Raw genomic sequence first — 72,089 nt, 5'->3', positions numbered from 1 at the left:
ATTTGTTTGGACAGTGTCCCTTTAAGAGATTTAAAGAGTGTATTTACTTCTCTTCCTATCTTGACATACTTTGCTTGAAAAGCATATCGAGATAGGCTCAGTAGATGAAGATTGGTGGATGCACAGAGATGCCTTATGTGATTGTCTCAACCATGTGCATTTAAATTTCTTCTGTTGAGGATATCTAAATACTAAGATACATTGATTTACATTTTAAAGTCTAAACAATTTTCTATCTCTACAGATCATTTGATACAATTGTTTGTTTGTAATGTCTATTTAAAAATAAAGACGCCATTGCACCATAACATATATGAGCACTTCAGACAAATACAAGCTCGAGGTTTATTTACTAATAACAAACAAACCTGTAGTTTAACATTTATAAACAGATTATCCAAGTGAATGACCTTATAACCTGAATTTGAACATTCAGAAATATTGCGTGTGAAACGCATCTTGAAACACCAGATTAGCATCTTTAAACATTAGAGTCTAATGTCACGCAATAGCACACAATCAATGTGCATTATGAAATACATTTAATAGAGCAATATCAATACTTCACAATAAGTCAATAAATGGATTTTATGAACAATAAAGACATACAATATTAAATGTGTATTTGTATTAAAGAAACAGACCGTTATTAAACCGAGAAATGTCTACAACATTAATAATGTGACAGTATTAGATGTTAAATAAAATGTAATCATTAATATTTAACGGATCACGGATATTAAATCTGCGTCACACATATCCGCATGACAGGCCCATGAGTTACAAATAAGTCTACATGAAAAATGAAGTTACAGCACCACCATGAGGTATGTGTAAGGAAGTTACTAAGATATGAAACATTAAGGAACGGCCAATCAGAGTTCATCACACAAACACAACTTGAGTCAGGATGGTCTCACAGACATTCTAACAATATTTCAAACTTTTATCCAATCAGATGTACAGATAACTTGTCCCATGGTGCATCTCATGTTTACTTCACCATATAAAAGTCCATTACACGTTGCCATCTTTGTCAGTTCTCTAATGCCTGCAGGCAGTATATATCATAATATACCGGGATTTCTTAGACAACCCAGCAGGCATGTCAGCTCCCAGGTTCACCAAGGAGGAGAGCGCTGCACTGGTCCACGCCATCAAGGAATTTTATCCCCAGCTGTTTGGGAACAAGAGGAGGTTGACAGATGCGCCTGTTAAGAAGGCCCTCTGGGAGTCTATCACCAATGCGGTTAGATTGGTGTGTGACGTCCAGAGGACCCAGGATCAGATCATGAGGAGATTCGGAGATATGAGGTTGCGGTTAACCAAAAAAGTCAACCTCATAAGGGACTGGGTACAAGCCCGTAAAAGAGGTGGCAAAAGAGAGGCCCCGCGGAAACTGTACCTACTCCCTTATGAGGTGACTTTATGCGAGCTCCTCAATCACCGGGTCCCCAAAAGATTCAGATCCTCGCCATCCTCGGCCTCCTCTTCTTCCCTCCCAGCTGCGGGATCTGAAAGTCCTGACGCGGGGGCCAGGGCAGCTGCTTCTCCGTCCGGTGGCCTGGGAGGAGATGGAGAATCTGAACCAGGTAATTATCCAACTTCATATAATATCTTATTTTTTTTTTTTTAAGCAATAAATGTGTATATAGTCAGATACTAAACCTATACAGATCTCACAACATACACTACATATGATGTTTAGATATCTGATTTTATATTAGTGACACATGAAATAGGAATGATGTGTCTTGCGCTCTACAGAATATGCGTCACAGAGCGAAAATGGAATTGCGCATACACGTTAACATGGCTTTGCTGTAAGTGGCATTGCTTTATACATGTTGGTCAAATGACGGATGCGTAATTCCGCTTTGAATAATTGTGCAATGATCGCGAAAATGGAATTGCGCATACACGTTAACATGGCTTTGCTGTAAGTGGCATTGCTTTATACATGTTGGTCAAATGACGGATGCGTAATTCCGATTTGAATAATTGTGCAATGATCGCGAAAATGGAATTGCGCATACACGTTAACATGGCTTTGCTGTAAGTGGCATTGCTTTATACATGTTGGTCAAATGACGGATGCGTAATTCCGATTTGAATCATTGCGCAATGATCGCGAAAATGGAATTGCGCATACACGTTAACATGGCTTTTCTGAAAGTGGCATTGCTTTATACATGTTGGTCAAATGACGGATGCGTAATTCCGATTTGAATCATTGCGCAATGATCGCGAAAATGGAATTGCGCATACACGTTAACATGGCTTTGCTGAAAGTGGCATTGCTTTATACATGTTGGTCAAATGACGGATGCGTAATTCCGCTTTGAATCATTGCGCAATGGTCGCGAAAATGGAATTGCGCATACACGTTAACATGGCTTTGCTGTAAGTGGCATTGCTTTATACATGTTGGTCAAATGACGGATGCGTAATTCCTATTTGAATCATTGCGCAATGATCGCGAAAATGGAATTGCGCATACACGTTAACATGGCTTTGCTGAAAGTGGCATTGCTTTATACATGTTGGTCAAAATGAAATGTGAATTATTATATATGTGAAGAATACAGTATTCTTATTTTCAATATTATACATAATAAAAAAAGAAGAATCAAAATAAATTATAACATATGCACATCAATTGATGAGAATGAAATAACACCAAAAAATAATTAAAGCTACAGTAAACAACACAACTGATTGAAAATAAGAGTACAGGATATATTTATCATGAATTGAATTGAGGAAACAATTAACTCATGGGACTACCAAAGGATTAATAGTTTAAAATTGATTTGCTAATAATGTAAAGATTTTAAACATGGCATGATTTGTATTAATGATATGCAATCCTCATTTAATATATTACAGATATGGATGTTGCTGCTGGATCCTTAAGGCAGGGCTTGTCACAGTATGGTATGTCTCATTTTAATTGACATTTGTCTTAGAAACATGGACAGAACATTACATACTAAATCCACATTGTTCAATATTTATATGTAATGTCCCTTTAATAGATGAAAATTAAATAATTCTTCGGATATCCTTAAATAACATATTAGATTTGAATTGCATGCTCAATCCCATTCATTACATCAACATATGGAGTAGAGATTTCATTAACACCAACATTGTCAAATCAATATAATTTTATATTAAAGGGATACTGATCTACAATTATTAATGTTGTCATTCAGATAGAGTATGCAATATTAATAAACATTTAAATATAATACTATCATCATATGTGAAATATTCTATTGCTAAATGTATTTTAAAATCAAGAATGTACGTTTATCTGCATCTCAATTTTGGTTGAACAACCTGGGTTTTTATTGATGATTGGTGGATACCTTCAACAAACAATATTTATTGAATACAATATTGCTTATCTGCCTTTAAGATTAAAATGTAGCAACATTCAAATTATAATAGGAGTCAATGTTAAATCATTTGAACAGTTTGAACAGAGAAATCAATGATTTAAATTAATCATGTCAGTGTCCCTTTAATAAACAATAGATTCATTCATCTTTACATTCTTTGGATTAAACAATATTGATATATAATTCACATATTCACTGTTGGAGTTACTTTATAGATATCAGCATACTCTAACAGCACCATGATTACATATTTGTACTAATCAATTTGGTTTTGTATTGTGATAAATATGTGTTGTGTCCTAAACAAGATTACTGTACATTGCACAAATGGCTCGGTGTGCCACATGTGTTTGTTTAGATTTGTCAACAGCTGCTCTTCAAAATGTGGTTTGTGTGTATTCTTTTAAGAACATTGATCAATGGGTATATTTAGATATGCAATAGCATCATATGAGATGAGTTTGATGTCTAATATAGTCTGAAATTAAACATATGTTCAATACATCATTTTTAACAGAATCCCCTTGATTCAATCAAGCATTTTCTGGTTTAATGACTGCTCTATTCTTCACATTTTCAAGTTGATTAATCTTAAAATTCGATACAGATGTGATTTAGTGATATCCCAAATGTGTTTCCTAATATATATCTATATCATTCATAGAGAGAGTTGGTGTGGTGAGCCCACAGGAATCCAGCAGTGACATAGAGCCGCCTTTGCGGTCTCCTGGTAAGTCCATTGACTCATTTATATGTCATTGAAGGTGTATTGGTAATCAATATTATGAGCATGTTTCTGATGAAGCATAACATTTGAAACAAACATATCATTTTCTCTTCTGATAATATATTAATTTTCTTTTAATATTGAAAGATTAATAATTAAAACTTTATTAGTCTACACATTTGTTATCCAGAAGATGTATAGCATATGTTTGTTTCCATGTTCTTTTTTGACAACAGTCATCAAGTGATACACACATGAGAATTCTTAAATGTTCTATGTACTATGCTTTTATGATTTTTAAATTAATACAAACAATACATCGAAAATATGAATCATTGAGAATAACAAATCTAATGTAATTTGTATGCTCCATCAAAATGATGTAAATCATAACTTTGGGTGTGTATATCTTTAATGCAACATTGATGTGTGTCTTTGAACAACAGTAACATATGTTATAATATCTGTTCTTAACGTGTACACAACATGTTATGTTTTACAGAGATTGATTTAACATATGTGACGGAGGAGGAAGAGGCTGCCTTGGAGTCTAATGGTATGTGAAATATATCTATCATGTTTCCAACATGTTGCTTTATTTGAAATCATTTCATTGAAGACATTCAAAGTCTACAGCTTTTGCACTTTAAAAATGAATATTATTTGTCTGTTCAAATACACTACTGCCCCCTTTCTATATCAGGCAGCATGAAATTTTTTTTTTTTTTAAAAATGTATAATTCATGCCATCATTATGTCACATGCATATTCCAGGCCAAAACACAATAATAATGTTATAATTGTACAGACAGTAATTGATATTCATCTGAGTGCCTATATGCATACCATATCCTCATTTCATAATTGTTTACAAATTCAAACACACTTCTAAGTATATTGAAAACATAATCAATTTGAAATGCGTTGATTTGATTTCATGATGTATGAGCTGTTAATATATATTTATTAAATTTTCAGATGGATCCACCACTTCTGGTCATCTGGTTTCCGCCCCTGCCCAGTCCCCTGACCAGTCACAGACTCCTCCCCATGCCCAGACCCCTGCCCAGACCCCTGCCCATGCCCAGACCCCTGCCCAGACCCAGACCCCTGCCCATGCCCAGACCCCTGCCGGCCCTTCCCATTTATCATTTCCTGCCCCTCCCAAAAAACGCCCATACAACCCCCTTCGCCGCTCTCCCCGTATTATGGCCCGTACAGCTGCCCAGACCCCAACTCCCCACTCCCCAGCTGTACGGCCTACCCCGGAGCATCAGCTCATCCCTCCCCAAGCCAATCCCATCCCTCCCCAAGCCAATCCCATCCCTCCCCCCTGTCTCAACCTTCATTGTCCTGAGTGTCGGATTGTCCTTCCCAGGCACAGCTGTAAGTATCATTCAAAATCAACATTATAAGATACTTAAAGGTACACTGAAGGAAAATATTTTCTATTGTGATTCAAATAGAGCATGCAATGTTAATCAAATTTATAATTTACTACTCTTATGAATTATTCTTCATTCTCTTGATATCTTTATTGAAACAAAGAAATGCCTATAATTATTTTAAAAAATAAAATAATTGTGGACATCATTTCTTTATTGTTGGATGAATGTATCCATCAACCAGCAGGGACAAACAAAGTTGATAAACAAATATGGCCTGCCCTAAAAACCGACATTCTTGCATCCAAAATCTAGCTATAGAATTCAAACATTTAAAGAATATGTGTAATTTTTAAATATTTGTAATGTCATGCTCTATCTGAATCAGTCAATTAAATATTTAGGTTCAGTGTCCCTTTAATTGGATATCACTACATATACCAATCACCACTACTTGGATCCAACAATTAATGTACAAATGTTTATACATTATCTCTTGTCTAACCCAGTGGGAATGTAATTTCTTCAGGTTGCTATGTTTACACAGCTTGTCCTCAATGCCAAAATGTTTAAGGATAGGTGTGCCTACCACAGTATAATTAAAATATTTAAATTGCTAATGTAAGTACAATGTAAATCCTTTAACAAGATTTTATACACTCAAGCTGTATAAGTGGATCATCTAAAACCAATTAAAGGGGACAATATGTTTGAGTAAACTGTCCCTTTAATGATTTCGGTCTGTCTGAATAACATAATTCATGTGTAAAGAATAAATTTAAACTAATTGATGTAAAGAATGATTTGTCTTTATGATGACAATGTATCTTTTCTATTTTTTTCGTCTGTTGTGTAATTATCATTAATATTTAATTTATTCTTTATTTCAGGCTGTGACTCAGCATGGCTCATGCTAGAAGGTATAGCAAGAGTAGAGCAGGCCGTGTTGAGGAACGCAGCTGCCCTGAGAGGGATGAACGACACCATGCAGGCCCAGCTCCGGGTTCAGGACTTGACTCTGCGTGAAATTATGCGATTAAGTTCAAGGCCTGAATCTGGAGCTGGACATGCACAGGACGATGAAGAGGATGACCAGTAAGTGGAGGATCTGGAGATGCTCCAAGGTGGCAGATAAGAATCCTCCGTCCACATGTTGATGTTTTTTTTTATTGTTGCCATTTGGCCTTTTTAAAAGTTTATTGTTGTGCCTGTTGCACTCTTTTACCTTGTCATATGTCTCCAATGGGGCTATGGTGGCCCTTGGCAACTCTCTTCATGGACTGTGATGCACTCTTTTACCTTGTCATATGTCTCCAATGGGGCTATGGTGGCCCTTGGCAACTCTCTTCATGGACTGTGATGCACTGTGTTACCTTGTCATATGTCTCCAATGGGGCTATGGTGGCCCTTGGCAACTCTCTTCATGGACTGTGATGCACTGTGTTACCTTGTCATATGTCTCCAATGGGGCTATGGTGGCCCTTGGCAACTCTCTTCATGGACTGTGATGCACTGTGTTACCTTGTCATATGTCTCCAATGGGGCTATGGTGGCCCTTGGCAACTCTCTTCATGGACTGTGATGCACTGTGTTACCTTGTCATATGTCTCCAATGGGGCTATGGTGGCCCTTGGCAACTCTCTTCATGGACTGTGATGCACTGTGTTACCTTGTCATATGTCTCCAATGGGGCTATGGTGGCCCTTGGCAACTCTCTTCATGGACTGTGATGCACTGTGTTACCTTGTCATATGTCTCCAATGGGGCTATGGTGGCCCTTGGCAACTCTCTTCATGGACTGTGATGCACTCTGTTACCTTGTCATATGTCTCCAATGGGGCTATGGTGGCCCTTGGTAACTCTCTTCATGGACTGTGATGCACTCTGTTACCTTGTCATATGGCTCAAATATTCCTTATTTTTACAAGATTATTTCTAAACGTTGTTGATGTTTTCTTACATACTAATAAAAGACATGTAATTGCACGATTCTTTGTCCTCATTCTTCATGTTATTTTTTTAAAGCTCTAGTTTATCTTGTTGATCCTTAAAGGGACCTACCAAAAATATTTTTATATTAAAAATCATATATGTAAGACAATTGTAAATGACTTTAAGATTAACATCTCCAATGTAATCTTATTATTTGTCTTTATATATTTTTCTCTTAGCTTTATCATTGCATGATTATGATTAGCATAGTATTTTTTTTATATATGTATATATAGATTGTTATTTGTGTATATATGTATATTTCAATTTTCACATCCATGTGACCTCATGCGCACCGTACCCTCAAAGCAGATTACATTGGCAACAGATTGTAGCTGACATGAGACCCACTTAGCCTATCACACACTTGCACACTTGCAGAATGCGCACGCACCCTCGCACCCACTTAGCCTATCACACACTTACAGAATGCGCACGCGAACCCACGCGCACGCAAACATAGCCTCAGCGTGACTAGCCGTTGAAAGCGTCGCGAGGCATATTACATTGCGCATTTGTATTGCACTGAGAAAGGTCATTCTTTGAAAGCTCCGGAATTATCGATGTCATAAAAAACAAAACATATTTACATTTAACAAAAAAAACATTTGCTCTTTACTTTAAACATTTGCTCTTTACTTTAAAAGAATTGGGTCTGGAAATTTTAGTTTAAAAAAAAAATTGTTAAAAAAAAAATGCCCTCAGGACTTATGTATGTGCTACATAGCACATATTAAAAAAAATTACCTCAGGACTTATGCTCAGGACTTATGTATGTGCTACATAGCACATAGTAAAAAAAATTACCTCAGGACTTATGTATGTGCTACATAGCACATAGTAAAAAAATTACCTCAGGACTTATGTATGTGCTACATAGCACATAGTAAAAAAAATTACCTCAGGACTTATGTATGTGCTACATAGCACATAGTAAAAAAAATTACCTCAGGACTTATGTATGTGCTACATAGCACATAGTAAAAAAAATTACCTCAGGACTTATGTATGTGCTACATAGCACATAGTAAAAAAAATTACCTCAGGACTTATGTATGTGCTACATAGCACATAGTAAAATAAATTTGCTCATTTAAAAAACAAAAACGTCTGGATTATTAGGCTCATAAAAGAGCCCAACACTGTGCTAACAGCACATACAAAATATATATTTTAGTTTAAAAAAAAAAAAAAATTAATAGGGTCAAAAGATATATTAAAGAGCCCAACACTGTGCTAACAGCACATAGTAGTTTAAAAAAAAAAAAAAAAAAAAAAGCCTTAATAGGGTCAAAAAATATATTTTAGGTTTAAAAAATAAAAAAGGATTAATAGGCTCATAAAAGAGCCCAACACTGTGCTAACAGCACATAGAAAAGATATATTTTAGTAATAAGCTCATAAAAGAGCTCAATACTGTGCTGCACAGCACATATAACATAACTATGGTTTAATAGGGTCAAAAAATAGTTCAACACACATACAAAAAATAGGCACATAAAAGAGCCCAACACTGTGCTGCACTGCACGTATAAAAAGTCTCTATACAACTAAAAAAAACCATGCCTTAATATAGGGTCATAAAAGAGCAAAAAGTTTAAAAAAGGCAATAAAGAGCGCCTAATACTACATAAGCAGCATTATAATAAACCCTTTGAAAAAAACACATATATACTGCATAAAAAAGGCAATAAAGAGTGCCTAATACTACATAAGCAGCATTATAATAAACCCTTTGAAAAAAAAACACATATATACTGCATAAAAAAGGCAATAAAGAGTGCCTAATACTACATAAGCAGCATTATAAGAAACCTTTTTTAAAAAACATATATACAGCATAAAAAAGGCAAAAAAAAGAGCCTAATACTACATAAGCAGCATTATAAGAAACCTTTTTTTTAAAACATATATACAGCATAAAAAAGGCAAAAAAAGAGCCTAATACTACATAAGCAGCATTATAAGAAACCTTTTTAAGAAAACATATATACTGCATAAAAAAGGCAATAAAGAGTGCCTAATAATAATAAAACTTAAAAAACATATATACACCATAAAAAAGGCAATAAAGAGTGCCTAATACTAATAAACCTTAAAAAACATATATATACTGCATAAAAAGGCAATAAAGAGTGCCTAATACTAATAAACCTTAAAAAACATATATATACTGCATAAAAAGGCAATAAAGAGTGCCTAATACTAATAAAACTTAAAAAACATATATACTGCTTAAAAAAGGCAATAAAGAGTGCCTAATACTAATAAACCTTAAAAAACATATATATACTGCATAAAAAGGCAATAAAGAGTGCCTAATACTACATAAGCAGCATTATAACAAACCTTTTTAAGAAAACATATATACTGCATAAAAAAGGCAATAAAGAGTGCCTAATACTAATAAACCTTAAAAAACATATATACTGCATAAAAAAAGTGTCTTAAAAAAAGTGCATAAAACAAAATAAAGAGTGTTTAAAACAAAGTAAAGAGTGACAAACACGCCTAATGTCTACAACAAAATAAAGAGTGCCTAAGACTGCATGAACAAAAATTAAGGCCTAGATTTAGAGTTCGGCGGTAGCCGTCAAAACCAGCGTTAGAGGCTCCTAACGCTGGTTTTGGCCGCCCGCTGGTATTTGGAGTCAGTGATTAAAGGGTCTAACGCTCACTTTACAGCCGCGACTTTTCCATACCGCAGATCCCCCTACGCCATTTGCGTAGCCTATCTTTTCAATGGGATCTTTCTAACGCTGGTATTTAGAGTCGTTTCTGCAGTGAGCGTTAGAGCTCTAACGACAAGATTCCAGCCGCCTGAAAAAAGCAGGAGTTAAGAGCTTTCTGGCTAACGCCGGTTCATAAAGCTCTTAACTACTGTACCCTAAACTACACTAACACCCATAAACTACCTATGTACCCCTAAACCGAGGTCCCCCCACATCGCCGCCACTCGATTAAAAATTTTAACCCCTAATCTGCCGACCGCCACCTACGTTATACTTATGTACCCCTAATCTGCTGCCCCTAACACCGCCGACCCCTATATTATATTTATTAACCCCTAACTTGCCCCCCACAACGTCGCCGCAAGCTACTTAAAATAATTAACCCCTAATCTTCCGACCGCAAATCGCCGCCACCTACGTTATCCCTATGTACCCCTAATCTTCTGCCCCTAACATCGCCGACCCCTATGTTATATTTATTAACCCCTAATCTGCCCCCCACAACGTCGCCGACACCTACCTACACTTATTAACCCCTAATCTGCCGAGCGGACCTGAGCGCTACTATAATAAAGTTATTAACCCCTAATCCGCCTCACTAACCCTATCATAAATAGTATTAACCCCTAATCTGCCCTCCCTAACATCGCCGACACCTACCTTCAATTATTAACCCCTAATCTGCCGACCGGAGCTCACCGCTATTCTAATAAATGTATTAACCCCTAAAGCTAAGTCTAACCCTAACACTAACACCCCCCTAAGTTAAATATAATTTTTATCTAACGAAATAAATTAACTCTTATTAAATAAATGATTCCTATTTAAAGCTAAATACTTACCTGTAAAATAAATCCTAATATAGCTACAATATAAATTACATTTATATTATAGCTATTTTAGGATTAATATTTATTTTACAGGTAACTTTGTATTTATTTTAACCAGGTACAATAGCTATTAAATAGTTAAGAACTATTTAATAGTTACCTAGTTAAAATAATTACAAATTTACCTGTAAAATAAATCCTAACCTAAGATATAATTAAACCTAACACTACCCTATCAATAAAATAATTAAATAAACTACCTACAATTACCTACAATTAACCTAACACTACACTATCAATAAATTAATTAAACACAATTGCTACAAATAAATACAATTAAATAAACTATCTAAAGTACAAAAAATAAAAAAGAACTAAGTTACAGAAAATAAAAAATATTTACAAACATAAGAAAAATATTACAACAATTTTAAACTAATTACACCTACTCTAAGCCCCCTAATAAAATAACAAAGACCCCCAAAATAAAAAATTCCCTACCCTATTCTAAAATACAAAAATTACAAGCTCTTTTACCTTACCAGCCCTGAACAGGGCCCTTTGCGGGGCATGCCCCAAGAATTTCAGCTCTTTTGCCTGTAAAAAAAAACATACAATACCCCCCCCCCAACATTACAACCCACCACCCACATACCCCTAATCTAACCCAAACCCCCTTAAATAAACCTAACACTAATCCCCTGAAGATCTTCCTACCTTGTCTTCACCATCCTGGTATCACCGATCCGTCCTGGCTCCAAGATCTTCATCCAACCCAAGCGGGGGTTGGCGATCCATAATCCGGTGCTCCAAAGTCTTCCTCCTATCCGGCAAGAAGAGGACATCCGGACCGGCAAACATCTTCTCCAAGCGGCATCTTCTATGTTCTTCCATCCGATGACGACCGGCTCCATCTTGAAGACCTCCAGCGCGGATCCATCCTCTTCTTCCGACGACTAGACGACGAATGACGGTTCCTTTAAGGGACGTCATCCAAGATGGCGTCCCTCGAATTCCGATTGGCTGATAGGATTCTATCAGCCAATCGGAATTAAGGTAGGAATTTTCTGATTGACTGATGGAATCAGCCAATCAGAATCAAGTTCAATCCGATTGGCTGATCCAATCAGCCAATCAGATTGAGCTCGCATTCTATTGGCTGTTCCGATCAGCCAATAGAATGCGAGCTCAATCTGATTGGCTGATTGGATCAGCCAATCGGATTGAACTTGATTCTGATTGGCTGATTCCATCAGCCAATCAGAAAATTCCTACCTTAATTCCGATTGGCTGATAGAATCCTATCAGCCAATCGGAATTCGAGGGACGCCATCTTGGATGACGTCCCTTAAAGGAACCGTCATTCGTCGTCTAGTCGTCGGAAGAAGAGGATGGATCCGCGCTGGAGGTCTTCAAGATGGAGCCGGTCGTCATCGGATGGAAGAACATAGAAGATGCCGCTTGGAGAAGATGTTTGCCGGTCCGGATGTCCTCTTCTTGCCGGATAGGAGGAAGACTTTGGAGCACCGGATTATGGATCGCCAACCCCCGCTTGGGTTGGATGAAGATCTTGGAGCCAGGACGGATCGGTGATACCTGGATGGTGAAGACAAGGTAGGAAGATCTTCAGGGGATTAGTGTTAGGTTTATTTAAGGGGGTTTGGGTTAGATTAGGGGTATGTGGGTGGTGGGTTGTAATGTTGGGGGGGGGTATTGTATGTTTTTTTTTACAGGCAAAAGAGCTGAAATTCTTGGGGCATGCCCCGCAAAGGGCCCTGTTCAGGGCTGGTAAGGTAAAAGAGCTTGTAATTTTTGTATTTTAGAATAGGGTAGGGAATTTTTTATTTTGGGGGTCTTTGTTATTTTATTAGGGGGCTTAGAGTAGGTGTAATTAGTTTAAAATTGTTGTAATATTTTTCTTATGTTTGTAAATATTTTTTTATTTTCTGTAACTTAGTTCTTTTTTATTTTTTGTACTTTAGATAGTTTATTTAATTGTATTTATTTGTAGCAATTGTGTTTAATTAATTTATTGATAGTGTAGTGTTAGGTTAATTGTAGGTAATTGTAGGTAGTTTATTTAATTATTTTATTGATAGGGTAGTGTTAGGTTTAATTATATCTTAGGTTAGGATTTATTTTACAGGTAAATTTGTAATTATTTTAACTAGGTAACTATTAAATAGTTCTTAACTATTTAATAGCTATTGTACCTGGTTAAAATAAATACAAAGTTACCTGTAAAATAAATATTAATCCTAAAATAGCTATAATATAAATGTAATTTATATTGTAGCTATATTAGGATTTATTTTACAGGTAAGTATTTAGCTTTAAATAGGAATCATTTATTTAATAAGAGTTAATTTATTTCGTTAGATAAAAATTATATTTAACTTAGGGGGGTGTTAGTGTTAGGGTTAGACTTAGCTTTAGGGGTTAATACATTTATTAGAATAGCGGTGAGCTCCGGTCGGCAGATTAGGGGTTAATAATTGAAGGTAGGTGTCGGCGATGTTAGGGAGGGCAGATTAGGGGTTAATACTATTTATGATAGGGTTAGTGAGGCGGATTAGGGGTTAATAACTTTATTATAGTAGCGCTCAGGTCCGCTCGGCAGATTAGGGGTTAATAAGTGTAGGTAGGTGTCGGCGACGTTGTGGGGGGCAGATTAGGGGTTAATAAATATAACATAGGGGTCGGCGATGTTAGGGCAGCAGATTAGGGGTACATAGGGATAACGTAGGTGGCGGCGGTTTACGGAGCGGCAGATTAGGGGTTAAAAGTGTAATGCAGGGGTCAGCGATAGCGGGGGCGGCAGATTAGGGGTTAATAAGTGTAAGGGTAGGGGTGTTTAGACTCTGGGTACATGTTAGGGTGTTAGGTGCAGACGTAGGAAGTGTTTCCCCATAGGAAACAATGGGGCTGCGTTAGGAGCTGAACGCTGCTTTTTTGCAGGTGTTAGGTTTTTTTTCAGCTCAAACAGCCCCATTGTTTCCTATGGGAGAATCGTGCACGAGCACGTTTTTGAGGCCGGCCGCGTCCGTAAGCAACTCTGGTATCGAGAGTTGTATTTGCGGTAAAAATGCTCTACGCTCCTTTTTTGGAGCCTAACGCAGCATTTGTTTGAACTCTCGATACCAGAGTTAAATTTATGGTGCGGCCAGAAAAAAACCCGCGGAGCGTTAACAGCCCTTTTACCGCCAAACTCCAAATCTAGCCGCCTGACTGCCAAAAACAAAGTAAAAAGTGTCTAAAACAAAGTAAAGAGTGCCTAAGACTTTGTTAAACAAAATAAAGATTGTCTAAAAAAAAAAAAGTGTGCCTAACACTGCCTAATACAAAATAAAGACTATCTAAAAAAATAAAGACTGCCGATATAACAAAAAAATAACAAATAAAGAGAGTGCCTAAAAAAAAAAGGGAAATAAAGAGACTGCCTAAAACAAATAAAGAGACTGCATAAACAGCATAAAAAAGGCAATAAAGAGTGCCTAATACTACATAAGCAGCATTATAATTTTTTTTAAAAAAAAAACACATATATACTGCATAAAAAAGGCAATAAAGAGTGCCTAATACTACATAAGCAGCATTATAACAAACCTTTTTTAAAAAACATATATACAGCATAAAAAAGGCAATAAAGAGTGCCTAATAATAATAAACCTTAAAAAACATATATACTGCATAAAAAAAAGTGACTAAAAAAAAGTGCATAAAACAAAATAAAGAGTGTTTAAAACAAAGTAAAGAGTGACAAACACGCCTAATGTCTACAACAAAATAAAGATTGCCTAAGACTGCATGAACAAAAATTAAGACTGCCAAAAACAAAGTAAAAAGTGTCTAAAACAAAGTAAAGAGTGCCTAAGACTTTGCTAAACAAAATAAAGATTGTCTAAAAAAAAAAAAAGTGTGCCTAACACTGCCTAATACAAAATAAAGACTATCTAAAAAAATAAAGACTGCCGATATAACAAAAAAATAACAAATAAAGAGAGTGCCTAAAAAAAAAAAAGGGAAATAAAGAGACTGCCTAAAACAAATAAAGAGACTGCATAAACATATAAATAGATTGCCTAAAAAAAAAACAAGTACAAATAGAAAGACTGCCTATGGAAAATAAAGAAATTGCATACATAAACAAATAAATACACCGTGATACATACAAAAATAAGGTAGAGACAAAAAAAAAAATATAAATAAAAAAAATAATAAATTATAAAGACACTACGAGTGAGAAAAAAAAAGTGTGAGACAAACAGGCTGCAAAACATTAAGAACATAAAAATTTAAAAATAGAAGAATGCCTCCTAAGAGAATTTTAACACAGGAAGATGCAGAAAACGTTAAACGCAGAAGAAAAGAAACTCAACGTATACGACGGACACATATGACTGAACAACAAAGGGTAACTCTACGTAACAAGGATTCTGCAAACAAACGGATTTGTAGGGCCAATATGACTGCTCAGGAAAAAGGTCTCCAACTGGACATGCAAAGATCACGTTCTGCTGCCCGTAGAAAAAAAAAATACAGGTAGTACTAACATCACTATCACTAATCAATATAACACAAGTTATAACCATTCACTATTTAATGAAGACAATGTCCAGATGCACACATGTGGTCAACTTAATGTTTTTGCAAATTTTGCATGGCGAAGCATTTTCCAGAGGAACAACCAAGCGATAAGCTTTTTAATAAATGCTGCAATAAAGGAAAAATAACATTACCTCATATACAAATTTCACCACTGATCCAACAACTAATGACTGGACATCACACACATTCAAAGAATTTTATGCAAAATATCCGTTCTATAAATAGTGCATTGGCGTTTGCATCAATGGGAGCAAACATTGCACCACCTCCAGGATATGGCCCATACTGTTTTAGAATAAATGGCCAAATTTATCACCGATCTGGTGCTTTGCATCCAGAAAATGATGATCAACGCAAATTTGCACAACTCTACATTTTGAGTCCTGAGGAAGCTGTGGACCAACGAGCAGCACTAAAAGAAAATTCAGGATGTCACATTGAACTTTTGAGGGAGTTAAGTTCATATATGTCTCAGTATAACCCTTTTGCAAAAGCATGTAAAATGCTCTATGAGGTAGAGCAAGAATGCATCCATGAAGCATCTTTAAATGGAGTTCAAAATTCTAAAGTTTCAATGGTAATTCTGCAAGACAGAACATCAGATTACCAAAGATATAACGTACAAAGAGTTAATGAGGTTGCTGTTATTTTCCAAAATTCTGATGGTGAACCTCCTCTTGAACGTGACCTTCTTATTCATTGCCGATCTACAGATCAAATAAAAAAAACTGAAAGAATAAGTGTTTTAGATCCTAATCTTGAACCATTGCTGTATCCTTTGTTGTTTCCATATGGGGACCAAAGTTGGGGTTCCAACATTGCTCTTAACTACAGGCCAACATCAATTAGTGATGTACAAAGAAGAGTAACCACCAATCCAAGGATAAGAGTTAGCCAAATGAAATACTACTCTTACAGAATTTCAATTAGGGATCAATTCAATCCTTTCCTTAGTGCTGGCAAGTTGATGCAGCAGTACTTTGTTGATGCTTATGTCAAGACTGAGGCCAACAGACTCAACTATATCCGTCAAAATCAATCTAACCTTCGCATTGAAAAATATACAGGATTAATGGATTACATTCAAAGTGAGGCTGCTGCACAGGGCCTGATGCCTGGAAAAGCAGTTATTTTGCCATCATCTTTTCAGGGAAGTCCACGAAATATGGCCCAAAACTACCATGATGCTATGGCCATTGTTAGAAAATATGGAAAACCGGATTACTTCATCACCATGACCTGCAACCCTAAATGGCCTGAGATACTTGATAACCTATTAGAAGGTCAAGCAGTGGAGTTCAGACCAGATTTGGTAGCAAGAGTTTTCAATCTCAAATTAAATTCTCTTTTGAATGATATCTTGAACAAACATGTTCTTGGAAGTCCTTGCGCAAAAGTGCATGTAATAGAGTTTCAAAAAAGAGGATTACCACATGCTCATATCCTTTTAATATTGAAAGCCGAAGACAAGCCAAATGATGCTGAAACCATTGACACTTTTATATCAGCTGAAATTCCTGATGAACATATTTATCCAAGACTACATGCTATTGTAATAAAGCATATGATACACGGTCCATGTGGAGAACATAATTTAAATTCTCCATGCATGGTTGATGGTAATTGCAGCAAGAATTTTCCTAAAAATTTTCAAGAAGAAACTTTAATTAATGTTGATGGATATCCGCGATATCGGAGACGAAAAAATGAGACCACTGTAATTGTCAAAGGGAAAAAAATTGACAACTCATGGGTAGTTCCATATAGCCCATACTTCTGCTTGAAATACAACTGCCATATAAATGTAGAGAGTTGTGTTTCTGTTAAAAGTGTTAAATATCTCTTCAAATATGTATATAAAGGTTACGATTGTGCAAATATTTCCATTAAGGAACATAATACACTACAGCATGATGAAATTCAAAAATTTTTGGACACAAGATATGTCAGTGCTCCTGAAGCTGTTTGGAGGTTGTATGGTTTTTTGATGCACCATCAAACACATACAATAATAAGACTTCAAGTTCATCTTCCAGGCGAACAAGATGTATATTTCCATAATGAAAACGTACAATTAGCTGCAGAAAAGGCACAAGACAGGGATACCACTTTGACAGCATACTTTAAGTTGAATGTTGATAATCATGCGGCACGTGAAATATTTTACTCTGACATTCCTCAACATTTTGTATTTGATGTTAAAACCCGTAAGTGGAATCCAAGACAAAGAGGAGCAGATACAACAATTGGCAGATTGTATAATGTAAATATTTCATCAGATTTGGAGAGATTTTGTTTGAGGTTACTGCTCTTGCACTTAAAAGGAGCAATATCCTTTAAGGACTTACGAACTGTTAATGGACAAGTTTGTCACACATTCAAAGAAGCTGCCCAAAAGCTTTCACTTTTAGATGATGACGCTACATGGGATCTTACACTTAACGAATCAGCATCTCAACAAATGCCTAAACAAATGAGGGAACTGTTTGCTTATTTGTGTATCTTTGTTGTCCCACCTAATGTCCCACAACTCTTTGAAAAATACAAACATGATCTTTATGAAGATTATTCACGTCATGAAGACCACATCGATGATTGCAAAAGTTGCAAAAATTTTGCATTAACAGATATTCAAAATGTTCTCATATTGCATGGTAAACGTTGTGAAGATTTTGGACTACCCAATCCATCAAACTTCATTCCAGAAATGCAATTCAACTATGTTACACAGTTGGAAGCCCAAGTTGGAGCACAACTTCAAGAAGCATTAAACATCGAGCAAAAAGCTGCATTTGACAATGTAATGTCTGCAATTGATAATGAAAATTTACCACACAGATGTTTTTTTATTGATGGACCTGGTGGAAGTGGCAAGACTTATTTATATAAAACATTATTGAGTACTTTACGTGGACGCACAGATGGAGTTCTTCCTGTTGCCTCTACAGGAATAGCAGCTAATCTCCTTGATGGTGGCAGAACTTACCATTCACAGTTTAAGCTTCCAATTCCATTACTGGAAACATCAACATCAAATATGAGAATGACTTCAAAAGATGCTGAGTTCATACGTAATGCTCAATTGCTTATTTGGGATGAGGCCTCAATGACACCCGGTATAGCTCTAAAATGTGTAAATAAGCTCCTTCAGGAAATTATGCAGAACAAGAAGCCCTTTGGTGGAAAAGTTATACTCCTTGGTGGGGACTTCAGACAAACACTCCCAGTTCTTCCTCATTGCAATAGAACTGCTATTGTGGAAGCTACTATAAAGTTCTATGATAACTGGGATAAATTCAAAATTTTAAAATTGAAGAATAATGTGCGTTCAGTGGATCCAGAATTTAGCAATTGGCTACTAAAATTAGGACAGGGTTCATTAAATAATTCAGAGGGCCTTCCTGAGGATTTAGTTGAGATCCCTTCCAAATTAATATGCCATGATTGTATCATATCTGAAATTTTTGGAAAAAGACTTCTTCCATCTGATCTTCACAGTTTTTCAAAAAAGGCCATTTTGTGTACAAAAAATTGTCATGTTGATCAAATCAATGAGCATGTATTAAATATACTCGATGGTGATGAAAAAATATATCTAAGTTCAGATTCAATTGACGATCAGACAGATGAAGATGCACAAAACTATCCCATAGAGTTTCTAAACGAATTAGCTCCATCAGGAATGCCTCTTCATAAGTTAAAAATAAAATTGGGAAGTATTATTATGTTGCTCAGAAATCTGAACACAAAAAGAGGTCTGTGCAATGGAACAAGATTGATAGTTAAAGATCTTAAGCCAAATCTATTAATTGCAGAAGTACTCACAGGAACAGCTCAAAAACAAATGGTGTTTATTCCAAGAATAGATTTAGCCCCTGCCAACACTGAACTACCATTCATTTTACGAAGGAGACAGTTTCCAAACAAACTTGCATTTGCAATGACCATCAACAAATCACAAGGTCAAACATTAGACAAAGTAGGAATATTCCTTCCAGAACCAGTATTCAGTCATGGACAACTTTATGTTGCAATGTCTCGAGTTCGTACATCATCTGATGTCAAAATTAAGATACTTCAAAGTTCAAAGCAAGGAAAGATATTACCAAACAGTGATAAAATTTTTACAAAAAACATTGTTTTTAAAGAAATATACTTTAAATAAATAAATAAGTTGTGTATTTTTATTTAGTTACAAGTAATTTTGTATTATTTAGAGCAACAATATTCTTCATGTACATTTTAAACTTTATTTTTTTTTTTTTTTTTTTTTAATTTTTTTTTTTTTGAGAATAATTTTTATTGTTTTTGAAAAAATGTATGAACATAAGAGCATCAAAAGCATGTACATACATATCAATAATACATATTACAATATTAACAGAAAATTACAATATGTAAAGCAATCACAGATAATAAAAGAGAGTATAGATGTTTTATCATAGTTGTGCATACTAATATCATAACTTAACCATAAAACATTACAGATCAGGTATATTAGTCAAAACAAATGCAGGCTGTGCCGAGCTATTTAATAGGCGGGGGAGGGGAAAAAGGGAGAAGAAAAAAAAAACAAAAAAAAAAAACACACACACAGACCAGAAAAAGGTATAGGGATGGAATTTTAGGGAGGGTTCAGTAAGGGGGGGGGATGAGGAGGGGTAGAAGTGTTCATATAGCGCTAAGTCGGTCCAACACCAAAGAACCACAATCACCCCGTATTATTTGCAGAGAGAATTACTTTGGGCAATATGCCCAAGTTTTGATCTGAAGGTCCACTGATCCATGGATGTGAGAGACGTAGGACTCCATTTTCTTAACAAAGTCCAAAATGTCGGTCACTTGCTCCCAAGAGGGTGCAACACGTTTTAGCCACATACGGGCCACAGCCAGTTTAACGGCCAGGAACAGGTAGATACAGAACAGTTTTTGAGGTAAGGTCAGCTTACCGGGCAAGATGTGAAACAAACATGAACTTGAGGACAGAGGTACTGAAATACCCCCCGAAGAGCAATACCGGATTGCTTTATTTTATTTTAATTTACTATAAATAAAAATATGACTTTATGTCTACATTAATGTTTATATCTTATGTTATTTTTTGGAATAAAAACATAAAAAATTAAAACCACATTTTGGCCCGTGTACACGGGCTTTAACACTAGTTGTACATAATGCAGAACCTCACTCTCTTTATTTTAAATAAACAGTTTAATAGGGACTGCACTAAGTTTATTTGGAAAGGAAAAAGACATGGATTATCCCTTAAAAAACAATCACCTAGATTACGAGTTTTGCATTAGGGTTAAAAAGCAGCGTTGAGAGGTCCTAACGCTGCTTTTTAACGCCCGCTGGTATTACGAGTCTTGCAGGTACAGGTGTACCGCTCACTTTTTTGGCTAGACTCGGAAATATCGCAAATACACTTACGTCAATTGTGTATCCTCTTTTTTCAATGGGACTTGCATATCGCCGGTATTACGAGTCTAACCAAAAGTGAGTGGTAGACCCTCTCCTGTCAAGACTGGTACCGCATTTTAAAGTCAGTAATTAAGAGTTTTACACTACAATGCCGTAGCATAAAACTCTTAACTAATGTGCTAAAAAGTACACTAACACCCATAAACTAGCTATTAACCCCTAAACCGAGGCCCCTCCCACATTGCAAACACTAAAATAAAATTTCTAACCCCTAATCTGCCGAACCGGACATCGCCACCACTATAATAAACATATTAACCACTAAACTGCCGCACTCCCGCCTCGCAAACACTATTTAAATATTATTAACCCCTAATCTACCGGCCCTAACATCGCCGACACCTACTTACATTTATTATCCCCTAATCTGCCGCCCCCAACGTCGTCGCCACTATATTAAATGTATTAACCCCTAAATCTAAGTCTATCCCTAACCCCCCTAAATTAAATATAATTACAATAAATCTAAATAAAATTACTACAATTTACTAAATAATTCCTATTTAAAAATAAATACTTACCTATAAAATAAACCCTAAGATAGCTACAATATAACTAATAGTTACATTGTAGCTAGCTTAGGGTTTATTTTTATTTTACAGGCAACTTTGTATTTATTTTAACTAGGTACTATAGTTTTTAAATAGTTATTAACTATTTAATAACTACCTAGTTAAAATAAAGACAAATTTACCTGTAAAATAAAACCTAACTTAAGTTACAATTACACCTAACACTAAACTATAATTAAATTAATTACCTAAACTAAATAAAATTAATTACAATTTTAAAAAATTATCTAAAGTACAAAAAACCAAAACACTAAATTACAGAAAATATTAAAATAATTACAACATTTTTAAACTAATTACACCTACTCTAATCCCCCTAACAAAATAAAAAAGCCCCCCAAAATAAAAAAAGTCCTACCCTACACTAAATTACAAATAGCCCTTAAAAGGGCCTTTTGCGGGGCATTGCCCCAAAGTAATCAGCTCTTTTACCTGTAAAAAAAAGTACAAATACCCCCCCAACATTAAAACCCACCACCCACACAACCAACCCTACTCTAAAACCCACCCAATCCCCCCTTAAAAAACCTAACACTAACCCCCTGAAGATCACCCTACCGTGAGACGTCTTAACCAAACTGGGCAGAAATGGTCCTCCAGACGGGCAGAAGTCTTCATCCAAGCCGGGCAGAAGAGGTCCTCCAGATGGTTGAAGTCTTCATCCAGACGGCATCTTCTATCTTCATCCATCTGGCGCGGAGCGGGTCCATCTTCAAGACATCCGACGCGGAGCATCCTCTTCATCTGACGGCTGATGACTTAATGAAGGTTCCTTTAAGTGACGTCATCCAAGATGGCATCCCTTCAATTCTGATTGGCTGATAGAATCAGCCAATCGGAATTAAGGTAGAAAAAATCCTATCTCACGGTAGGGTGATCTTCAGGGGGGTTAGTGTTAGGTTTTTTTAAGGGGGGATTGGGTGGGTTTTAGAGTAGGGTTTGTTGTGTGGGTGGTGGGTTTTAATGTTGGTGTTATAAGCTTGTATAATGTAGCTATTCCCAGAGAACCTTAAGTGAAACAGGCTTATACAAAAGGTTATTACCAAGGGAGATAGCTGATTTACTTAGTATAAGTTCTTTTTATAACACTTTACAGAATCAAAAATAAAGTGAATAAAACAGATGAAATGTAGCCTTTGTATGTTTTACACACTTGTAAAGAATTGTGGTCTTTAAATATAGAAGGCAGCAAACAAGCAAATTATAGGTACTTGTATAAGAAAAGCAGAATTTTATAGCACAGTCTTTTTTAGTCAAGCTTATAAGTGAGTACCTGATTTGCAGTCTGCAATGTCCATATATCAAAAGTTATCAGGTTACAGCAGGCAAAGTGTGTGATACAGAGAGAATGGGAGAGCTAGATTAAACCAGGTGTAAGCACTTTAACAGGGTGTATGTCAGCAGAACTTTGGATATCAATATATACAGCTAGAGACAATTGTATATAAAAATAATGATACTTGCGAGTGAGTGAGTTTAGAACTGCAGAGAGCGGAGTTGGCACTGAGACAAAACGGATCACAGCAGGGAAGCTGTTCGTATTTCCTGGTTGCGGTATACGCTCAGTAACGGAGCTGGCTGAAAGGTCAGACTGCGGAGCTAACACAGACTTGATTGAGTTGCTGCCAAAGTCTGTTTTAAGTGTAAAGAGGCAGGAAAAATGCTTCTTCGGTTTTGAAGCTGGTGAGATGACAAAACGATTTCCTTAAACAGGTAGAAAAGCAGGATCTGAAGAGTTTAGCTTTAGAGCTTGAAGCAGAGTGGGAACTACAAACTTCAATTATCAAGCAAAGCACAGGTGTACTGAACACACCTTTAAAGGGAGGTGAAGGAGTGGGTTGGTCTTAGTACTTAAAGTTACAGGTATATGACAGATCCCCCCTTTCAGGGGCGCCCCCTTCCCGGATCCAAACCCGGTTTGTCAGGATGCAGATGATGGAAGGATGTGAGCAATTGGGTAGCATGTAAATCCCTAAGGGGTATCCAAGAATCCTCCTCATGACCATACCCTTTCCAATGAACCAGATACTCAATTGTTCTACCCCGGTGGTGCGAATCCAGAATTGATTCCACTTCGAAATCCGTTTGATCTTCTATCAGCTGAGGAGAGTCCTTGATGACTTGAGGAATATTAACATCAGAACCTTGATAGGGTTTAAATAGGGAAACATGGAAGGATGGGTGTATCCTGTAAGATGCAGGTAGATCAAGAATTGCTGCATTAGTGTTGATCATTCTTTTTACCTTGAACGGACCTATGAACTGGTTAGCCAGTTTTTTGCTAGGTACCTTTAATTTGAGGTTTTTTGTTGAGAGCCAAACTCTATCGCCAACTGAGTATTGAGGTGTAGTTAGATGTTTTTTATCACAATAACTCTTTTGGTTACGTTTAGATTTCTCTAAGTGAATCTTTAGGGAAGTCCTAGTTTGTTTCAAATTAGAGACATAATCCAGAGCATAAGGCGATTTTGAGGTGGAGATGAAGTTGGGTAGAGTGGTTGGATGGTAACCATAAGTGGCAAAGAAGGGTGAAACTTTAGTAGAAGAGTTGATGGAATTGTTATATGCGAACTCTGCAAGTGGTAACCATTCAATCCAGTCATCCTGGTTCTGTGAGATATAACACCTTAAGTATTGCTCCAAAGTCTGATTCAGTCTTTCAGTAAGGCCATTAGATTGGGGATGAAATGCTGTTGACATTCTAGAGGAGATTCTTAACAATTTACATAGTTCCTTCCAAAACCTGGATGTAAATTGAGTCCCTCGATCAGTGACTATAGAGGTCGGTAATCCATGGAGTTTCACGATGTGATCAAAGAATGTTTTAGCTGTTGTGAGAGCGTTTGGAATTCTCTTAAGAGGTATGAAATGAGAGAGTTTAGTAAGATGATCTATAACCACTAATATGGTTGTAAATGTATTAGATGGTGGTAATTCGACTATGAAGTCCATTCCAATCATGGTCCAAGGGACTTCAGGTATAGGTAATGGTTTTAGTAAGCCAAAAGGTCTGTGGTGTTCTTTTTTGCAAGCTACACATACATGACAATCTGACACAAATGTAACTACGTCTTGTCTTAAACCAGGCCACCAGTAATTCCTTGTTAATAAATCCTGGGTTTTAGTGATTCCAGGATGACCAGACATGGGGTTCGTATGATGTAGATGTAGGATCTCCTTCCTTACAGAAGGAGGAACGTATAATAAATCATTGTAGAAGTATAATCCTGAAGTGGCGTCCTTTACGCAGCATGATGGAATGGTAGAATCTTTTAGTAAAGCTAGTAAAATGTCTTTTTGTAGGCTTGAAGTTACAGCTATAAACTTGGTCGACGGTATAACTGTTTGTTGTTCTTCCTTTTCATTATGTTTAGTAAAAGAACGGGAAAGAGCATCAGCTTGGATGTTCCTTGAACCTGGTCTATATGTTATCTGAAAGTTAAATCGGTCTAGGAATAGAGACCATCGGACTTGTCTTGATGACAAGGTCTTGTTCTTTCTAAGATATTGTAAATTCTTATGATTTGTAAGAACTGTAAAAGGTTTGAGTGTCCCTTCCAGTAGGTGTCTCCAGTGTTCCAGAGCACATTTGATAGCTAGAAGTTCCAAGTCCCCCACGGAGTAATTCCTTTCAGCTATAGACAGGAGTCGAGAGTAAAAGGCTACAGGATGTAGGACTGAAGTATCGTTTTGTTGTTGGGAGAGTATAGCACCAATACCAACAGTAGAAGCATCAACTTCTAACACAAATTGGAATTCGGGATTAGGAAGCTGTAGGATAGGAGCTGAAGTAAAACAATCTTTTAAATGCTCAAAAGCTTGTTGGGCTTCTTCAGTCCAAGCAAGTCGATTCTTACCGGTTAGCTTAGTTAGAGGTTGGACAATGGATGAAAATCCTTTGATGAATCTCCTATAAAAATTAGAGAATCCTAAAAACCTCTGAAGAGATTTTACAGAGGTAGGTACAGGCCATTTGAGTATGGATGTAACCTTCTCTGGATCCATGTTTACACCGTTAGGGGAGATTATGTAACCCAAAAATTTCATTGTCTTTACATGGAATACACATTTCTCAGCCTTGGCGTATAGCTGATGTTCTCTTAATCTAGGCAAAACCCATCTTACATGTTTTATATGATCAGTTAGATTTTTGGAGTATATCAAAATATCGTCTAGATATATTACAACACACACATTCATTAAGTCTTTGAAAATATAATTTATAAAAAATCTAAATGTGGCCGGAGCATTAGTTAATCCGAATGGCATAACATTGTATTGAAAGAGACCATAAAGGGTTCGGAATGCTGTTTTCCATTCGTCACCGCTTTTTATCCTGATTAAATTGTATGCTCCCTTCAAATCTAGTTTGGTATAAATGGTTGCATCTGTTAACCGTTCAAGTAATTCGGGTATTAAAGGAAGTGGATACCTATTTTTAATCGTAATAGAGTTTAATGCTCTATAATCAATGATTGGGCGTAAGGTCCCATCCTTATTTGTGACAAAGAATATGCCTGCTGCTGCAGGAGAGGTTGAAGTAGAAATTAAACCTTTCCTTAGATTATCATCTAGGTACTCTCTGAGGAATTTTAATTCTTTTTGAGAGAGTGGAAAAATTCGGCCGAACGGTATGATAGACCCAGGTTTAGTATCAATGGGGCAATCATAAGGTATGTGTGGGGGTAGATTTTCGGCTTCCTTAAGGTCAAATACATCTGAAAAGTCTGAATACTGCAAGGGTATATGAGGGTGTAGAGCTTTGATTTCCACACAGGGAAAACAGGTAGCAGAGCAGTATGGGGAAGAAAAAGTTACTGTGTTACTGCACCAGTCTGTATGAGGGTTGTGTTTTCTTAACCAAGGATAGCCCAATATTAAGGGGTGTAGTGAGCTAGGAATGATATCAAACGTAATGTATTCTGTATGACCCATGTTACAAGAGACAAGTAAGGGAACAGTATGGTGTGTGATTGGGCCCTTTAAATAGGTAGAGCCATCAATAACCTTCACATAGATAGGGGTTTGCTTTTGCACACAAGGTATTGTATTAGTATATACAAGGGTTTTGTCAATAAAACTACCATAAACTCCAGAATCAATCAGCGCCTCAGTCTTGAGATGATGCTGGTCCCACTGCAAAGACAATGTGAAAGTTAATTGTGATTCATGAATGTTATCAGTAATTGGGTTAACTATAAGAATCTTACCCCTTTTTTGCCGGTTCAGAATAGGGCAGGATGAGACACTGTGTTCTTTATTCCCACAGTACATACAGAGGTTTGATATCCTCCTTCTCTGTTTCTCTTCTTGGGATAATGGTCCACGGATGGCCCCAATTTCCATGGGCACAGGGGCTGTGGAGGTCTTTTCAGCATGAGAGGGTGTAAACCTTTTGAGGTAAGTCTCTGGGTGTTGTTTTTCGGCTCTCCTCTCTCTGTATCGTCTGTCCATTGCTATGCATATCTTTATGAGGGATTCCATGGTGTCTGGAGGTTAAATGCGAGAGATCTCATCCTTAGGGTGTTCAGAGAGACCTAATCGAAATTGGTTTTTTAAACTTACAGTATTCCACTGCGAATCTGTGGCCCAGAGCTGAAAATCTGCCACATAGTCCTCAACTGGACGTTTGCCTTGCTTCAGGGTGCGCAAATGTGTTTCTGCTGTTAACTGAGTGGTGCAATCCTCATACAAGACAGCCATCTCCTTAAAAAATTCACTGATAGAATTCATAATGGGATCATCGGTTTCATAAAACTTATCAGCCCACGAACGGGGATCTCCAGTTAGATAAGAGATGGCAGTACAAACCTTGATCTTGTCAGTATAATATGTCCTGGGCTTCATGGAAAACATCAGCATGCATGCATTTCTGAATTCACGAAAGCGTGTTCTTTCACCAGAGAAAATACGTGGAGGGTTAACCTGTGGTTCAGGGTGATCAGCCTCTTTCCGTGAAAAAAAATCATTCATTAACCTCTTCAGTGTGTGGTTTTCATTTTTAACTTCAGTCAAACCTTGTGCTAAAATTTCAACTTTCTGGTTTAAGGAGGCTATTTCAATTGCCATTGAGGCAGGATCCATGATTTTCCTAAATACAAGCTTTAAAATTATAATGTATATATTTTAGTAGATTTCTTTATAGGCTTGGTAATTCTGTTATAAGCTTGTATAATGTAGCAATTCCCAGAGAACCTTAAGTGAAACAGGCTTATACAAAAGGTTATTACCAAGGGAGATAGCTGATTTACTTAGAATAAGTTCTTTTTATAACACTTTACAGAATCAAAAATAAAGTGAATAAAACAGATGAAATGTAGCCTTTGTATGTTTTACACACTTGTAAAGAATTGTGGTCTTTAAATATAGAAGGCAGCAAACAAGCAAATTATAGGTACTTGTATAAGAAAAGCAGAATTTTATAGCAAAGTCTTTTTTAGTCAAGCTTATAAGTGAGTATCTGATTTGCAGTCTGCAATGTCCATATATCAAAAGTTATCAGGTTACAGCAGGCAAAGCGTGTGATACAGAGAGAAGGGGAGAGCTAGATTTAACCAGGTGTAAGCCCTTTAACAGGGTGTATGTCAGCAGAACTTTGGATATCAATATACAGCTAGAGACAATTGTATATAAAAATAATGATACTTGCGAGTGAGTTTAGAACTGCAGAGAGCGGAGTTGGCACTGAGACAAAACGGATCACAGCAGGGAAGCTGTTCGTATTTCCTGGTTGCGGTATACGCTCAGTAACGGAGCTGGCTGAAAGGTCAGACTGCGGAGCTAACACAGACTTGATTGAGTTGCTGCCAAAGTCTGTTTTAAGTGTAAAGAGGCAGGAAAAATGCTTCTTCGGTTTTGAAGCTGGTGAGATGACAAAAGGATTTCCTTAAACAGGTACAAAAAGCAGGATCTGAAGAGTTTAGCTTTAGATCTTGAAGCAGAGTGGGAACTACAAACTTCAATTATCAAGCAAAGCACAGGTGTACTGAACACACCTTTAAAGGGAGGTGAAGGAGTGGGTTGGTCTTAGTACTTAAAGTTACAGGTATATGACAGTTGGGGGGGTATTTGTACTTTTTTTTTACAGGTAAAAGAGCTGATTACTTTGGGGCAATGCCCCGCAAAAGGCCCTTTTTGTAATTTAGTGTAGGGTAGTGCTTTTTTTTATTTTGGGGGGCTTTTTTATTTTGTTAGGGGGATTAGAGTAGGTGTAATTAGTTTAAAAATCTTGTAATTATTTTATTATTTTCTGTAATTTAGTGGGGGGTTTTTGTACATTAGATATTTTTTTTAAATTGTAATTAATTGTATTTAGTTTAGGTAATTAATTTAATTATAGTGTAGTGTTAGGTGTAATTGTAACTTAGGTTAGGTTTTATTTTACAGGTAAATTTGTCTTTATTTTAACTAGGTAGGTATTAAATAGTTATTAATAACTATTTAATAACTATTGTGCCTAGTTAAAATAAATACAAAGTTGTTTGTAAAATAAAAATAAACCCTAAGCTAGCTGCAATGTAACTATTAGTTATATTGTAGCTATCTTAGGGTTTATTTTATAGGTAAGTATTTAGTTTTAAATAGGAATTATTTAGGTAATTGTAGTAATTTTATTTACATTTATTTAAATTATATTTAAGTTAGGAGGTGTTAGGGCTAGGGTTAGACTTAGGTTTAGGGGTTAATAACTTTATTATAGTGGCGGCGACGTTGTGGGCGGCAGATTAGGGGTTAATAAATGCAGTTAGGTTGCGGCGACATTGGGGGCAGCAGAATAGGGGTTAATAAATATAATGTAGGGTTCGGCGATGTTGGGGGCAGCAGATTAGGGGTTCATAACTATAATGTAGGTGGCGGCGGTGTCCGGAGTGGCAGATTAGGGGTGTATAATATAATGCAGGTGTCAGCGATGTCAGGGGCAGCAGATTAGGGGTTAATAAGTGTAAGATTAGGGGTGTTTAGACTCAGGGTTCATGTTAGGGTTTTAGGTGTAGACATAAAAAGTATTTCCCCATAGGAATCAATGGGGCTGCGTTAGGAGCTTTACGCTGCTTTTTTGCAGGTGTTAGGTTTTTTTTCAGTCAGCTCTCCCCATTGACCCCTATGGGGAAATCGTGCACGAGCACGTTTTAGCAGCTCACCGCTAACGTAAGCAGCGCAGGTATTAAGGTGAGATGTGGAGCTAAATTTTGCTCTTTGCTCACTTTTTTGCGGTTAACGCCGGGTTTCTAAAAACCAGTAATACCACCGTTGTCTGCAAGTGAGCGGTGAGCTTAAACTGCTCATTAGCACCGCACCCTTGTTAACGCAAAACTTGTAATCTAGGCGAATGCTTTTCCATATATGAAGTGCTATAATACCTCAATGATAGCTCGATTTGCAGTCGATTGGATCACTCAAAAAAATCACCTTATGAATCTCCAAATTGAGGAGAACATTGTATCTCCATTCTCATTAAAAGCTATCCTGCATTGCCCTATACCTCATTTGCCAGGAATAATTAGAAACTCTATCGGAATCCGTAACGTGATTATTGCATGGCAAAAGACATGCTCAGCTCTTGATATAAACTGGCGTTTCTTCCCTGTACTGCCTATTTGCAGCAATCCGCTTTTTCTACCAGGAGTAGACTCTGGGATATTTAATTTCTGGCAACAAAAAGGTTTGGAGGACGTAAATCAATGTTTAGAAAGCGCAGGTATAGTCAGAACTTTTGAATCACTATCACAGGAATACAATATTCCTAAAAATAACTTTTATGCGTACCTACAACTCAGGCACTTCATCTCAGATTATAGAGGTTCAAAATTAGAGATAAATCGATTTGGGAAATTTGGGGATTATATCAATTTGTATCGAAATGGAATTTACTCTATTTTCTTATTGTATAAGATATTGTTGGCCAAACAAGGTCAACTAGCCTTAAATACATTATTAACGAAATGGAGGTTTTTCTTTCCAGAGATAACAGCAGAGAACATACAAGCAAGTATTAATTGGGCTAAAGACGCTCCAGTATCTTGTTCATGGAAATAATCACATATTCAATTAATTAATGATGTATATATTACACCTAAAAAGTGATCTAAATGGAAGGATAGTGAAACCAAGAACTGTCTTAAATGTAACTGTGCTGCCGCAGATATCCTACATTGTATCTGGTATTGCCCAAAAATAAAGCAACTAAAGTAGTACTACAGCCCTTCCACATCTTTTTCCTGTTTTCATGGTCCGATACAAAAATTTTTAAACTACTCAACACTGCCATAATGATCGACTGTATACTTATTCTACAGAACTGGAAAAAAGGCTGCTCCAACTATAACCTCTTTTAAACAAGCTATATATGCAAATAATATTTTTGAACAACTGAACACCTCCACAGCTTCTGCTAAACAGATCCAATCATTTTTCGATAAATGGTTGGGAATTATTCTCGTATGCTCTCTAAACACCCAACTTGATCTTACCAGACAATTCCACAAATCTGATAACTTTATAGCTTTAACGTTAAGGAATATATTTCCCCACTGTTGGTGCTAAGCTCGGAGCCCGTCCCTGGTCTGGTGTCAGGTTTTAGCCCCCTCCTCCCCACCTTTTTTTTCTTTCTTTTTTTTTTCTCTCCGGTTTTGTTTTGTTTTTCTTTATTTGTGTATCTATGTTAAATGTATAAAAATAATAATTCATGTACAAAGAGTAAACTGATTTTCTTAGGTTAGTCTGATAAGCCCGTCACGTCAATACCAGTTGACAAAAGTACTATCTTGTTAATAACTATGATGTATGATATTTGATTCTGTTGGACTCTGAAATGTATTAGAAATCAGATAGGGAAGAATTTAAACAAATGTAGAATTCACAAAGAGTAATATGATTCTTTATAGATTACTATGTTAATGTCCTTTATGCTTGTAGAGGTATTGATTTATCTATATTTCTTTGTGTATTTCTTGATAAGAGAATTATCTTGTTAATAACCATCAGGCTAGTTTGTTAAGTTCTTCACGCTAAAAGAGATATTTACTTATTCACACTCCTACGTGTACTATTATCTAACAGAATCATTTTGTCAATAATCATTATCTAAGATATTTGATCTTGGGTTTTTTTTGTGCGCTTTTTTTCTGAATTGTATCATAAATTGGTTCATAAATAAATATTTAAAAAACAAAAAAACAAAACTGTATCTACTACTTGGGTCCTTCAAAAATTACGCCTTCTTGGAACAGATTTGTTTGCGCCAACATGGTCTTGTCTTCATACCTTTTCTAAATTTAACTATTTTGATATTTATGGTTATTCCAAAGCTGCTTTTGGCAGGAAAGTCGTTCAGAGCACAGTGACTGGCAAATAAGGACAGGTGGGACAAAATAATCACAGTTCCTAACATAGATTCTCAGCTTGGGTATTATATCACACATGTTATGGACACCTATGGACTCTCTTCACCTTAATAAAGAAAACAGAATTTATACTTACTGATAAATTTCTTTCTTTCAGGATGAGGAGAGTCTATAGGATCCGTCTGCATTTTTACTAGATGTGCGATAGTTCTTATTTAACCCTGCTTTCTGTCTTTCCTACCTTTTCTGTCTCTCTCCTCTGCTCGGCTATATGTAAACTGAGTGGGGAGAGGAGGTGGGAGGGATTAAACTCTTGTGAGGGTTATTTACCTCCTCGTAGTGGCAGGAAATATATCCCACATGTTATGGACACCTATGGACTCTCCTAATCCCAAAAGAAAGAAATTTATAGGTAAATTTAAATTATGTTTTGTAACCTATGGAAGTGAGCTCTATTGAGCGTAAAGCTACTATGCAATTGCGTGTGCTAGTATTACGAGTGGAGCGCAAATATTGGGCTTGTGTAAGTGCAATTTTGCATTTCACTCGTAATCTAGCCCTCTGTGTTTACAGAACATACTTATTTAAGGATTTTGGACAATGTTCCTAGATTATGTGTATGGTTACACATTTATTTGCATGTGCTTCAGAACATTCAATCTCATTACATATACACAAGTAGTGATTTTGCGAATGTTCGCGTTCGCCGCGGCAGGCGAACATATGCGATGTTCGATCCACCCCTATTCGTCATCATTGAGTAAACTTTGACCCTGTATCTCACAGTCTGCAGACACATTCCAGCCAATCAGCAGCAGACCCTCCCTCCCAGCTCCTGGACAGCAGCCATTTTAGATTCATTTGGAAGCTGCATTGTTAGTGAGAGGAGGGACAGTGTAGCTGCTGGTGATTTAATAGGGAAATTGATAGCTAGGCTAGTGTATTCAGTGTACACTACAGTCCTGAAGGACTCATCTGTTCTCTGCTGTAAGGACAGTACCCCAAAAAGCCCTTTTTAGGGCTAGAACATCATTTTTTATTTTTTTCCCCTGTGTAATCTAATTTCAGTTGCCTGCCTGCCTGCCAAGCCACTTGCCCAGTGCGACCACTCATATCTGGTGTAACAGTAGTGTAAATTTAAAATAAAAAAACTTTTTTGACTGTGAAACATCGGTCTGCTAGTGTAATCTAATTGCAGTTGCCTGCCTGCCTGCCAGCGTGTGTGCCAGGCACACTTGCCCAGTGCCACCACTCATATCTTGTGTAACAGTAGTGTAAATTTAAAAAAAAAAAAACTTTTTTGACTGTGAAACATGTCTGCTTGTGTAATCTAATTGCAGTTGCCTGCCAGCGTGTGTGCCAGGCTCACAGCGTATACTGTGCCCACTTGCCCAGTGCCACCACTCATATCTGGTGTAACAGTAGTGTAAATTTAAAAACAAAAAACTTTTTGGACTGTGAAACATCAGTCTGCTTTTTTGTGTCAGACTCACAGCGTATACTGTGCCACTTGCCCAGTGCCACCACTCATATCTTGTTTAATAGTAGTGTAAGTGTACATTTAAAAACAAAAAAAACTTTTTGGACTGTGAAACATCAGTCTGCTTTTTTGTGTCAGGCTCACAGCGTATACTGTGCCCACTTGCCCAGTGCCACCACTCATATCTTGTTTAATAGTAGTGTAAGTGTACATTTAAAAAAAATAAAAACTTTTTGGACTGTGACACATCAGTCTGCTTTGTTGTGTCAGGCTCACAGCGTATACTGTGCCCACTTGCCCAGTGCCACCACTCATATCTTGTCATACCTGATGTTTTAAAGCACGTTATTCCAAACAATTTAGGAATGTTAGGTGATTTATGCCCTTTATGGATTAAAACCAGACTCTGCATCAACTATGTAATTTTCCGTGGGAGTTTTGCCATGGATCCCCCTCCGGCATGCCACAGTCCAAGTGTTAGTCCCCTTGAAACAACTTTCCCATCACTATTGTGGCCAGAAAGAGTCCCTGTGGGTTTTAAAATTTGCCTGCCCATTGAAGTCTATGGGGGTTCGCCCGTTCGCGAACTTTTGCGGGAGTTCGCAAACCCAAATTTTTAGGTTCGCAACATCACTGAACATACTAGTATGTTTGTAACTGAACATACTAATTATATGTACTTTAATACTACCTTATTGTATTGCACTGCAAATTTAGTAGACACAGCACCTACAGGTTTTTTTCAGATCCTCAGAGAGTTCTTTGCCATGAGGTGCCATGTTGAACTTCCAGTGACCAGTATGAGAGAGTGTGAGAGAGATAACACCAAATTTAACTCACTGCTCCTCATTCACACCTGAGACCTTGTAACACTAACGAGTCACATAACACCAGGGAGGAAAAATGGCTAATTGGGCCCAATTTGGACATTTCCACTTAGGGGTGTACTCACTTTTGTTGCTAATGGTTTAGACATTAATGGCTGTGTGTTGAGTTATTTTGAGGGGATATTAGATTTACACTGTTATACATTCTGTACACTCACTACTTTACATTATAGCAAAGTGTCATTTCTTCAGTGTTGTCACATGAAAAGATATAATAAAATATTTACAAAAATGTAAGGGGTGTACTCTCTTTTGTGAGATACTGTACTACTTACCTGTACCTTATTTGCTAAGACATGTATCTTATTTTACATGATATAAATTTTGTATAGACAGAACGCCTTAGTTACATGAATTTTCTTTGCTAATTACATGCATCGTTTTATGCAGCATAGATTCTGTATTTTCAGAACATGCTAAACCATATGTAACTTTTTTTGCGAATTACATGTTCCTTTTTATCTGTATTGTAAAGTCTGTACAAACAGAACATGCTAATTATTTTTACTTTAATAAATAAATGTACCTTATTTTATACAGTTTAGATCTGTATTAATTGAACATGCTGATTACTTATACTTTAATTGCTTACTAAATGCTTTTCATTGTATGCCCTGGAGATTCTGTATACTCAACAGGTTACTTACCTGTACCTTATTTGCTATCCAGGTACTTTCTGGTACATAGTATAGATTCTTTATAAACAGAACATACTAATTACAAGTATCTTTTTGTAGCGAATATAAATGTCTTGACAGACCATACTAATCACATGTACTTTATCTGCATCATAGATTCTGTATAAACATAACATGCTAATTATATGTACTTTATTTAAATATATGTATCTTACTGTACGCCGTATGCACGCTCATAAGCCGACAATGTTTGTCTATAAGCATATTAATCACTTTGTGTTCATATTTATATTTGGATTTTTTTCTAAAAATGTATCATATATATTACATGTACATCTATAAGCGACATACAACTTACAAGGACTGCAAATGTTAATAGTCACTGTATGCAGATTAGGTATAGCTAAACCCAGTATTGTAACCAAAGGGTTTGAGTTTGTATACAGCTGTGAGTGCTATTTTTTTCTCTCACTTTTAAGCTAGTCCTTTATATATATTTTTATTAAATCTATCAATCACTTAAGGTCAGGTCCTCACTGCAGCTACATTTAGCCAACAAACAGCAAGCGCTACCCAGGTGCGGAATGAAAAATAGGTCGGGTCCTAAGCTTACATTCCTGCTTTTCAAATAAAGATACCAATAGAATGAAGAAAAATTGTTAATAGGAGTAAATTAGAAAGTTGCTTAAAAATGCATGCTCTATCTGAATCATAAAAGATAAAAAAAATTGGGTTTTATATCCCTTTAACATGGACTCTCAGCTTGGGTATTAAATCCCACGTTATGGAATTCCTATTAACTCAAAATCATTATTGGTTATTTGTAGAACAGATTCCGCTGCGCTATCATATGAAAGAAAACAAGATTTATGCTTACCTAATAATTTTCTTTCTGGATGACGAGTCCATAGGCAACGCCCATTTACATTTTTGGACGAAAGTTCTAATTTGCACCTCTGTAGTCTATCTATTGGGTACTAATCACCCGTGAGGGTCTCAAGGCGCTATGGGAGGGGGGGGAAGGGGGGCTAAGGAAAGACGATTCAGTCAAAGAGCCAGGTCTTGAGGTCCTTCCTGAAGTTTGTAAGGGAGGTGGATTGTCTGAGGTGCAACTGGAGGGAGTTCCATGGCCTTGCGGCCATATAGGAGAAGGATTTTCCTCCAGCTGTTTTTTTCTTGATGCAGGGGATGACTGCGAGTGATTGGTCGGCAGAACGGAGTTGTCTGGAGGTGGTGTGGAGAAATTGACACGGTGGTTGATGTATTCAGGACCGATATTGTGGAGGGCCTTGAATGCATGGGTTAGGAGCTTGAAGGTCATTCTCTTGTTGACGGGGAGCCAGTGTTGGTTCCTTAGGTGTTCGGTGATGTGGTTTTGGGGAGGGATGTCGAGAATGAGTCTGGCCAAGGTGTTCTGGATGCGTTGGAGTAGTTTCTGGAGCTTGATGGTTGACCCGGCGTAGAATGCATTGCCGTAGTCCAGTCGACTACTGACGCGGGTGAAAGATTTTCTAGTTTCGGTGGGGATCCACTTGAAGATTTTTCGCAGTAGGTGAAGTATTTGAAAACAAGTCAAAGAGACGGTGTTGACTTGGCGGTCCATGGAAAGTGATGAGTCGAGGATGACGCCTAGATTTCATGCATGGTGTGTTGGAGTTGGAGGGTGTCCGAGGGCTATAGGCCACCAGGAGTCATCCCATGCAGATTTGGTGGGTCCGAGGAGGAGAATTTCGGTCTTGTCAGTGTTGAGTTTGAGAAGGTTGTTGTTCATCCAGGTGGCAATTGCTGTAAGTCCTTCGTGGACGTTTTTCTTGGCGGTGGCGGGGTCTTGGGTGAGTGAGATGATTATCTGGGTGTCGTCGGCGTAGGAGACGATGTTGAGGTTGTGTTGTCGGACGATGGCGGCGAGGGGGGCCATATAGATGTTGAAGAGGGTAGGACTAAGAGAAGAGCCTTGGAGTACGCCGAAGCTGATTGCTGTGGGATTGGAGGAGAAGGGTGGGAGTCTGACTTTCTAGGTTCTGCCGCTGAGGAAGGAGGTGATCCATTCCAGGGCCTTATTGCAGATGCCAGCATCGTGTAGGCGCATGAGGAGGGTGCTGTGGTCTACAGTGTCGAATGCGACTGAGAGGTCTAGAAGGATGAGGGCGGCAGTCTCTCCTTGGTTGAGCAGGGCACGGATGTTGTCTGTGACAGCGAGGAGGGCGGTCTCGGTGCTGTGATTGCTCCTGAAACCGGATTGGGAGGGGTCCAAGATGTGGTTGGTCTCGATGGGGTCAGCTGTGGGTTTCTTCAGCAGGGGTTTCAGCTCTGCATGCTTCCAGTCTTCTGGGAAGGTACCAGTTTTGATGGAGTAGTTAATGGTCGAGGGTAAAACCCACTTTGTTGAATATGTGGTGCGGGCATGGGTCTGAGGGTGCTCCAGAGTGGATAGATTTCATGTTTCTGAGTGTGTCCTCCATGGTGAGGGGGATCCAGGTAGTCTGTATATGGTGGCGGGTGGTGGGTTTGGGTGGGTCGGCGGTGAGTAGTGAGTCCTGGAGCTCGAGGCTATCATACATGTTGACGATCTTGTGGTGGAAGTAGCGATGTTGTCGCAGAGGTCCTGGGAGGGTGGGGTGTCATTAGTGTCACTGTTGGGTTTGGAGAATTCCTTGATGACTGAACAGCACCTTGCTGTTGTGGGTTTTGGCGTGGATTCTGTCTAGGATAGCTGTTTTCTTTGTGGTGACGGCTTGTTTATAGGCGGATTTGTCTGAGGGGGACTTGCTGGATCTCCATGTTCTCTCTAATCAGCTGCAGTGGCGTTTGGAGTCCTGGAGGGTGGGGGTGAATCAGCTGACCTTGTTGGTGGGCTGGCGGCAGGACGGTTTCTTGAGGGGGGCGAGGGTATTTGCGCAGTCTGTGATCCAGTGATGTAGGTGGCGGGCGGAGGAGTTGGCGTCAGTGGAGGTCACTGGGGGGGACTTGATCAGGGTGGAGTGTTCTTGGGTGATGTTCCAGTTTCTGCGGGGTGGGTGGTGGTACTGGAGGTGTGTGGTGGGTTTGTTGAAGGAGAAGTGTATACAGTGATGGTCAGTCCAGTGGAGTTCAGTTATGTGGTTGACTGAGATGTGGTTGCCTGCAGAGAAGATCGGGTCGAGGGTGTGTCTGGCTATGTGGGTTGGGGCGTTTACAAGTTGCTTCAGTCCAATGGTTCCAAGGTTTTCCAGGAGGTTGGTGGTGTTGTGGTCATTGGGGTTGTCTAGATGGAAGTTGAGGTTGCCGAGTAGGATGTAGTCCTTTGAGGCGAGGGCGTGGGGTGCAAGGTGGTCGGTGATGAAGGCAGGACGTGGTCCTGGAGGTCTGTAGTTGAGGGTGCCATGGAGGGTGGTGTTGTGGATAACCTTGATTTTGAAGTGTAGATGTTCATAGTCAGGTGAGTGATCATCGGAGGTGGTTGTGACTTGGATGGAGTGTTTGTTGATGATGGCGATGCCTCCTCCAGGTCGGTTGCTGCGGTCTTTGTGAGAGATTTTATAGCCATCGGGGATGGCGATGTCCGGCGCTGATGTGGAGTTGAGCCAGGTTTCGGTGAGGAAGGAGACATCTGGGGAGGTGGAGTCGAGCAGGTTCCAGATTTCGATGGTGTGCTTGTGGATGGAGCGGGTGTCGAGGAGGATGCAGTTGAGGTTCTTGCAGCTGTTTGAGTGAGGGATGTTTGGTAGGTTTGTGGTTGGGAGGGTGGTGAAAGAGCAGTTGCGGCAGGTGAATGGTCCTCTGGTGTTCATCAGGGATGTGAGGTGGCATGTTGATGATTTACCGATGTTGAGAGAGCGAAGGGTGCTGGTGTTATAGCAGTGGCGAGTGCGGAGGTCATGGTTCGTGACGCTGGGTGCGGTCCAGCTGCTGACGGGCTTACCTCTGGCACACATTCTGCGCGCGACCGCTGCGCAGTCACAGAGCGACTGCAAGTATATAGAGGGGGGAAGGGTTGGAGCAGGAAGTCAAAACAATACAACAGGGCAGGGAGTCCCAGAAGGGACTGAGCAGAAGAGCAGAGAATGCAAGTATATAGAGGTGGGAGGGGGGAAGGGTTGGAGCAGGACGTCAGAACAATACAGCAGGACAGGGAGTCCCAGAAGGGACTGAGCAGAAGAGCAGAGAATGCAAGTATATAGAGGTGGGGGGGGGAGTCAGAACAATACAGCAGGGCAGGGAGTCCCAGAAGGGACTGAGCAGAAGAGCAGAGAATGCAAGTATATAGAGGTGGGGGGGGAAGGGTTGGAGCAGGAAGTCAGAACAATACAGCAGGGCAGGGAGTCCCAGAAGGGACTGAGCAGAAGAGCAGAGAATGCAAGTATATAGAGGTGGGAGGAAAGGTTGGAGCAGGAGGTCAGAACAATACAGCAGGGCAGGGAGTCCCAGAAGGTACTGAGCAGAAGAGCAGAGAATGCAAGTATATAGGAGGTGAAAGGGGGAAGGGTTGGAGCAGGAAGTCAGAACAATACAGCAGGGCAGGGAGTCCCAGAAGGGACTGAGCAGAAGAGCAGAGAAAGCAAGTATATAGAGGTGGGAGGGGGGAAGGGTTGGAGCAGGAAGTCAGAACAATACAGCAGGGCAGGAAGTCACTGATTCACTGATGGCCGAGAAGTGGACTGAAGGCCTAGACAAGAATCTATAATCATTGATTTGCTGACTTCTGTTAGAAAAACCATCATAGATATAGAGCCTTTTATGGTTCCCAAGAAATTACCCTTGTGCTTGGGACTAAGGAACTCCTTTCCCAAATTTACCTTCCACTTGTGAAAACGCAGGAAGGTTATGAAACCTTTGTTGCTGAAAGAATGGTGCCTGGACTAGAATGTCGTCCAGATAGGGCGCCACTGTAATGCCCCGTAACCGAAGCACCACCACCAGCCATTCCCATACCTTTGTGAGAATTCTGGGAGTTGTGGCAAAACCAAAAGGATGAACCATAATCTGAAAGAGTATGTCCAGAAAAACAAATCCTAGAAACCTGAGATGAGTCTTGTGAGTGGACACATGAAGGTACTTTGAGAAATTTATTTAGACTCTTGAGATCTAAAATAGGTCTGAAGGTACCCTCTTCTCGAGAACCACAAACAGATTGGAATAAAAAACACAGACCCTGTTCCTGTAGTGGAATTGAAACCATCACTCCCAGGTCTGAGAGGCCTGCTACGCAGTGTAAGAATGCCTCTCTTTTTGTCTGGTCTGCAGAAAATCTTGAAAGCAGAAACCTGCCTCTGGGGGGAAAAACCTTTTCAACTCTGTTGTTATCAGAGATAATTTCCGACAAACCAGGTCCAAACAAGGACTTACCCTTGTAAGGAGTTGCTAAATGCTTAGACTTATAGGACACATCCGCAGACCAAGGTATAAACCATAAGGCTCTGCGAGCTAGAGAAACCTGAAATCTTTGCTCCCAAACAGATAAGTGGAAGGGAAGCAACCGTAATAATGGAATAGTTAATTAAAAGCTTTTATCCAATCCTGGATTACATCCAGGGAAGTTACGTCCTGATAACAGACAACATATCAAACCAATATACCGCCGCATAAGTGACGGTAGCCATGCACACAGATGGTTGTCATTGTAAGTCCTGGTTTACATAAATCTTCTTGAGTAAACCCTCTATAGAACCCTTTGAAGGCCCAACTATCCTCTATGGGAATATACTCTTAGCTAAAGTGGAAACTGCTCCTTTCACCTTGTGAACTGCTTGCCAAGCCTCCTTAATAGAGCCACCTTAACTCAAAAGCTCGGTCAGGAACCGAAAAACCATCAGTCAAGGAAGGAACCTCAAAATATTTGTTGAATGATGTTGTATTGGGTACTTGTAAAGCGCAACTAAACACTCCTAAGGGACTCAAGGCGCTGCTCACTTTATCGACCTCGGGAGGATGAAAGGCTGAGTGGAACTCACCGGGGATCGTACCTGCAAACCTTAGGTTGCTACAGAGCTCAGCCACAGTGCCTTAGTGAGTTTAGCTATCTGATCGGCAAAAGAGATGCTGTCAACCAAAGTAGCTAAAACCTCCTTAAGTAACAGACTGAGATGCTCTAGCTTAAACCTGAAAGAAACTACTACAGTATCAGCAAGAGGAATTATACTGTCAGAAACTGAAATCTTATTCTCAGAAACTACCAAAGTATCCTTTTCCCCAGTCTAGGAGGGGACTTCTGAGATAGCAACAACCGTGACAGAAGCCTCGCTCACTGAATGTTAAATTTTCCTCTTACGCTCTCCCTGCAACCTGAGATTGCCTAGTACAAGTGGGAAGCGATGTCTTGCAAGATAACTCCCGAAAGAGTTGTGGAGGAAAAGCAGGGCACTGGATGAATGGACGCTAAGTTTTTTAGGACACTTAAGGAGAAAGCTGCGGCATATATTGAACATTGTCAGAATGCTTCTTGTCACATTCAAGACAATGTTGGCTTGGAAAATGTAAAATCCTCCCAGAACATGAGGAACAAAAATATATATTTTTTTAATTACATAAGCATCAAAAGGCATAATGCACATGTAACCTTTTTATTTTCATTTAACATAATAATGCTTACTGTGTCTTTACATTCCAAAATGTGCTATACATTTATTCCATTAAATGTAGAGCCAACAAATATGACGTAGGGCCTTTTGGACCAAAAGACATAAGTTGATTAACTTAAAATTAGATGGTACTGTGCCCTTAAATGACTAACTCAAATAGGGCGGTACTGTCTCTTTAAATGTTTAGAAATACCTTACATTTATACCATTAATAGTAGATATGTAAACATAGATGGTGTAGGGCCTCTTACATCACAAGTTGTTTAACTAAAAATTGGGTGGTACTGTGCCTTTAAATATTAAACAAAACAGTGCTTTATTTTTACAATATGGATTGCAACATACAAGCAGAAAAAAAAACGCAACTGTTGTCCCTTTTTGTCAGCTAACGTAAGGTTGACTAACAAACAGCAGGCAACGCACCACTCAAAACTAAACTTAGCATGCATAAGAAAGCCTCCCTGCTGAATGAACGCAGCAGAGGAGATCCCTTCGCTCAACATTTACCGGGACTGTACAAAGAAAGCGTGCAAACTTTCTTTAGTATGACATAGCGTAGCCTAGCTCCGCCCATCGTGGGCGTATCAAACTGGAACTCCCAGGCGGCTAATTAATAAAAATTGAGCCGTGGAAACAATAACCCACACCATAGCTATGTAAAAACATACCTCCCGATCGGCTAGAAAGTAAAATACAGCTGTCGGGAGTGGGGAGTTACGCTACCATGAGTAACCCCTAACTGGTATAAAAAGGCCAATCCAAGTTGGGTAAATAAAATAAGACCTGCGCTCTATAACTTATTATAACAAAATCAGCATAAAAAATAAGAGCCACTTCTCCACGTCCTCCAGTGCCTGCAACCACTGCCCAATAAATTATCCACACTCCCAGGGATAATGTCTTAAAGTGTCCCTGAAAATAATAAAGTGCCAATCTTTCTGTTGTCTTCCAGAAAATAAAAGTTAGCACTTACCTCAGAAATCTGCCCGGCAGTAAGGCAGCTCACACGGCTTGAGAGGTTTCTATTTTCTTCTCCCTCACATTGGCCTGTGGAAACAAAAAGTACTGAGTCTATTTTTTACCCCTCAGACTTTCACAAATAGGGCATCATATAATCTATGGGAGGCGCAGTGAGAATTATGTCCCACAAGTTCCCATTGCTCTAAAGCCACCAAAAGCTCTACTGTAGAGACTGATATGGACTATGGCTACACCCTAGAACAAAGCAGCACTCTCTGGCACTACTTTAAAAATAATAAACACTTGATTGAAGAATCTATTCTAACACCTCATTTTACCTCTTCCTATCACTAATGTAGGCAAAGAGAATGACTGGAGTGAGGGAAGGGAGGAGCTATATATAGCAGCTCTGCTGTGGTGCTCTTTGCCTCCTCCTGTTGACCAGGAAGTGAATATCCCACAAGTAAGGATGAAATCCGTGGACTCATCGTGTCTTTAAAAAGAAATAATTTATTGATTATGCATAAATTTTAGTTTATGCTTACAAAAATAAATCTGGCTCTGGAAATAGCCGAAGACTGCAAGCAGTCACCTTCTTCCACAAGCGGCAACTAATGAAGCTGCGGAATGCACATGCCTAATATATACTTTATTTTCACCTTAGGCACCAGTATTCCAATAGGAATAAAGCTAGAATTTGATGTAGGGTTGCACAGAGGACACAAAGGTTGACTATAATATGTTTTTAAAAGAAAAAACATATGTTGTCAAAATAAATAAAAGTCATTTCAGGTTTAGTTTTTCCTTTTGCTGGAAGTATGAAATGCAGAAATTAAAATTTTGTTTTTTAGCAAGTTCCAGCATATTTAAAGGGCCATAATACCAAAATGTTTAAACACTTGAAAGTGATGCAACATTGCTGTAAAAAGCTGACTAGAATATATCACCTGAACATCTCTATGTAAAAAAGAAAGATATTTTACCTCAAAAGTTCCTCAGTAGCCACATCCCATTGTAAAGGATTTCTAAGCAGCATATTAGTATGTCTGTCCTGGGACAGCTAAGGGGATGAGCCTTGTGCACTCTCATATTATTCCCCTATTCAGCTTACTATGAAATCTCATGAGATCACAGTAAAAAGTTCATGACCTCAGCACTGCTGATGCCGATTGGCTGCTGTTCATTTCTTCATTTTTATTTTTTTTAACCTGCAGCTGGGAGCAGCTGAGTATAACTTTTTACACAGAACTTACTCTGCTGAGCTGAGGAAATTGTGAGGTAAAATATCTTCCTTTTTTACATAGAGATGCTCAGGTGATATATTCCTGTCAGCTTTTTACAGTTATACTACATCAGTTTCAAGTGATTTAGCATATGAGTATTATGTCCCTTTAATGACTTTACAAAAGTCTGTCCTCTTTCCCCAGAAGCAGAACTTTATTCACTTTCTGCTTTGATTTTTTTTTTTAGTAACATTTGTTCTGCAGGTCATTTTGAAATTAAATGAAATTTAAAATTAGATAGTTCCACTAAAGCAGCAACTCAATTGCAATGTGGAGAATAAAACATTTTTTTAAAAGATTTATAATAATATATTGCAGTAGTTGAAAATCACATTGTAAATTAGCTGCAGAGAATTTTTAATTTTTATTTAAAATGTCTCAGTCTAATAATAAATCAAAATACATCAAATAAGGGAAAAATGTAGTAATAAACAAGTGCATTACTTGCGAGCAGTCCAACAAAGAATCTGGGTCTCAAATAGCTTTGTTACAAGCTAAATTAGAGGACCTAGAGGACCGCTCGCGTCGGAATAATTTAAGAATTATTTGTCTTCCCGAATCCACAGAATACCAAGATTTAGCTGCCTTCGTTTCAGTTAAACTTCCCCAATTATTAAAAATGCCAGCCTCCCCGATGCCTATGATTATCGAAAGAGCTCACAGAGTGGGTCCAGTACGCCAAAATTCTGAGGGTATTACTAGACCCAGACCCATACTGGTTAAAATGCTAAACTTCCAGGACAAGATTAATATTCTTAAATACTACAGAAAAGCTAACCCATTAATATTAGATCAACAAAAAGTATTAATCTTCCAAGATTTTTCCTCCGAAACTACGAATAGGAGGAAAGAAATGTCTCCCTTCTGTTCTCGACTTATGAAAGCAAACTATAATGTTAGGCTTGTCTACCCGGCAAGATTAATCATGATTATTGAGGGACATACAAGTATATTAAATAATACTGCAGAAGCTCAGAAGTTCTGTTTAGATAATGGTATCCCTTGAATGTTAAGGATTGGTCTGACTGCTTGAAGTCATTCTATGTTTTGATCATGAGTAATTTTTTTACTGTAAAATTATTGTTGAAAAGAAGGTCTTTTCAAGAGTATGTGTGTAAAGATGTATTTTTATTATCGGTATGTAAACGGGGGGGGCTCCCTTTCTCTTTTTTTTTTTTTATTTTATGCCTCTACATCCTCTTCACCCCTCTGCTCTCTCGTTCTAATATATTCTACAGGCTTGCGGTCTCTTGGTACTTTATAAATTCATGGTATGTTTTAAAATGTTTTTTAGCACCTTAGTAAATTTGGATCGGGCATAGGGTCGATTAAAATTCTTTCCTGGAACGTAGGTGGAATTACTTCCCCTATCAAACGGAAAGCCGTATTAAAATTACTGGGATCCCATAAGCCCGATATTGTTATGCTTCAAGAAATTCACCTAAAAGGGCATGAAATTGATAAACTCAAATCCAGATGGGTGGGGGAGGTGGTAGCTGCCCCGTCACAGGTCAGGAAGAAAGGAGTGGCAATATTGATCAATAAAAATTTAAAATATAAAATAAATAAGAGCCAAATTGATCCAGAGGCCCGTTATCAAATCCTTGACATTGAAATAGAGAAGATCTCTTTTATTCTCTGTAATATTTATGGCCCTAACCAACCTGACGCTAGGTTTTGGGAGGAACTAGCACTAGAATTAGTAGTACACAGAGGACGTAATGTTGTGATTGGAGGGGATTTTAACTTAACAGCATACCCTAATTTAGACAGATTAAGTAGAACTAAAAGTACTAAGCGAGTTAAGAAAACACGAACATTACAAAAATTCTGCCATAAAGTAGGTGTATATGACATCTGGAGAAGTCTGAACCCAGATGTCAAAGCATTTACATGTCTATCTAAAGGACATCAAGCTTTGTCGCGCATAGACATGTTTCTAATTTCTGAAAACTTAAGTGGCAAGGAGGTAAAGGCCGACATTAAAGATATAGTACTTTCTGACCACGCGATTATAGCTTTAGAATTTAACTCTAAATCTCTTACTCCTAGACCGAATAATAATTTCTTTTTCCCCAACTATCTACATAGTAACCTACATTTTCAAAACTGGTTAGCTAACAAATGGAGAGAATTTGAGAGTTATAACCATGCTTATAAGGACAAGTCAGAAATACTCTGGGAGACCGGAAAGGCTGTGTTACGTGGGGGTATTAAGGCTTATATGTGTGCTCTTAAAAAAAAATCTTTACAGAAAGAAATTCAACTCTCTAATAGTGTGAGGAACGCATATAATGCGTTCATAGCTGTACCCTCCAAAAATCTTGGAGAAAGATACACAAATTTAAAAACACAAAGGGATATCTTCCTTAAACAACAAATGATATCTGAAGATATAAGAAAGAAATCACTTTATGGTGGCTATTCAGGTAAAGCAGCAAAATATCTTGTTAAAATCACTAAAAAGAGATCTTCCAATTATATTGTCGCAATTAGATCTGGGAAAAACAGATTTACCTCCAATCACGACATTCAACATACGTTTACAGATTTTTTTAAAAATCTCTACAAAGCTGAACTTCCCAATCTAGAATTAAAAGAGAGGTTTTGGGATAATGTAAAGATCCCCAAAATGCCACAAGAGATAATTAATCAACTCAATGCTCCGATCTCTATACAAGAAATTCTAACTGGTATTAAAACTGCCAAATTTAACAAAGCCCCCGGACACGACTCGCTACCAGCCGAATTCTACAAGATCCTTGCAGACCAAATAGTTCCTAACCTACATAAGTTATTTAATTCTTATTATTCCGCAGATATGCCATGCTCCCAGTATTTTGCGGCGTGAAACATAGCTTTAGTTCTCAAAAAAGAAAAAGATCCTGAAATCCCCTCTTCATATCGACCTATTTCCCTGTTAAATTTTGATTATAAATTACTTACGTCCATAATTGCAAAAAGATTGGCTCCTCACCTAAATAATATTATACATGATAATCAGGCTGGTTTCATGATGGGGAGAAGCCCGACAAAAAATATCCGTAAGGTTATGCTTGTACTGGACTACCTGCGGAGTAATAAGAAAGTGTTAAAAAAAGAAGATGCTGCCATCTTAACAGTCGATGCCGAAAAGGCTTTCGACTTTATCTGTTGGGACCATCTCTTTTCGGCCTTGGAAAAGTTTGGCTTTTCCGGGAATTTTACAAATTTGATCAAAGCTATCTATAACAATCCCTCTTCAGCAATCTTTATCAATGGTTCTACCACGGATCGTTTTATCTTACAGAGAGGCACTAGGCAGGGATGCCCCCTATCGCCTATCCTCTTCAACATATCATTAGAACCACTGGCGATTCTCCTTAGGCAGCAGTTAGAAGGTATCCAGATTGGTAAACAAAAATATGTTTTAGCTCTGTATGCTGACGATTTACTCCTTTTCTTATCTGGTCTAAAAGAAAGCCTACCTAAGCTACTAGAGTCAGTGCAAATATTTGCGTCATTTTCTGGTTACAAAATCAATGTTCAAAAATCCGAACTACTGTGGATACATAGAACTGCCTTCCATGTATTAGATCATCCATTTAGAGAGGTCACTCAAATAAAGTATTTAGGAATAACAATGTCAAAATCCCCACAAGAATGGTATGAGTTGAATTATGTTAAATTCTTCAATTATTGTAAGCAGAAATTGAATGACTGGGCCTCTCTTCCTATCTCTCTTTCAGCACGTATTATGCTTATTAAAATCATACTTTTACCAAAGTTAATATATCTTCTCCAAAACATACCTTTCCTTTTACATAAGGTAGATATAAAATTATTTAACCGAATATCTAGTGAATTTCTCTGGAAAGGAAAGAGACCCCGAATTGCATTAAATGCATTAACACTCTCTAAAGAGTCGGCGGGCCTCGCTTTCCCGAATATTACCCACTACAATATTGCTTCAATAGCAAAACTGGCGGCTGACTGGATCTCAGAGAAAGAATTTTTCACTGTCTTTGCCGGGGAGACAAACCTTGTTCACCCATTCAACTTAAAAGCTCTTTTACATTGCCCAATTTCACAACTGCCACCGGTAATTGCTAAAATGCCGACTTTTAAAAATGTGATCCTGGCATGGCAGAAATTCTGTGTAGAAATTGGCACATCTCCATTTGTCTCGGAATATCTCCCAATTCAGGGATGCCCAGGATTTGTTCCAGGTTTCACGTATAAGGTCTTTGAGAGATGGAAACTGAAAGGGCTGACCTCCATAAAACAACTAGTTACTTCTAATACAATAATTAGATCATTCCTTGACATCAGAGCAGAATTTGAGCTTCCCCAAACTGATCACTTTGCGTATTTGCAAATAAAGCATTACATTACAGATCTCAAACTTAAATTTGGCTCTAATTGGACATATGCTCCGTTAAGGAGCCTAATGAATCAATATAACAGTGGGGCTTCGTCAATCTCTCCATTTTATCGTTTGATGACGATTTCCAAACATGAGGCCCAACTGGAGAAAATAGTAGCTATTTGGAGTAATAGTTTTCCAGAGCTCAGGCCTCAACAAATTCAAGTAAGCCTGAACCTGTTGAATAAAACAGGAAACGCCCTAGCATGGCGAGAACGGCATTTAAAAATGATTTATGCGACATACATCACCCCTGACAAATTATCTAAATGGTATAGAAAAATTATCGGATGCTGGAAATGTCAGGCCCAACAAGCAAACCTTTTACATTGCATCTGGTTGTGCCCTAAAGTCCAACAGTTCTGGCTGAAAATTAAGTTTTGGTTGAATAAAATCTTAGATACAGAAATAAGATTAGAGGCCCAAATGGTCATTTTCTTAGTTAAATTTTCACAACAGCAAAAGAATTATAAGTTAATTAATACCGTAATTTTATTAGCTAGGAATGTGATCCTGACATCTTGGAAACTCTCCCACCTACCTCCGTTCATAAAATTTAAAAAAGAAGTATTGAAACAATGTATGGTGGAACAATATGCAATATCTAAGTACAATGAGACCCACATAAAGAGATTCCTAGATAAATGGGGTGTAGTAATATTGTCACTTCCTCCACTGGCACAGCAGCAATTAATTAAGCCTCTTAGCCAATCGGCTTACATTCTTGAATTGATTAACGCGGGCAGATACCCAGCATGTTGGGCCGATTAGAGAGAGAGCAGAGAGGGTTGGGGGGCACTGTAGATTCTTTTCCTCGGTTTCTTCTTTTTTTTTTTTTTTTTTTTTTTTCTCGTCCTCTCCCTCTACCCCCCTTCTTCACTCCCGTTCCCCCCTCATATTGACACCATTAAAAAGTATGTTTAACCTGTTCTAGGACAGGTATACATGTATTTACATCCTTACAGAGATTAGCCTCATACATTCTACAGGAAAATTAAAAAATTACGTGATACATAGCCTATATTTTTCTGCCACATATTACTAATACAGAGACCCTAGGGACACTATTGTATCTGCTATATTTAAGTTTTGTCTTTTTTCTCGTTTAAAAATGATTGTTGTTAGCTTAAATGCTAACAACAATTAGCATTTCTGTAAAGAACATTGTTTGTATCCCTGCCACAGAGTTTGTAATAAGATGACTGTGTGTACGTTAATAATAAATAAACACTTTAAAAAAATAAAAAAAAATAAACAAGTGCATTACTCACGAGGATTTCTTACATTCAAGAGTCACAGCTTTGCAGACTGTGAAAAGCTAGGAGGCAGAGTTGAAAAAGCCTGATGTGAAGCAGTGCTTCAAAGTACAAACTACATGTACAGACTAACACAAACCCTGAAGAGTGTGTGCACACACACACAAACTGCCACAGTCTCAAAGAACCGAGCCCACATTTACAGCACTCAGACCTGAACACAAACCAAGGGCTGACTTTAAAAAGGACAGTCTACTTGTAAAATTGGTAGTTTAAAATGATAGATAATTCCCCAGTTTTGCATACCCAATACTGTGATATTAAAGGGACAGTCAAGTCCAAAAAAAACTTTCATGATTCAAATAGGGCAAGTCATTTTAAACATCTTTCCAATTTAATTTTATCACCAAATTTGCTTTGTTCTCTTTGTATTCTTAGTTGAAAGCTAAACCTAGGGGAGGTTCATATGCTAATTTATTAGACCTTGAAGGCAGCCTCTAATCTAAATGCATTTTGACAGTTTTCCACCACTAGAAGGCATTAGTTCATGTGTTTAATATAGATAACATTGAGCTCATGCACGTGAATTTACCAAGGAGTGAGCACTGATTGGCTAAAATGTAAGTCTGTCAAAAGAACTGAAATAAGGGGGCAGTCTGCAGAGGCTTAGATACAAGGTAATTACAGAGGAACAACGTGTATTATTATAACTGTGTTGGTTATGCAAAACTGGGGAATAGGTAATTAAGGGATTATCTATCTTTTAAAAAAACAAAAATTCTGGTGTTGACTGTCCCTTTAATATACTTTTTACCTCTGTGATTACCTTGTATCTAAGCCTCTACAGACTGCCCCCTTATCTCAGTTCCATTTTTAAACTTGCATTTTAGCCAATACGTGCTGGTTCCTGCATACTTCCACAGGAGTGGGCACAATATTATATATGGCACACAAACTAGCACTGTCTGGCTGTAAAAAGCTAATAAAAAGCATGGAGATAATAGGGGACTAGAAACAGGGGAATAGGTAGTAAAAGAAGACGTTATCGATCTTTTTAAAACAATAAAAAAAATTAATCAAGTAGACTATCCTTTTAAGTCTAGATATTAGTTTGGCCTCAGATGAAACACTTCTGCCAGCAGCTTTTATGTAGGTCTGGAGTCTCAAGCATGCACCTACATGCTGCCTCTGTTGTGCTAGTGGCTAGGACGCAATCTCTTTCCTCTGAGTGCAGGAGTTTTGCTCCTCCTGATCCACTACACAAGCTATGCTTCCCTAAAGGTTCAAGTGAAATAAAGGCTGCTCTGTGAAGACAGATATGATGGCAATCTAAGCACCATACAAATAAATAGTCTCCATTTTACTCTCCCTTGCTATGTGTATCGACCCTTAAAAGCAATGGCTGAATGAGGGCAATCAAGAAAGCAACAGTTTACTAGCTGCATTCATGAATGCTGAACCACACTGTATACATTACCTTCTCTGCTGCACTAATTTTCCTTTTTTTGCTATTACCCTGTACCACACAGGTGTGCTCAGGAGAAGAGAGGAGGGCAGTAAATATTTACATTTAGCTACAAGGGGACAGTGACATCTAAAGGTAGAAAGGAAAAGTGCAGGCAGAATCACCAATTTGACATTGTTCCCGTTCTTTCTGCAGGCATGCTGCATTTTCTGACATTGTTCCCGTTCTTTCTGCAGGCATGCTGCATTTTCTGACATTGTTCCCGTTCTTTCTGCAGGCATGCTGCATTTTCTGACATTGCAGATCGCAAAATGTTGTTCTTCTAGGGGCCTCTTACTACTAGGAACTAGACTTACTTTAGGATTTATGATAGAGGATTATTCTGAAACAAAGATATTAAAACACAAGCAAAATTGTCTCATTAACCAATAAATCAACTCCCAGCACCTTATTATATTTTTTTTTTATTATTATTATTTTATCTAAGAACAAAAGAAAAAAAAAACTGCTCTCGTTCTTTTTTTTTTATACAAAAACAATAAGGTATGTCATAATTAAACAACCCACAGTAAACCAAAACACAACTGTTACAAAAACACCATCTTTAAATTGTTGTTTTTTTTTTTTTTTTATTTATTTTCAGATTTAATCTACAAAAAAAGCGCATGTGTTTTAAATATCGTGTAGATACAGGAAATTTTTCTTTTCATTTTTTTTGTAATGCAGCTCAAATCCTGTATTTTTGAAAGTGCTAAAAATGCACTAAAGGGTTTACCTCTCACTGTGTGATCACAACACACTGTAAGAATCTAGATATCCCCACCTCCCCAAAAAGGAAAGTTTGGGAAAAAAAATAATTTCTAAAACAGAAACAAAAAAAAAAAAAAACAAAAAAAAAAAATCATGATATATACTAAAATAATTAAGCTAAAATACAACAATGCTTTAGATACAAGCAAAAAAACAAAACAAAAAACGCATATACATACAATATATATATATATATATATATATATATATATATATATATATATATATATATATATATATTTATATATATATGGGAGGGGGGATGTGGGACGTTTATAATTTTGTCCAGTCCATTCCTGTTACAACAAATGTCAGTGTCTAAAACGGTTAGACAAACCCTCCATCCAAAACATCACCCTACTTATATATTACATTTAGGGTTATTGTTTTCCCTTTGAGGGCTTCTGAGATAGTTACAGGCAGTATGTTCCTCTTTGCCCTGTATTCCTTGCTGTTCACTAAATCTGCTCAAACATGGAGAAAATAAATAAAAAGGAGGAAAGAAAGAAAAAAAAAGGAGGAATGGAGAGACTGCAAGCAGGAAGAAAACAAAATAGTTATCAAAACAAGCAAGAGAACTAGGTTGTTGACAGTGCAAAGAGCTCAGAAGATGGAAAGAGGACAAAGCATGGTATTCATAAAAACTAAACTATGGCGCCAGAAACATTAGAATAATAACACAATGTTACAAAGCAGGTAGGGAAGGAACAGATAAAAGTGCCATCACCTGCCCTCTAACAGCTTGACTCCATACATAAACTGATCCCACAGGATGCCATGGATCCAGATCTTGCCCCACAACATCCTGTTAAGACCCCAAGAGCACTGAAGGGGTGAAACATGTCATGCCCCCCTCCTCATATTCTACACACTCCTCAGTTGCCACGCCATTCAGTTGGAGTCTGAGTCAGATGAGTCTGCAGAGGAAGAGGAAGAAGAGCTGGATCCTGACTCATTGTCGTCATCATCTTCATCTTCCTCTTCTTCATTCTGTAGGAGGTGGGGGGGAGGAATACCCAGGTTATTGAAAAGTCTAGCACCAGTCTCACTAATTTAACAAATATGGAAGTTCCTGCTCACCTCCTCTCCATCTTCACTATCCTCTTCACTGCTGGAATCAGACGAGTCTCCATCAGAGGAGTCCTTATCTTCATCATCATCCTCCTCTTCCTCATCGTCGTCATCTTCATCCTCATCGTCGTCATCTTCGTCGTCTTCATCCTCATCATCATCCTCCTCCTCCTCCTAAACAAAAGACCCGCATCAGGGAGAAGAAAAAATATATATATATATTTTTTGATTTTTAAAAAACCTTATTTTATACTAATCAAAAACTAAAATAAGAAAATAAATAACCGTTAAGATCTTATCTTAGTTTGTTAACACTCACAGATTTTGCCTGTACAACTGCTTTGGCTTTTGGGCTAGGTGCCTTGACCTTTGCTGGGGTCTTGCGCCTCTGAAGGAGGAAAGAAAATAAAGAACTTAGATAATGTCAGAGCTTTATCACAGTGAATTTCCACCTGGCAAATAAGTCCTGTATCACTTACAGTTGTTGTCTGCTCTTTATACGCTGCCCGGTCCTGAGATGACAAACTCTGTAAAACAAAAAAGGATAAACATTGCCATTTTAAAGGGACAGGAAACCCCAAAAATGTAATTCATGATTTGGATAGAACAATTTTAAAACAACTTTCAAATTCGCTTTTATTATCAAATATACTTCAATCTCGTGTTAGTCTTTGCTGAAGGAACATAATTATTGCACTACTGGCAGATAGCTGAACACATCTAGTTATCCAATCACAAGAGACAAATGTATGCAGGCACCAATCACCAGCTAGCTCCCACTAGTGTAGGATATGTGCATATTCATTTTCAACAATGGATACCAAAAGAACAAAGCACATTTGAAAATAGAAGTGATTTAAAAAGTGTCTTAAAATTGCATGCTCTGATTCTTGCAAGTTTAATTTTGACTTTTCTATCTCTTTAAGCATTATTTAAAGGGGTATGAAACCCAAAAATGTTCTTTTGGGATTCAGGCAGACCAAAGAATTTTATAAAATGTTTTCAATTTACTTCTGTAATCAAATTTGCTTTGTTCCCATGGTATTATTTGTTGAAAGGATACCTAGGTAGTTGTCATGAGAACTACATGCTGCCATCTATGGATCTTGCAAATGAACAATTGCAAAACTGCTGCTACATAGTTCTCTTGATGTGCTCACTCCTGAGCTTACATCCCTGCTTTTCAACAGACAATACCAAGAGACCAAAGATCATTTGATTATAGAAGTAAATTAGAAAGTTGTTTAACCCCTTTATGACCAAGGACGTACAGGGTACACTACAGAAAAATTGATTATTTAATATAAAAAAAAATTAAACTTGGGTAAAAATAAAAGTACCCAGGATGGTGGCAAATAGGTAGCTAGGGGGGGGGTTAGATATATCACAGCTGAATATATATAAAAAAAAAAAAAAAAAAAAAAGTACTTAAGATGGCAGGGAAGAGAACTGTTTGGGAGGGATCAGGGAGTGGGATCCGTCAGGTGGGAGGCTGATCACTACAATAATGCTAAAATTAACCCTACAAGCTCCCTAATTAACCCCTTCACTGTTGGACATAATAGACGTGTGGTGCGCAGCAGCATTTATCGGCCTTCTAATTAACAAAAAGCAATGCCAAAGCCATATATGTCTGCTATTTCTGAACAAAGGGGATCCAAGAGAAGCATATACAACCATTTGTGCCATAATTGCACAAGCTGTTTGTAAATAATTTCAGTGTGAAACCTAAAGTTTGTGAAAAAATTTTATCGCATTTGGCGGTTAAACGGTGGCATGTAATATACCAAAATGGGCCAAGATCAATACTTTGGGGTGTCTACTACACTAAAGCTAAAATTAACCCTAAAAGCTCCCTAATTAATCCCTTAACCGCTGGGCATAATACACGTGTGGTACGCAGCGGCATTTAGCGGCCTACTAATTACCAAAAAGCAATGCCAAAGCCATATATGTCTGCTATTTCTAAAAAAAGGGATCCCAGAGAAACATTTACAACCATTTGTGCCATAATTGCACAACTAATTTGTAAATAATTTCGGTGAGAAAACTAAAGTTGATGAAAGTGTTTGTGAAAAAGTAAACAATTTTTTTTATTTGATCGCATTTGGCGGTGAAATGGTGGCATGAAATATACCAAAATGGGCCTTGATCAATACTTTGGGTTGTCTACTAAAAAAAAAAAAAAAAAAAAAAAAAAAAAAAAATATATATAATATATAATATATATATATATATATATATATATATATATATATATATATATATATATATATATATATATATATATATATATATATATATATATATATATATATATATATATATATATATATATATATATATTTCAGTGAGGACGCCGATTCGGGTATATCCCGCTTGCTCATTTGTGTTTACATACCTCACATGTTTGAGGTTATATCTTGTGAGTAGCTCTACAAAAGAGATTGGGGCTACAGCTTTTATATGTCAAATTTGTAATAAACATACTGCACTTAGAGTTCTTCTGTGCGCTCTCTTCCTTTGTTTTTGTAGAATTTTAAGTTCCACCTGATTTGGCTGTCAGGCCATTGAGAGCAGCCGGACTCCAATATAGTGCATCCATTTGAAACAAAACTCCTCTAACATCAAGATCGAATAGGAACTCCGGATACGTGAGATTTCTTAAAGAGAGTGATATTTTTATCTTGTGCAAGTTTGCAAAAAATATTTTGGCTGATACAATACCATTCTTTTATTATATACATAATTGTGTTGTGTAATATTGTGTACTGCATTGTATTATTTCCTTACATTTAAGTATGATATAGGTTTATTAAGCTATGTATTAGTATCTTTTAGGTGTATACTATAGTTTTTAACTAGCTGTGTATCGGTATTTTTAGGAGTGCGCTAGTTAGTGAGGAGCTATCAATTGTTTTATATCTTATTAGCTTCAAACCTCGCTATTTACATTTTATTCATTATTTTATATATATATATATATATATATATATATTTTTTTTTTTTTTTTTTGGGGGGGGGGGGGGAATTGGAAATAGAGTGCTACTTGTACTTATTGCCCTATAACTTGCAAAAAAAAGCAAAGAACGTGTAAACATTGGGTATTTCTAAACTCAGGACAAAATATAGAAACTATTTAGCATGGGTGTTTTTTGGTGGTTGTAGATGTGTACCAGATTTTGGGGTTCAAAGTTAGAAAAAGTGTTTTTTCCATTTTTTCATCATATTTTAGATTTTTTTATAGTAAATTATAAGATATGATAAAAATAATGGTATCTTTAGAAAATCCATTTAATGGTGAGCAAAACAGTATATAATAGGTGTGGGTACAGTAAATGAGTAAGAGGAAAATTACAGCTAAACACAAACGCAGCAGAAATGTAAAAATAGCCCTGGTCCCAAACGGTCATAAAATTGAAAAGTGATCTGGTCACTAAGGGGTTAAAATTGCATGTTCTGAATCACGAAAAACATTTTGGGTTTAATATCCTTTTAAGGAAAAGGTCTTTCCTCAAGGAGTGAACACATACCAGTTCTGGACTATGCAACAAGGAGAGAAATGCAAACCAAAACTAAAAATTATATGGAGGATTACTGAAAAAATATGTTTCAAACAGACTCACCTTCATCCAGGTTTCTAATTGTGATCGGTAGATCCTTTGTTGCTCCTCTGCTAGCTTCTTGTAATAATCTTTTTGGGCTGGAGAGATCCTCTGCCAACGACTACCAATCTCAACCATGCGCTCTTTCAGGGGTAGGTGATTCAGTTCCCCATTAGAGAGGAGTTCCTGAGAAAATTTCTGATATCCATTCCTTAATAAAAAATAAATAAATTAAATAATAAAATTAAAAAAAAAAAAAAAAAGTTACAACAGAGTAGAAACAAATTAAAAAAGTAAGTAGGACCTTCTGGACACTCACATGGGTGCTTTTTTGGGCTCTCCCAGGAACTTCATTTTCTTTAAAGGTGGAGCAGTGACCGGCGCCGACCTCATATCACTCAGCTCTCTCTTAATAAAAACAAGAAAAGTGTTACATTCAAATGCCAGTAACATATCTCTCAAGCAAAAGTAACCGCTTAACTTTACTGCATTGACAACAATATGGCTACCTGACTGTTACTTGCACTGCAGTAGCATTTCATAACTAGACAGCAATCATTAGTATCACAAAGCTACCTCATAGCGCTTCTGGTCCTCAGCAGCCTTCTTGATCCACATGATCTTTTCTTTCTTTTCCATATTTAGCCAGGTAGACTCCATGCACTTCAATGCCTTTGCTCTGTCATTCTAATGGCAGGTGACAACATACAATAAGTGCCTTCTTTCTTTCTAAACCCAAGAAAACCCCTCAACTCCCCCCTCCTTTTATAATAACCATCTGAACACACCTTAAATCGAGCCAAATAGTCCCCAATCACACTCTGTTGCCAGATTTCCTCAGCGGTTTTTGGGGTCTCTGGAAGTTTGCCCCTTTCATCTGCTGCTTTTCTCTTCTCTGCCTGCCCAGATTTGCCTTTTGCCTAAATCAAGGAGTTTGAAATAAAATTTATATACATCCCCATCCCTTAGTGAGACTTGAGAGCTGGAATGTAGAATAAAGTGATTCTGAGACATTATACGTAAATGGCAACTCTACAGTAAGTCTCTGGCCATACCAAAGGAGTCTGGGAGCATGAAGTCCACTAGGCTTTTCAAGGTGTATTCCATTACCAAAACGTACAGTGCACAGATAACAAAATGACACATTTTAATGCTTTGAAAGCATTTGTTTGTATGCAAGCATCAGAAATTCTGTGTTAATCATTGGTGTATACGATGTACAAATCACAGTGGTTTAAATAGATAAGAAATATAACAGAAAATGCTTGTTTGTGCATAGCGGATGCTCAAAGGGAAATTAAAAGTCAATGTTATAATGAGCCATTTTCTAACTACACTACTGTTTACATAGACCTGTGTGTTCAAAGTGGTTAATCACAGCTAAAAGCTCAGTTAAATTCATCTCCAGAGTGGTAATGCAAAGCTATGTGTTTAACATCTTTTTGGGGGTTAAACAAATAGATATAGGCAAGCAGTAGTGCCATAATAAAATAATATTGCATTTTTGGGTTCCATGTCCCTTTAATATAAAGGAAATCAAAAGGTTGTGTTCAGTGTCTCTTTAAATAGCTATTGGGATACTATTACAGGGCTCACACTTCAACACACATTTGTGCCCAGAGGGAACTCTTGAAGGAAATATGTCACTAACATTACCTTAAGTACTTCTCCAAATGAAACTCTGGAAAGGAACACAGAGGTTCCTTTAGAGAAGAGTGCTTAAGTCACATACCTGTAAAGGCTTCCTGTTTAATATCTGGAGTTGGAGACCAGGGCTGGCAGCTACCTAAAGAGAAGTTAAATATTTATTGTATCATTGCTAATATTTTACCAAACATTACCTTTGCAGCTTCCTGGGCAGCGAGTTTTGATGCTGCACTGTTGGCTGCTCTCTTGTTCATTCCCACCATTTTCTCTTCCGCCAGGACCCTCTGCTGTTCTTCTTCAGGAAGACTCTGATAGAAACATTTACAGTCTCTTGAAATATACTGCTACAAAGCCATAAATTACAGCATATCCTGGCTATTCACTGAACCTAGATTATATCTAAATCAGTGTAGATGGTGGACTAGACTCACCTCAAGGAAACGCAAGAGCTCCACTTCATATTCTTTTTTTTTCTGAAGAAAAAAAAAAAATGAGAGAAACAAAAAACTCACATAACTGATCCAGGAACCTAGAAACATATGCTGGATTATCTAAAGTTCTCATTACACATAAAATACCAAATATTCACTTTTTCAATTTTATAAAATATCAGAAATACTGATGTCAGGACAATGACCTCACCTGCTCACACTTCTTGTGGTAAGCATCCTTTTCTTTCTGAGAAAGCAGCTTCCACTGCTGACTGCACAGAACCATGCGCTCTGTGCTGGGAACATCCTTCATGTTGGCCATCAGCTCAGCACAATACATGGAGTAGCTGTTTCTGTGGGAAAAGAATGGGGTCACTCCATGCTAGACCTGTTTTTACCCAGAGAAACTGTAGCACTAGTCTTATATGGACCTCTTCAACAATGGACGTTTGGAAACTGCCTGTGGAGAAAACTCTATTCCACTAGATTTGTATCTAGAAGTCTCATCTTCTCCTGTATCAAACTTCTTGTCACCAAGTCTATTGTCTAACTGCCGCCCTAACAGATTTTTTTTTTTTTTATCAGTTTTCTAAATTGACAACTGCCTCTCAAGCGTCTTTTTCATTACACGGTTCACAGCTTTTTCTATTACTGAGCCTTTTACACCAAATGTCCTCATGTATGTTAAAACTATTTGAAGACTCTTATAATCTATTACTCTATTTTTTTTAGATTAGATATATACAAAAACAAATTACCTGACCACTAAAAAATAAAAAATGTGTTTATGTTTTTACAGATCGCTCATAAGTGTGTACATTTTTTTCAATCTCTAGATAACACTTACTGCATTCAAAAGCTCACCATTATGTCTACAGTGTACTGGGGGAAGTTCTCCTTATAACCACTAAACAAACTAGATTAAGATTGTCTTCATATTCATTCAGTCATACAATTTTGACACTAGATGGCAACCTCTGTGTTTGGGTCTTCCATTATAGCAAAACATTGTTAGAGCCTTGCGCCAAGATATAATATTTAATCAGATTTTACATGCATTGTAGCAGTGTCAACTATTACTCTACATCTTCCCCAATAATAAGGCAACTTACGGAGGGGGTTTAGTAGGTCGACCATCAAATTTGTCCTTTAGCTGACGCTCGGCTTTTGTGAGTGTAGAACGTGTTAATCCCTCTTCTGTCATATTTAGCTCTGGGTGCTTCTGCATGTACTCCCTCATAACGCCCTATGGAGGAGGAATGGTGAGTCAGCATTGCCACAAAGTGAGTATTTTGAGATCCCAGTTATACTAGGTAAAGACTCCATTTGGCAATCTAGAACTAGTACATTAAAAGCGCCATTATACACCAAATTTTTTAACAATGTCTAGTTTTGCTTTTTTTTTTTTAACATTGTGCAGATTTTCAGACTCCTAACCAAGCCCCACAGTGTCAGAAGTAGACGCACTTTTCCAGTCTACTGCTGGCTTCTGTTTGTATAATCTTTCTTTTCATGTGCAGGGAAGGGGGTGTCTGCAATTTAGCCACTTTCCCTGGGTGTTCCTGCTTATCTAATCAACATTGCTAAACTTGGAGCTTCTAAGTAAGTTTTTAGAAGGTTTTAAACTGGATTTTTAGATCAGTATCCGTGCATATTATTCTTTATAGAAGTATCTATTACATGCAGATATATGAAAATTGGTGTATACTATCCCTTTAATCAATCTTTAAAATAACAAAAGAAGTGTTATTCATCTATCGTAACCGACCATACTCACTCGTAATGAAAACATCTTTTTAAAAACTGACATATCTTACAAACTGTTACTCAACTATCAGTTGTATTTTGCTTCTGCCAAACTGGGGAACTAGGTCCATACCTCATATTGTTTGCGTTGCTCCAGGGCTTTGTGGATCCATTTCAGACGCTTTTTATCAGACAGTTGAGACCACTGCTTTCCCAGTGCATCCTTCACGTCCTTTGTACTTGCCTGCAATTAGTAAGATGGAGGGAAAATGAATGTGTTGCCAGACACAGACCCTGCTATTTCTGTAACATTTATATAGCACTTAGTGCCATATGGTCAATCGTGACACAAACAGGTGTACATTTCTCACAAGCTTGTACAAATGTCGCACTCACATCTGGCCGAACTTTAAGGTACACTTTTCTCTCATGGTTATACCACAACTGTTGAGGGGTCTTAGGCTTCTCTGGAACATCAGATTTCTTAGGGTTTTGCATGAGATCGGGGTGCTCTTCCCTGGAATATCCACAAAAGACAGTGAAAGGAAGAACAAAAACAAAAAATCATCAAGCTCATGAATTTCCACAAATAGAAATACAGTCTCACCTAAATCGAGCCAGGTTTCTCTCAAAATCAACTTTTTCCCTCTGGAAATCTTGAATGTACTTCAACTAAAAGGAAAACCAGAAATTAAAAGACTGTTAAATACAGTAGAATGGCATAATCAACAAATGCAAAATAAAAAGATGATGCAAGAACACAATCTGAATTTCAAATGAGTAGTTATTTTTTCTCATGAGAAGATTGAAAGTGACTTCCATTTTCACCTGACCCATGTATCATGTGATAGACAGCCATCAGCCAATTACAAAAAGCATATATGTATATACTGTGAACTGTTGCACATGCTCAGTAAGAGCTGGTGCTTCAGAATGTGTGCATATGAAAATTCTGTGCACATTCTGTTAATGTAAGTAACTGGAAAAAGGTTGTTTTTTCTCTGTCTAAAATATGAAAGTTCAATTTTGACTTTAGTGTCCCTTTAAAGTATAGGTGATCTCAAAACATCCAAACCCCCTCCTCCACATATTCCAGCTTCCACATAGACAGCTGAGTGATCATTTCACCAATATTTGCAGTGATGTTTGCTTCTTGCAACCCATCCATATTTACTCTTCATTCATACACACTCCCTACCTTCTTTTTCTCAGGTAGCTCTTTGTATTTCTTGGAAAGTATCTTAGTTAGGTCCAAATTGCTCATCTCTGGGTGCAGCTTTGCATATTTTGCCCTCTTTTCCATAAAGAAGCGGAAATATGGGGTAAGCGGCTTTTTTGGAAATTCTGGGTGTTTCTGCAAGGACAAATCAGAATATTAAAGTTGCCACAACCGCAGACCCAAGCCCAGATTCGCTCCTCCAAATAAGGCAAGTGGTGGCTGCAGTTCGGCTATTGAAAAACAATTACAGCAAACGAGATGCCAATTAGTTTTAAAAATGATGATACGTTATTCTATAAATGGATTTTAATTACAAGGTGTTTACTGTCCCTTTAAAGGACCAACAGTAGCTTTGAAAAACACTTTTAGCTAAGAAAAAGGTTCATAATTAATTATAATAATAAATAGTAAATTCCTTCAGTCAGAACTATTGAAAACCTATAGTGAATTTATTAGGTATTAGGAATGTGCATTTGGATACTTTGTGAGGACCCGAATGCATAAGTAGGCGGCCACTCATGCCATTCGGATCCTTTCGTAGCCAGATTGATTTTTAGTGAAAGAACACCACACTAAAATGTGGATCTGCACAGATATTAGTTTGGTAATCTTTCACTAGAATTAAACCGGTTATGAAAAGATCCAAATGGCACGAGCGGCAGCCTACTTCTGCATTTGGATCCTTACTAAGGATCCGACTGCACATCTCCATTTGGCATCAACATTTAATCAAGTTGCATGCTCTATATGAATCACAAAAGTTTAATACTATTCCTTTAATAATGCACAATGCTCTTTATAATCATTCTCAAGTATTGCTCTTTTTTTCTTGACTTCCAAAGCTTAGATTAATAGTCATTATCAAAACACTTTACAAATTATCCAATTATTTAATTACTATTTTAATTGACTTTTTTAATTTTAAAAAGGACAAATTGTGACAAATATATATACAAAAACTGGAAAGAGCAAAACTATAGCAAATATCAATAGCAGCCAAATTTCTGATGACATTTAGACCCATGTTTTTGGAAAATAAACAGTCTGCAATTTTAGTAAGGAAAAAAAAAGGTAATGTTCTACAACAAAAAATATTATTGAGCATTACACAATTTACTGAAACTTATTATAAAATTTAAAATGTAGATATTAACTTAACTTCTATGTAATATTCATAAACGGTTTATAAGGAAGACCTTGAGATATAACAAATACTATTAATAGTTTGTTACCTTAAGCTTCTTGCCCTTGTAAGGGTTTTTAACGTGCTCCTCTGCATCTTGGATTATCTCTGACAGCGTCCGAAACTTCCTGACCTTAAATGAAATGAATTATAGAGTATTGATACTAAATATAAGCAACATAGTCCACAAGTCTTCTCCCACAGACTGATTCTAGTATACTGTAATTTGGGCATTTTAGACTATCCCTTACAGAATTAACAAAGTGTCCATATGCAATCGGTTTGCTTAGTGTGCAATGAATAGTATATAATGAAGTATCTCAAAACGTAATCAGAATTTGCAAATTCAAGCTCTCCATACAGCCTCTAAGATGTCTTTCTATACCTGTGGGAGCATGCACCCTCACTTATGCCTGTTGTCTGAAGTATCACATGCATGATCATTAGCATCATTCTTATCAAATCCAGTAATGTGCACAAGCATATTTTCAGGTGCAACTACATTGCCCCATATTCCTGTGTTTACCCCAGCAGAACAAGGTGGCATGTGAATGTTTTTGTAACAGGAATGCTAAGATTAAAATAATACAATTAAACTTCCAACAGCTTTAAGTCTTTGAGAATATTTGAATGTTAATGTTACACTAAATACTTGGAAAGGTTATAGTAATTTTGCAAAAATGAATATTTAGACAAAACATTTGCCTATGTCTAGTCTTTCGTGATAAAAAGGAACTAAATACTGGCAACTAGACTAATATATATATATATATATATATATATATATATATATATATATATATATATATATATTACATACATATATATATATACATACATATACACACATTATATATATTTTTATTTTTTTCTCACCAGCTAAATATGCATTTAGTTCATGTGGATTATTATGACCATTTAAATTAATTGCTCTACATTAGTATGACTTGATCTGTTGGGATTTGCACACTTAGGATATTTTGGTTGACAACAAATTTTCATATCCAGCTTATATAGCAAATGCAATAACCTATATTGGATTGTTGCATGCATTAACTTAGAACTGTGCACTTTGGTTATGCTATTCCCATGTCCACTTTTTTATGCATGCATGACTGCCAGATCTCTCCAGCCTTTTTCTAGTGGCCACTAGCATTTTTTATTCTTTCTTTTTTCATGATAAGGTGTAATGATCTGCGTTTCATTTGACTAGCAATTTATGCAATAAATTAATTACTATACATCTTACACTTCTAGATTGTCCCACGGGAATAGGGCCCTCAATTCCTCCTGTATGTGTTTGTAAATGTTGTCCTGTCTCCTACAAGTTTTTTCTCATTGTTTTATCTTCATTGTTTTATCTAAGTGAATTGTATCCATGGACAGCGCTGCAGAATATGTTGGTGCTTCATAAATAAAATATAATAATACATCTGTGATTACGTTGTGTGTGTGTCCTGTGGATGCCTTTTCCCTGAATCCTATCACTGTGTTGGTTTATTTTATAATTTTACTGAGATGATGCTGGCTAGGGTATATATTATACACACACACATATATATATATATATATATATATATATATATTTACATACATAAAGAGAAGCACTCTCTCAGGTACGAACAACAGCTCAGCAGCTTGTTCTAGGACGATCAAACACCTGGGAGCAGCCTCTTTTAGCCCAACTGTGCATTTCATAGAGAACCTTCCAAAAGTAAATCAGACTGATCCCGCCTAACAAGGTCAGTCAACACCAGACAATCATTTCAGCCTTTTTTGAGCCTCATCAGTGGGTGCAACCATATTCCTCTAAGCACATTGGGCAAGGAGTCCAGGTCTGGTTTCCCCCATCACCCTTAGGATGACTTCCCTAAGGTGATATTACAAATACATACAGAAGGAGAAGCGCTCTCTCAGGAACGAACAGCTTAGTAGCTTGTTTCATGGCAATTAACCACCTGGTATGTAGGGATGGCTGCATGCCATCTACAAATAAAAAAAACAGACGGAAAAAGGGAAAACAAACCCAATATCTGATGTTATGGTATATATAAGAAATACACTTTCTGCTTCAGTACACAAATATATTCCATAAGGAGTGATTACTTTAAGAAGTTTAGCAACATAAGAAGCACAACACATTGTGGCCTCAGAATTTGGCTGGACAATATGATTTAAACTAATAATTCACTCTCTCTAGGCTATAACCAGTTGCTCAGAGTAAACTTACCTCATTAGAGATTTCGATCCATTTCTGGCGACACATAGATCCAGAGTAGTTTTTGAATGCCAGCTTGTTCCAGTCCATGTGTGATTCTGCGGTCTTAAACTTGGAGGTGTCTTGACCTGGCAAGATGGCCTTCATAGTCTCCAGGAGAGTCAGCATGTCTTCCTGGGACCATTGATCTGTAGAAGTCAGAAGTTGAGGTTAAAAACAGACCATTTACTCATTGCCATCTGCCATGCCAGCGTCTACATACTACAGGACATAGATGGTTACTCCATCATTACCCCTACCCCACATGCTCGATGTCTTGGGGTCACACTTGACTCAAATATTTATTTCACTCCCCACATTCAGTCCTTGGCTAAATCATGCCACTTCCACCTTAAAAACATCTCTAAAATTAGACATTTCCTTACACAATATTTTAATCCACTCTCTCATCCTTTCCCGCCTCGATAACTGTAACTCTGTCCTCTCTGGTCTCCCCAGCTGCCGCCTAGCTCCTTTACAATCCATAATGAATGCCTCTGCGAGGCTCATCTTCCTTACACGTTGCTCTTCATCTGCTGCACCTCTCTGCCAATCCCTTCACTGGCTTCCTCTTGCCTCCAGGATTAAACACAAAATTCTCACTGACATACAAAGCCCTCAATTGCACTGCTCCCCCCTATATCTCAGACCTTGTCTCCAGATACTCTCCCTCCCGCCCCCTTCACTCTGCTCATGACCTCCTACTCTCCTACTCTCACTCCCGCTTACAGGACTTCTCCAGACTGGCTCCCATCTTGTGGAACTCTCTGCCTTGCTCCACAAGACTCTCCCCTAGTTTTGAAAACTTCAAGCGCTCCCTAAAGACTCTACTGTTCAGGGATGCATACAACCTACACTAACCTCTCTTTATACCATTTCCTCTCCTCCATTCTAACCCCTGAACCCCCTTAGCATGTAAGCCTAAGAGTCCAGCTGTTTGTAGATCACCTTCATAAGAGCTGACTACAACAGTGCGACTCTTGGCAGGGCCCTCTACCTGTCTGATCCCTATAAATGTTTCTTGTATTCCGCCTGCGGAACCTGTTGGCGCTCTACAAATAACCGATAATAATACAGTGTATCTATATGATAGGGCTTGGGCTATGGAAGTGCAGTGAATCTATCTAAAGAGAATGTGGTATGCAAGATCTCACCTTGATCTTTAGGGGCTGTCATGTTGTTTTTGTTGTTATTTGTTACACCGCCTGCCTCTCCGTTCATCCTCTGCTTAGCAGAATCTTAACACTGCTCTAGGAGACTCTCTAGAAGGATGAAATATCCATAAAGAGATTGATATAGTAGCTTGGAAAAAAAATGACAAACAGTTTTCATTAGGAATTAAAACAGTTGGATAATAGAATTTAAGACTGCTAGGTCTAGACACATAATATCACAACTGCCTTCGTAATATGCTACATAAAATTGTAAAAACACTACAGCTTGTACATTGGTATATGTGCATTTACTATATATACATACATACATACCACAGCCATCCATACCTTTTAAGAGCTAGATTGAGGAGCCTATACAGAAAACACTACAATGCTAATATTTTAGGGGTCAAAAACTAAAATTGCATCTCAATGTGTGGTTAGAATACATCTTACAAAATGTTAAAGAAATTCCACTTAGTCATGATTCAAAAATCTTGAAGATATATTTATTTTACTACTTTAAAAAAAAAAAGATTTAACCAAAAAGCAATGATGGATTACTCTATATTACAATAAAAGCACACAACAGTAAGGGTTGCAGCCTGTGCATTTCAAATGACGCCAATTTTTACAGCTCTAAAAATTACATTAAAACTAATCATATTTAACTTTTAGTGTGTAGTGTTTGCCGGTGCCTTTTAAAAATACAGAATGTAATGTTTAGGGACAGCCTTAAAAATCATGCTTGAGTTAAACGGCATAATTAGTAATGCACATTAGAATGCCTGGTATTTGGTTTTAATTGAAAAAGTGCTAACTACACAGTACTGTTAATTGTAATCTAGAGTTACGAGAATTTAGCTTAAAACTGATGTCCGTTTTTTGGTTATGCGTTTGCTGCTGCTAGAGTATATTAACTGCCGATGTTTTTTAAGCAACCAACTGTTACCAAGCTGTTCTGCACATGCAATCACGCAAAATGAACTTTAAATCCTATAAACTGGTAACAAATTCCAACAGTGTATCCACACTGTACGGTCGGGGTTGCGCCCCCCTCTCAAGGGCAGATCGAGGTCACAGCTCCCCGGACAGCGGCTCCCTGCAGCGTGCCCTAGTGCCAGGATTCCCTCAACGCTCAGAAACAGCTCAGCCTACGATGTAATCAGCGCGCTGCAGCACAGCAACCCGGGATCGAGCACTCAGTCATGGCGGGGATGTGAGGAGGGACTGGAAAACCGAACCCAGACACATTGAAATATTTTACCACGCGCGTCTAACCCTCGTGCCCGTTACAGCAGCTATCAGAACTCGGGCAGATACGTCCAAGCGTAGCGGGATCTTCACAGATGACGGGTTAATTCAAACATTGCCGCACATATGTCAATTCTCGGGTACCCTCAAATCTCACACCGAAATCACCAGCTCGGCATAATCGACCGGTCTTAGTCACTTCCTTTGCCCGTGCACTTTCCCCTGGTCACAATAGACTGGTTCCCGGGCTCTGACAAATTAGTTTCCAGTCCGTGTTTTAGTCGGCCCTTAAAATAGATTACGAATAAAAAACCCATTCCGGGCCCTTTCACTTACAGCGCCTCGTTTCAACCACTTCTGCCTGGAATACGCAGGGAGAACATTCGGTCACTGATTTTTGGAGACCATATTCGGCTTGTCCGCGTGTCTGAGACAGGCGCACGTGTCCGCTAGGAAGACTGGCTTAGGATCCCGAGACGCCCCCTCGCGTTTCCCCGGCACACACGCACCTTACCCGGGCAAGCCTAGCCGCGCGTACCGGTGTGACCACCCTCATCCTCTTTTGTGGATCTCAAAATGAACAGCTCTGCTACCAGACAGCGGCGCGGTTAGACATATTGGGGCACACCCAGCCTACTCACTGCTTCATCCCCTGACTCCTCCGGGTAGCCAGCTCACCTCTCCCCCAGGGGAAACACCAGCTGCCCGGCCTCACCTTCCGGCCGCGGGGAGGAGTCGCACACACGGGGGAGAGCGACCTCACCAGCTCCGGAGCGGAACTAGCAGCCTAGCCGAGAAAAACAAGCCGACTCCGGCAAGGGGAGGGAACCGTATGACTGAGGGGGGCTGTAGGAGCCGACACCCGGGTACGGATTGCGGGGAGCCCCGGTAAAAATAAAAATCATGGGGAAGTGTAGGTGAAAAAAGACAAATGTCAGTACGATGAAAATCTCACAAAACAAAAACATTTTAAAAAAACAGAATAAGATAAAACAAAAAACACAAATCCGCGTAAATATAAAAATGAAATATAAAATAAATAATTATGTACACGATACTAAAAACATTTTTTTTAAAAAAAATATGGTTGTTTGAGGAGCGGGGCGAGGCTCCCGTCGACACCGGAGAGGTGCGCTTGTTGTCGGTATAGATACCCAGGGACACCCGGTGCCTGGAGGTGAGTTCGCTGGAAGCCATTTTTTCGTATTTCCTTCGCAACCTACATACACGGTGTATCCAGCCATTGGGCGTTTTGTTACGTTTTTATTTTTCTTGTCTTTTCGCTTGGCAGCGGGTAACGTTTCTAACACTACCCGGGTTCCTCACCCCAAATTCAGAGTCACTCACCTCTCCCGCCGCGGCTGTAAAGAACGCGCGGTGCTGCCAGAAAGACTCAGCCGGACGGATCTCGCAGACAAAGCAGCTGCAGCAGCCCCTGGGTAATGGCGAGCTCCGGGGGAGGGGGGGCGCTGCCTGCTCCTTCTCCCCGCCCAGCCGCTCTGCAGCAGCAGCGGGCACACAGAGCGCGGGGAGCCGCCTCCTCCTCCTCCCGCCGCTGCACCCAGCACAGCCCGGCAGGGGGGCCGCTTGCTCCGGGGGACTTGCACGCTGCACAAAGTGGGTCCACTAATGGTGAGGCAGCCGTTTTGTGCGGTTCTGGGTAGGACCCACCGAGTCGTTACTTTACTCCACCGATCTGTCTGTAGCTTTCCCGAGCTGTAGTGGGCTCTCTCCACGATTATATTTGGGGGTTTCACAAGTTGAGAAATCGGCTCTGGTTATGTAGCCTTATGGCTGTGCGTAGAGGCTGTTTCACGGTACTCACCGTATTTTGAGGTTTGGATCAGTCCCTGCCCTTGGTACTTTGCTTCTTTCCGGCTCCGCGATCTACTCCTCCTCCTCTCCGGATTGAATGATGGCCAGCTCTGCAGCGCTGGCCCCGGGCGTGGACTAGTCTCAGTCCCCGCAGAGAGCTTGTACTTCCCCCGCCTCCATGGCTCTCCGTGCCTTTGCTGTCTTCCAATCAGCCGGGCTCCCTGCATCAATCGCCCTGCAACAGGCTCCAGCTGGTCTCTCTCTCCCTCCCAGCAGCATCCCAAAAAAACTTCCTTTCTTTGCTCCTTCATGCCAACACACTGCAGCCTACAGCTTTGGTTATTAATAATCCAATTTTTTTTAACTCTCTTGCTGTCTGCAAAGGCTGTTGCAGATTTTTGGCAACCAAATGGTTAACATACTTTCTAAACATATAGTTTAATCATATAATTTCCATATCATGTAAAAGGCTTGTAGCTGCACAGTACCCCTTCTCCATCCCACACAGTCACCAAGCATTATAAACACCATATTTTCCCTTTTTATTTTGCCTTCCTGTCTCCTGTATTATGGGGTTTTATTTAATGTCATTTTCTCTCGACTCCACCTTTGTTGTTCAAAGCGTCAGACAGAGAGAACCAATCATGGGAAGCAGATTAGCCTGACAGAGGAGGAGGGTTGTGATAAACTACAACGATCAGTCAGAAAAAAAAGAAAGAAAGGGATCGATTATTATAAAACAGGTGTTTGGAAAGTCAGCCTCACAAAGGGTAACAGTGAGCCTTACTTTAGTAGCCCAGATAACAGAATAAAATCTAATTCATTACACTTGGACCAACTCTTCACAAAAATTGCTAATGCAACCCAATCTTTGTAGTCCTATAACATCACCTCTGTTTCACTTCCAATTACATGACTGTTCACAATATCCACCTCTCCACTATCTCTTTTATCCCTCTGTTCATTATCATGTTAATGGATTTATTTCACACTTGTGATTCTCTGTTCTGTAAATACAATCTTCATAAATTATCTGCTTCATATTCAATTAAAATTGTAAACCGCGATTACCTCCATCTGTTTTCTTAGAACTATTTCATCCGGGTACTCGTTACTCATTCCTCATGTTCATCGTGTGGGACAACTATCGAACATTAAAAATCTATGTTGGAATTATTCTGTCTCCTGGTCCCTTCAGCAACGTTTTAGCTTCCAAATTCCCATCTCTCACTCTTTATTCCACTTTTTTTCTGTTCCTCCCTCATTATTTTACCTGACTCTCTTCTTTGCTCCAGATAGTTCGTTGCTAAAAAACTGCCATCTCAAAAATCATTTTGCTCTGCTGTGAAAGAAGAATGGAGACGGTGCACTAATTAAATAGTCCTAATAATAAAAAAGCCTTATTCTGCGTGGAGTTTAAGCTCCCCACCGAGGCTTACAAGGTTATTGCACTTTTAGTATAGTGGCTGTTGTTACATTGAGTTAGTTCTTTCACACAGGACACAAAACCAGAGCTCAATTTTGCAACAAATTAAAAATGTAAGTTCTCAAGCATTAAAATATAATGTTACATATAACTGCTTAAAGGTATAAACGTAATTTAATACGTTTTAAAAAATCCCCTTCTATGTCATACTTTCCATTATTATTAATGTCATAATAAATTACTAACTACATCACTAATTGCATGACATTGCCATTGATCAAGACCATGCATTGAAAGTACCGTACAATGCACAGAATGAGTACATATGACAGACAGGTTATGCCATCAGTTGGAAACACTATGATGAGTTTTTCAGATTCTTACCTCAAATACAGTAAATTCTGTTTGTTCATTCAGTATTGTAGCAATATCCAGTAATGAGATTAGCCCTGTCTCCTAGATGATAGGCAGAAACCATGTTTAAACCACTTTAGAAGCCTTAAAATACTGGAGATAGACACAGTTCATAGAGATTTAAGACTATAATAGTAAATAAAGGGTCATTCTAGTGATAAAAAAGTACATGGTCTTATCTCTTAGACTAGCACATAATCATTTCCCCCTCTGGACCACCAGTGCACTGTGGTTCCTGAGTTGCACTTTTCTTTTTTTTGGGTTATGATTTTTTTTTTTTTTTTATAAAGCACATTATTTATCCTGTTCCTCTTTTTATGCTTTTACTCCTTATACACCTCACTAACTTGGCTATACATTAAACTGATGTATGAGTGAGGTGGGAGATGTATTTATAGGCATTTAAAGGGACAGTTCACCCAAAAACTTTCTCCCCTTTAAATTATTCCCAATGATCCTTTTTACCTACTAGAGTGTATTAAATTGGTTGCAAGTAGCTCCTTTACTCATATTTCAGCATTTGAAATAGCTGATTTAGCTTGTGGTTTCCCAACCTATACTGAAAGTTTTGATACTGGCGTATACGCTATTGACAAGCCTAAGTAAACACAGCCAGCAGAAGAGATTACACCCTCAGTGGGGGGCATGATAGTTAAGTAATAAAATGATAATTTTCCATTGTTCTCTCTATGTATTGAGCTTTGGTGTTCCAGACAAATATAAGATAAGAAAGCAAGTCTGTGTACATAAAAGTGATAACATAATGAGATCTGATATCACCTGAAGCTCAACCCATTGTAATAGGCTGTGGTTTCAAAGCACAAAACCAGCTACTTCAGATACACAAATAAACCCGAAAATGCAATTTCTCAAATATTTTATACTCTGCAGTTGGTATAACAAGCCATTTAAAATACATTTATGGAAAAACAATTTTACAGTGTACTGTCCCTTTAAGGTTTTTGAAACTTTGCCCCCTCCTGGTAGGAATGTATATCCCACCAGTAACTAGCTCGTGTACTCTCGCCACCAGAAAGAAATACATTTAT

The 72,089-nt window shown here is 38.0% G+C and overlaps 2 protein-coding genes across 6 annotated transcripts; one reads left to right on the top strand and one right to left on the bottom strand.

Annotated features, from left to right (window-relative positions):
- The first annotated feature begins 15,733 nt into the window (after positions 1-15,733).
- On the top strand, positions 15,734-43,240 carry LOC128663942 (uncharacterized). The gene is made up of 2 exons (XM_053718547.1): positions 15,734-19,793; positions 43,134-43,240. The coding sequence occupies exons 1-2, from the start codon at positions 15,734-15,736 to the stop codon at positions 43,238-43,240; spliced, it is 4,167 nt and encodes a 1,388-aa protein (XP_053574522.1).
- Positions 43,241-51,456: 8,216 nt separating this feature from the next.
- Positions 51,457-69,643, bottom strand: UBTF (upstream binding transcription factor). Of its 5 annotated transcripts, none has more exons than XM_053700017.1 (20): positions 69,211-69,643; positions 66,132-66,239; positions 64,951-65,126; positions 62,770-62,853; positions 61,517-61,672; positions 60,926-60,990; positions 60,715-60,835; positions 60,452-60,562; positions 59,685-59,818; positions 58,784-58,925; positions 58,573-58,614; positions 58,336-58,449; positions 57,283-57,414; positions 57,071-57,181; positions 56,814-56,902; positions 56,516-56,705; positions 53,369-53,416; positions 53,209-53,277; positions 52,899-53,063; positions 51,457-52,808 (listed from the first exon to the last, which is right to left on the bottom strand). In XM_053700017.1, the coding sequence occupies exons 2-20, from the start codon at positions 66,196-66,198 to the stop codon at positions 52,710-52,712; spliced, it is 2,115 nt and encodes a 704-aa protein (XP_053555992.1). In that variant the 5' UTR covers positions 66,199-66,239; positions 69,211-69,643; the 3' UTR covers positions 51,457-52,709. The 5 variants fall into 5 exon arrangements, with proteins under 5 accessions (XP_053555992.1, XP_053555988.1, XP_053556004.1 ...); XM_053700013.1 differs by lacking the exon at positions 69,211-69,643 and adding an exon at positions 68,733-68,886; XM_053700029.1 differs by lacking the exon at positions 69,211-69,643 and adding an exon at positions 68,064-68,082.
- Positions 69,644-72,089: the final 2,446 nt, after the last annotated feature.

Source organism: Bombina bombina, chromosome 1, assembly GCF_027579735.1.
Source record: "Bombina bombina isolate aBomBom1 chromosome 1, aBomBom1.pri, whole genome shotgun sequence".
Lineage (NCBI taxonomy): Eukaryota > Metazoa > Chordata > Amphibia > Anura > Bombinatoridae > Bombina > Bombina bombina.
This window is presented reverse-complemented; position numbering and strand designations above follow the sequence as displayed.

Excerpts from the sequence above, each read along its gene's own strand:
- UBTF (XM_053700017.1), bottom strand. The coding sequence starts at position 66,198 with ATGAACGGAGAGGCAGGCGGTGTAACAAATAACAACAAAAACAACATG. Across the intron at positions 62,854-64,950 it reads GGATCGAAATCTCTAATGAG|GTCAGGAAGTTTCGGACGCT; the intron begins GTAAGTTTACTC and ends ATTTCATTTAAG. Across the intron at positions 60,836-60,925 it reads AGAAACCTGGCTCGATTTAG|GGAAGAGCACCCCGATCTCA; the intron begins GTGAGACTGTAT and ends TGGATATTCCAG.
- LOC128663942 (XM_053718547.1), top strand. The coding sequence starts at position 15,734 with ATGGCGAAGCATTTTCCAGAGGAACAACCAAGCGATAAGCTTTTTAAT. Across the intron at positions 19,794-43,133 it reads AGGAAAGATATTACCAAACA|TTTATGCTTACAAAAATAAA; the intron begins GTGATAAAATTT and ends CATAAATTTTAG.